At 46.8% G+C, this 72089-nt stretch overlaps 1 protein-coding gene and 1 pseudogene across 1 annotated transcript; both read right to left on the bottom strand.

Annotated features, from left to right (window-relative positions):
• Window positions 1-38452: 38452 nt before the first annotated feature.
• LOC123107591 (putrescine hydroxycinnamoyltransferase 3-like) lies at window positions 38453-39870 on the bottom strand. Its single transcript, XM_044529563.1, has one exon. It carries the CDS (start codon window positions 39827-39829, stop codon window positions 38525-38527), a length of 1305 nt encoding a protein of 434 aa, XP_044385498.1. The 5' UTR covers window positions 39830-39870; the 3' UTR covers window positions 38453-38524.
• Window positions 39871-42148: 2278 nt separating this feature from the next.
• LOC123107590 (nucleolar GTP-binding protein 1-like) lies at window positions 42149-50503 on the bottom strand (annotated as a pseudogene).
• Between the last annotated feature and the right edge of the window lie 21586 nt (window positions 50504-72089).

Raw genomic sequence — 72089 nt, 5'->3', positions numbered from 1 at the left:
TTCTTGGACCCTTTGGCCTTCCCAGTTGGGGCGGCCTTCCTTTTCTCGTCTCCCCCATCTGAAGGGGGAGCATCTTCTTCTTCCTCCTCGTCTTCGGGGGAGGAGTGTGTCGCGGAGTTATCGGACAATGAGTTCGATGACGCCTGGCGTCGGGAACTCTTTCGGGTTCCCTTGGCCTTCTTGGTCTTCTCCGGCACCTTGTAAGGAGCCGGAGTCAACATCTTCGTCAGGAGAGCTTCTGTTGGGCCTTCGGTCAAAGGAGCTGGACAGTCGATCTGTCCGGCCATCTCCTGCCAGTCCTGTCAAAGGTACAGGAGCTTAGATCCTGCATAGAGTCAAACTATGAAAAAACAAGTATCCTATGATATGTAAAATAGCTTACCGCGCTGGCTTGGCGCTTTGTGCAGAATCCGCGATCCTCGGTAGTGGGAGGGGGAACCTCGGCACCCTCGAATAGCACCTTCCAGGCATCCTCGTGAGTTGTGTCGAAGAGCCTGTTTAGAGTTCGGTGATGGGCCGGGTCGAACTCCCACAAGTTGAAAGCCCGTTGTTGGCACGGAAGGATCCGGCGGATGAGCATGACCTGGACTACATTGACGAGTTTGAGCTTCTTGTTCACCATGTTTTGAATACATGTTTGGAGTCCAGTCAACTCTCCCGAACTACCCCAGGACAGGCCCTTCTCTTGTCAGGAGGTGAGCCGGGTGGGGATGCCAGATCGGAACTCGGGGGCCGCTGCCCATTTATGGTCATGTGGCTCGGTGATGTAGAACCACCCCGATTGCCACCCCTTTATCGTCCCCATGAAGGAGCCCTCAAGCCATGTGACATTGGGCATCTTTCCCTCCATGGCGCCTCCGCACTCCGCCTGGCGGCCACTCACTACCTTCGGCTTGACATTGAAGGTCTTCAGCCATAAGCCGAAGTGGGGCTTGATGCGGAGGAAGGCCTCGCACATGATGATAAATGCCGAGATGTTGAGGATGAAGTTCGGGGCCAGATCATGGAAATCCAGGCCGTAGTAGAACATGAGCCCCCAGACGAATGCGTGGAGAGGGAATCCCAGTCCATGGAGGAAATGGGTAAGGAACACTACCCTCTCATGGGGCCTGGGGGTGGTGATGAGCTGCCCCTCATCTGGGAGCCGGAGCGCGATGTCGTCGGGCAGGTATCCGGCTCTCCTCAGCTTCTTGATGTGTCCCTCCGTGACGGAGGAGACCATCCACCTGCCTCCCACTCCGGACATGGTTGGAGAAGGTTGAGGTGGGAAATGCGGACTCGGGCGCTTGAGCTCGAGTATGCGAAAATGGATGAGCAAAGGAGGAAGAAGGCGTGGATGGGAAGGTGAATCCTTATCCCTTTATATGGGCAGACGAAACTATGCATCCCCACTAGCCTGGTAAAACTCGCTTATCCCCCAAGTGTCATAATCGATGGAGCGGTTGGGTTACCCACGCCCGTATTGATGGCAATCCCGTGATAAGGGGACACGATCTCTGCTTTGACAAGACATGTCAGAAAACTACCTCGCGTTATGTGCGGGGCTAGTTAAAGGAAACGGTTCGAATAATCACTGGGCCATGACATAATGTCATGTTGCCAAAACGACTCAGCAAATTAGATTTGTGGAAATATTATTCTCTCTACGGTGGTATGTGGAACTTATTTTGCAGGGTCAGACACTATCCTTGTATTCAAATTCTTCCGTGATGTGTTCGGAGGAGGAACCCGCCTTGCAATGCCGAAGACAACACTGTGCGCCGGACTCATTGTCATTGAAGCCTGGTTCAGGGGCTACTGAGGGAGTCCTGGATTAGGGGGTCTCCGGACAGCCGGACTATATCCTTTGGCCGGACTGTTGGACTATGAAGATACAAGATTGAAGACTTCGTCCCGTGTCTGGATGGGACTCTACTTGGCGTGGAAGGCAAGCTAGGCAATACAGATATGTATATCTCCTCCTTTGTAACCGACCTTGTGTAACCCTAACCCTCTCCGGTGTCTATATAAACCGGAGGGTTTTAGTCCGTAGGACAACATACAATCATACCATAGGCTAGCTTCTAGGGTTTAGCCTCTCTGATCTCGTGGTAGATCTACTCTTGTACTACCCATATCATCAATATTAATCAAGCAGAATGTAGGGTTTTACCTCCATCAAGAGGGCCCGAACCTGGGTAAAACATCGTGTCCCCTGCTTCCTGTTACCATCCGCCTTAAACGCAAAGTTCGGGACCCCCTACCCAAGATCCGCCGGTTTTGACACCGATAGGTAGCATTCCACATCAAAAATTCTGTTTTTATCATTTACCTACTCGAGGACGAGAAGGAATTAAGCTTGGGGAGGCTTGATACGTCTCCAACGTATCTATAATTTTTGATTGTTCCATGCTATTATATTATCCATCTAGGATGTTTTATATGCATTTATATGCTATTTTATATGATTTTTGGGACTAACCTATTAACCTAGAGCCCAGTGCCAGTTTCTGTTTTTTTCCTTGTTTTTGAGTATTGCAGAAAAGGAAAACCAAACGGGGTCCAATTGACCTGAAAATTCACGAAGATAATTTTTGGACCAGAAGAAGCCCACAGAGTACCGGAGATGGGCCAGAAGAGTCCCGAGGCACCCACGAGGGTGGGGGCGCGCCCTACCCCCTGGGCGCGCACCCTTACCTTGTGGCCGCCTCGTGGACCCTCCTGACTTGTTCCCAATGCCAACATCATTTATATATACCCAAATTTCCAGAACATAACCTAGATCGGGAGTTCCACCGCCGCAGGCCTCCGTAGCCACCAAAAACCAATCTAGACCCATTCCGGCACCCTGTCGGAGGGGGGAATCCCTCTCCGGTGGCCATCTTCATCATCCCGGCACTCTCCATGACGAGGAGGGAGTAGTTCACCGTCGGGGCTGAGGGTATGTACCAGTAGCTATGTGTTTGATCTCTCTCTCTCATGTTCTTGATTTGGCATGGTCTTGATGTATCGTGAGCTTTGCTATTATAGTTGGATCTTATGATGTTTCTCCCCCTCTATACTCTTGTAATGGATTGAGTTTTCCCTTTGAAGTTACCTTATCGGATTGAGTCTTTAAGGATTTGAGAACACTTGATGTATGTCTTGCATGTGCTTATTTGTGATGACAATGGGATATCACGTGATCCACTTGATGTATGTTTTGGTGATCAACTTGCGAGTTCCGTGACCGCGTGAACTTATGCATAGGGGTTGGCACACGTTTTCGTCTTGACTCTCCGGTAGAAACTTTGGGGCACTCCTTGAAGTTCTTTGTGTTGGTTCAATAGATGAATCTGAGATTATGTGATGCATATCGTATAATCATACCCACGGATACTTGAGGTGACATTGGAGTATCTAGGTGACATTAGGGTTTTGGTTGATTTGTGTCTTAAGGTGTTATTCTAGTACAAACTCTAGGATAGATTTAACGGAAAGAATAGCTTCGTGTTATTTTACTACAGATTCTTGAATAGATCGATCAGAAAGGATAACTTTCAGGTGGTTTCGTACCCTACAATAATCTCTTCGTTTGTTCTCCGCTATTACTGGCTTTGGAGTGACTCTTTGTTGCATGTTGAGGGATAGTTATATGATTATATTATGTTATTATTGTTGAGAGAACTTGCACTAGTGAAAGTATGAACCCTAGGCCTTGTTTCAACGCATTGCAATACCGTTCACGCTCACTTTTACCACTCGCTACCTTGCTGTTTTTTATATTTTTAGATTACAAAAACCTATATCTACCATCCATATTGCACTTGTATCACCATCTCTTCGCCGAACTAATGCACCTATACAATTTACCATTGTATTGGGTGTGTTGGGGACACAAGAGACTCTTTGTTATTTGGTTGCAGGGTTGTTTGAGAGAGACCATCTTCATCCTACGCCTCCCATGGATTGATAAACCTTAGGTGATCCACTTGAGGGAAATTTGCTGCTGTCCTACAAACCTCTGCACTTGGAGGCCCAACAACGTCTACAAGAAGAAGGTTCTGTAGTAGACATTAGTCTATCACATCATTCTCTAATGATGTGATCCTGTTAATCAAATGACAACTCATGTCTATGGTTAGGAAACTTAACCATCTTTGATTAATGAGCTAGTCAAGAAGAGGCATACTAGTGACACTCTGTTTGTCTATGTATTCACACATGTACTAAGTTTCCGGTTAATGCAATTCTAGTATGAATAATAAACATTTATCATGATACAAGGAAATATAAATAACAACTTTATTATTGCCTCTAGGGCATATTTCCTTCAAGAAGAGGAATGTCGAATGTTGTCATGGGGGTCGCCCTTCCTCTTCTTTTTCATGATAGACCTTTTGGTAATGCATGGGAAGGAAGAGAAGACCGACCATCACCGGTGATCGAAAAATCGGTGAGGGAGTGTCCACCATATATGGTCAAAATATCAGAGAGGAAGAATCCCGAATGTTGTCGTGGGGTGGCTTCTGCTTCAATCCCGTGTGCTAGACTTTTTTGTGCAATGCACTCAGGAACTAAGGGAGGAGTGACCATCACCGACAGTCGAATATATAAGAGAGGGCGTGCCCACCATATACACCACATGAGATGAGTGTTTTAAAGGAAGACTCAACAGACCAAAAGTCAACCCGTGCTGAATAGTGGTCTCGATGTTGAGTTTCTGGTACTAGCCATCGATTTATAATCTTTGAATTATGAACGCAGGAAATTTCTAACGATGATAGGATCCCATAGTGCAAATACTGCCGCGACGGCTGGGGTATGCGCGACAAGCATCGGATGAAAAATGGTAGATTCTTCAACATCAAGCTAGACGAGACCTTCGATGTTTTTATAGTACATAATGACGACAAGTATTTTTCGTGATTAAGCATGACTTGTGCTTATTTGCTTCAACGCGTAATTTCTAATTTTTACAATTCAACTAGTGCATCCCCTGCCATGCAAGATTGTTTTTCTTGGATAAGCTCGTTTTCCAAGATAGTGACAATATGGAGACGAAGGTAGCTCACCTTAGGACTCAACATGGTTACACTTATGCGGTTAAGCTTGATAACCCACAAGTATAGGGGATCGCAACAGTTTTCGAGGGTAGAGTATTCAACCCAAATTTATTGATTCGACACAAGGGGAGCCAAAGAATATTCTCAATTATTAGCACCTGAGTTGTCAATTCAACCACACCTGGAAAATTAATATCTGCAGCGAAGTGTTTAGTAGCAAAGTAATATGATAGTAGTGGTAACGGTGGCAAACGGTAACTGTAGCAAAAGTAATATTTTTGGGTTTTATAGTGATGATAGTAGTAGCAACGGAAAAGTAAATAAGCGAAGAAAAATATATGGAAAGATCGTAGGCATTGGATCGGTGATGGAGAATTATGCCGGATGCGATCGATCATGTAACAGTCATAATCTAGGGTGACACAAAACTAGCTCCAGATCATCAATGTAATGTAGGTATGTATTCCGAATATAGGCATACGTGATTATGGAAAAAACGTGCATGACATCTTTTGTCCTACCCTCCCATGGCAACGGGGTCCTATTGAAAACTAAGGGATATATAAAGGCCTCCTTTTAATAGAGTACCAGACCAAAGCATTAACACATAGTGAATACATGAACTCCTCAAACTACGGTCATCACCGGTAAGTATCCTGATTATTGTCACTTCAGGGTTAACGGATCATAACACATAATAGGTGACTATAGACTTGCAAGATAGGATCAAGAACTCTCATATATTGATGAAGACATAATAGGTTCAGATCTGAAATCATGGCACTCGGGCCCTAGTGACAAGCATTAAGCACGCAACATAAAAGTAAATAGATAAGCCCTTCGCAGAGAGAAGCATGGATTTGTAGAGGTGCCAGAGCTCAGTTTTGAAATAGATATGAATAATATTTTGAGCGGTATACTTTCATTGTCAACATAACAACCTGTAACATCCCAAATTTTCAATTTGGAATGTTATACATAGATCATTCTTGCATATCATATTTTATTGCATTTCGTCTCGCGATCCTTGAAATCCTAAGCAACTCAAGGACCCTCGGAGAAGTTGGGGATTTCCCCGGTTTTCAAATTTGATTTTATCAAATTTTGAAACGAGGATTTTGGTTTTAATTATTTTTCTCTCCGAAAATATTTCATACTACAATATATGAGAGGAGATAATATGACTTCTTCAAAATAAATGAAATATTGAAGGAAAAATATTAAAATCAATATTTGTTTTTATTTTGATTTTTTTGCAATTTTGTTTGCCTTAGAAAAATTGCACGTTTTAAAAATTACATTTTAGGGCCAAGAAAATGTTCATCTCGTTCTAAATATTTCACTTAGACGGTGAAAATTTGTTTTGGCATTTTTAGATTTTTATTTTATTTTCTAGGATTTTTCTTAGTTTCGGCGGAATAGTTAAAAAAAAGTTTCCGGACCAAGCTGGGCCGAAGCCCAGCCGGCCCGTTCCGCCGCCGTCTCCCTCACGTGTGCCGTCGTGCGCAGCACAGACGCCGAAGGGAGTCTGAGCCGGACTCCTCCCCGGGCGCCCCCTCGCCCAAGCCACGCCGCCCCATGCCCCCTTTAAATGTCGCCGCCACCACCCCACCTCGGAACCACCACCGCCGCCAGCCCCGTCGCCCGCACCCCGCGCTGCCGCCTGCCGTCGCCCGGGCGCCGCCGCCTGACCCAGCCGCCCGCCAGCCCCGCCGGAGCCGCACCCCTCCGGATCCGACGACGTAGCGCGCCGTCGCCGTTGGTTTTTTTAGAAAACCGATTTGGTTTTTTTAGAAAGCCCTAACTCGTTTTTTCGGTTCACCGGTTTTTCTTTTTAGCGGACATTCGTCCGGACGTTCATTTTAGCGAACAGTTTTCGCTCGTTAGTTACAGATAACGAACACTCGTTCTTTAGCCTGTTCGTCAGTTTTCTTTTATCGGATTTTTCCGTGGTTATTTCTGATCGCAATTTCTGATCTTATTTTCGTTCAAGTTTATCATTTCGCTCGTTAGTCGGAATCAGGCGATTCAAGCGCCTAGATCTTCATCTCGAGACCCTCTTCCCGCTTAACCAACTTGCACAAGTTTTTGCTACTGTAAAATTTGACCTAGGTCTAGATTAGTAAATGGATCTTGCTTCTTTCGCCATTTGAGTTTCGTTGCTCCGTTTGATTTTATTCTTTTTGCAAACCGGAGTTCTTAATTTGAACTTTCTGGTTAGATCTTCTTATTTGAGTTTTACCCGTGCTTCTTAGCTTGATTGCTTATGTATGCTATTGTTTGTTTGCAATAGAATTCCCAGAGTGCGAAGCGTGTTATTTGGAGTCTCTAGGTTACGCGGATCGTCAGCAAGGCAAGTTACACTTTGATCATACCCCTTTATCACCCAGTTTTTATGCATTAGTTCCAATCCTCAAACATTGCATGGTTAGGATGTCATTAACATGTGGGTTGGGAAGTAGTTGATGAGGTAGAACCTATTACCCTGTTACATTCAAACCCTTGGGAGTTACTCTTACGAATTGCTTATATTGCTATGCTATGCTCGTAGACGAGGTTTGGGAGAGTGAAATCCATGACAGATGTGATATTGTTCATTAATGGTTCAACTTAAGCTGGCAACTTAAATACACATCTGGGTGGATTGAGGCACCTGGAGTACCCAGTGTTGCCTGTATTTTTTTGGAAATTCTGGAGTACCCGTGTGATCTTCCTATGGACCGCCACCCAGGTTCAAAGGGAACTGAGATTATTCATGTTAGAAACTTTCGTGTGCAGCCAAAAGCTCATATGGGCTCTAGCATAGTTGAGTAAGTTACGTGAAGCTCTTGAAGAGGTGGATCAGGAGGTAGTGGGATTGTAGATTTGGTATGGTCTGCCCGGAGTAGAGAGTTAATATTTCTGAAAGACTGTTTCTCGGTCATCCGTTTCACAAACACCATGTAGTGCGAGAAATCCAATGGAGGCGACCGAGTCTTGTGGGGAAAAGTGCACAAACCTCTGCAGAGTGTACAAACTAATCATGGCTAGCCGTGTCCCCGGTTATGGACAATCTTGAGTATCTAGTAATTGGAGTATCTTAAGTATCTCATCACTCTAAATTAATATTGTTGGGTTGTTAATTACCTTAATTGGGATTGAGTTGGAGGAACCTTCTCAATGATGTTTCAACTACCATGATAGTTAAATTAAAATCTATTCCTTTGTTGTAGGGAAAAATTGGCTTTTTGCAAAAACTATAACCATAGAGCTTTCCACCAGCCAAATATGCATGTAGTGATAGCCTTATTCTGTTCTTGCTCTACTGTATTACTTTGCCAACATATTCCATGTGCTGGCCCGTTTTCGGGCTGCAACGTATTATGTTGCAGACTTTTCAGACGAGGAGTAAGGTTCGTTAGGTCGTTGCCGTGCAGCTCATCTATGTCGTTGGAGTTGATGGACTCACTTTATCTTCCAAGCCTTCCGTTGTTATCGTATTAGATGGCCTTAAGACATATTTATTGTAATAAGTTCTCTTTGGATACATTCGATGTAATAAGTGTGTGATTGCTACTCTGTTATAAATCCTCGAGTACTGTGTGTGTCAGCATTACCGATCCAGGGATGACACTGAAGCACAAAGACTTGACCGTTTGAGGTCGGGTCGCTACACAACCGAGAGATCTCGATATCTTCCATGCTACACACATTATAGGCGGTTCCCAAACAGAATGGTAAAGTTTATACTCCCCCTCCATCAACAAGCATCAATCCATGGCTTGCTCGAAACAACGAGTGCCTCCAACTAACAAGAGTCTTGAGGGAGTTTTGTTTGTAGTTATTTTGATTTGATTTGCATAAAGCATGGGACTGGGCATCCCGGTGACCAGCCATTTTCTCGTGAGTGAGGAGCGGAGTCCACTTCTCTTGAGAATAACCCGCCTTGCAAGGAAGATACAGACAGCCCTAGTTGATACATGAGTTATTCGAGCAGACAAAACTGAATGTTTATTTGAAGGTTTAGAGTTTGGCACATAAAAATTTACTTGGAATGGCGGGTACATACCATATATTGGTAGGTATGGTGGACTCATATGGAACAGCTTTGGGGTTTATGGAATTGGATGTACAAGCAGTACTCCCGCTTAGTACAAGTGAAGGCTAGCAAAAGACTGGGAAGCGACTAGCTAGAGAGCGACAACAGTCATGAACATGCATTAATATTAATCAACACCGAATGCAGGCATGAGTAGGATATAATTCACCATGAACATAAATATCGTAGAGACTATGTTGATTTTGTTTCAACTACATGCATGAACATGTGCCAAGTCAAGCCACCCGAATCATTCAAAAGAGGATACTACCCTATCATACCACATCACAACCATTTTAATAGCATGTTGGCATGCAAGGTAAACCATTATAAACTCCTAGCTAATTAAGCATGGCATAAGCAACTACAATCTCTAATTGTCATTGCAAACATGTTTATTCATAATAGGCTGAATCAGGAATGACGAACTAATCATATTTACAAAAACAAGAGAGGTCGAGTTCATACCAGCTTTTCTCATCTCAATAAGTTCATCATATAATCATCATTATTGCCTTTCACTTGCACGACCGAATAGTGTGGATAATAATAATGCACGTGCATTGGACTAAGCTGGAATCTGCAAGCATTCAATTCAAGAGAGAAGACAAGGTAATATGGGCTCTTTGTTAGATCAACAATAATGCATATAAGAGCCACTCAACATTTTCATTATGATCTTCTCCTCTCGACCCCCAAAGAACAAGAAAAGAAATAAAAGTATTTACACGGGAAAGCTCCCAAAAAGCAAAAGAAGAACGAGAAATATTTTTAGGTTTTCTTTTTAATTACTACTACTACAGCATGAAAAGTAAACTAATTAAAAGCTACAACTATTTTTTTGTTTTTCTTAAGGTTTATCAAACACACAAGAAGAAAGCATAAAAAGGGAAATAAACTAGCATGGATATTACAATGAAAAAATATGAGCACCGACAACTAGCATGAGTGTGTGAACATGAATATAATGTCGGTGAGAGATACGTACTCCCCCAAGCTTAGGCTTTTGTCCTAAGTTGGTCTATGGCCACGGTTGGCCTGGCGGATATCCAAAGTTGTAACTGGGGTCGTACTAAGATGCAGCGGCAATTGCCTGATGAGCTGCGGCTTGGAGGCGAGTTGTCTCCGCCCTCCTCTCGTACTCGGTTGCCTCCTCCCTGGTTATAACATATCTCCCCTTTGCCTGAAAGTCAAAGAAAGCAGGAGCAGGGAGAGCGACGTGATAGGTGCGTCGTCTGTCAAAGATTAGTCGGTACTGGAGGAACTGATCGTTCCTGTCAACCAACTGATGACGAACCATAGCATCATAATCTAGATATGAAGGAGGGAACTCAATATCATATCCACGTATGGATATCTCAAGAAAGTTAGCTATACGAATTGCATAAATTCCACCAAAGAAATCTCCATGAATACGATTATTATGTAACCTACGTGCAACAATAGCCCCCAAGTTGTATTGTTTATCTCCTAAAACATCGCTCCTGAGAACTCTAAGATCAGGTACACACATGTGACATGCTTCATCTTTATCGTTTATGCACCTTCCTATGAAGAGAGCAAAATAATGTATAGCAAGAAAATGAAAGCTCCCTCCGGTGGCTTGTGTTACATCTCTAGATTCCCCCACTGTAATACTAGCAAGAAAATCTCTAAATTCAGATTTGCGATGTTCACTAACATTACCCCATTGTGGGAGTTTACAAGCAGTGTTAAAATCTTCTAAGTCCATGGTATAAGATTTATCATAAAGATCACACAGGACAGTTTGAGAATTGCATGATGATGAAAATTCAAACCTTCTCAAAAAGGAATCAGTGAGATAGTAGTACTGACGGCACTTATCTGCCGTGAAGGTCTCAAGATCGGCATTACGCACATATGCTTCAAATTTCTCCTTGATTCCGGCTCGAACCATCAAGTCCTCTGACGGCCATTCACAAGGCCGCACTTGAGCATCCCCTGGTGGTTCCTCGTCTGCATCGCGTATTGCAGGCCTGGGTCCTTGCTTTCTTGAAGAACCACGTTGGTACATTTTCCTAAACATATTTCTTCCTCTGAAAAATTTCTGAAATTTTTAGTAACTTCAAAATAAAAGTGAACCAAACTCAACAATATTGATAGCAACTACTCCTACAAGTGCCTAGAGTCAATATCATGCATTAAAACTACTTTTGACCATATAAATTTGACATGCAAGCTCAAGAACAGGGTCACCTAAGCAGCAAAAATTTGCAATAAATAAAGCACTAGAACAAAAACTGATTGGACAATTGGAGGAGTCACGTACCAAAGAACAATCCCCTAAAGCAGTTTTGTGAATGGAGCTTTGAGCTAGGAGATCGAAAATGGCAGCAAGATGAGCTTGAACTCGGGTTTAAGCTGGTTGGTGATTTTTTTGGGAGGAAGAAGGAGTGTGTGGTGGCTTGAATAAGTGGAGGAGACCCACGTGGGGTCCACGAGGCAGGGGCGTGCCCAGGGGGTGGGCGCGCCCTACACCCTCGTGGGCACATGGCTGCTCCCCATGCTGTGTTTTCAGTGCCGGATATTCTCAAATATTCCAGAAAAAATCATATTTAATTTTCAGGGCATTTGGAGAACTTTTATTTTCGGGGTATTTTTATTGCATTGATAATGCAGAAAACAGACAGAAAAATACTATTTTTGCTTTATTTAATATAAATAACAGAAAGTAAAAAGAGGGTACAAAGAGTTGTGTTTTCTAAATTCATCCATCTCATGCTCATCAGAAGGAATCCACTAACAAGGTTGATCAGGTCTTGTTAACAAACTCATTTTGAATAACATGAAACTGAAGAATTTTCGAATAACACTAGGTTACCTCAACGGGGATATGCATGTCCCCAACAATAAGAATATCATATTTCTTCTTGACAGTAGGAAGAGGAAATTCAAAACCTCCAATAGTGATTGTTGAAATTTTTCCAATAGAATTGATACTATGGACTTGAGGTTGTTTCCTCGAAAAGTATACCGTATGCTCATTACCATTAACATGAAAAGTGACATTGCCTTTGGTGCAATCAATAACAGCCCTTGCAGTATTCAAAAAGGGTCTTTCAAGAATAATATACATACTATCGTCCTCGGGAATATCAAGAATAATAAAGTCTGTTAAAATAGTAATGTTTGCAACCACAACAGGCACATCCTCAGAAGTACCGATAGGTATAGCAGCTGATTTGTCTGCCATTTGCAAAGATATTTCAGTAGGTGTCAACTTATTCAAATAAAGTCTACGATATAAAGAGAGAGGCATAACACTAACACCGGCTCCAAGATCACATAAGGCGGTTTTAACATAGTTTCTTTTAATGGAGCATGGTATAGTTAGTACTCCTGGATCTCCAAGTTTTTTTTGTATTCCACCCTTAAAAGTATAATTAGTAAGCATGGTGGAAATTTCAACTTCCGGTATCTTTCTTTTATTAGTAACAATTTCCTTCATATATTTAGCATAAGGATTCATTTTAAGCATATCAGTCAAATGCATACGCAAAAAATAGGTCTAATCATTTCAGCAAAGCGCTCAAAATCCTCATCATCCTTTTTCTTGGATGGTTTGGGAGGAAAAGGCATGGGTTTCCGAACCCAAGGCTCTCTTTCTTTACCATGTTTCCTAGCAACAAAATCTTTCTTATCATAACGTTGATTCTTTGATTGTGGGTTATCAAGATCAACAGCAGGTTCAATTTCTATATCATTATTATTACTAGGTTGAGCATCATCATGAACATTATCATTAACATTATCACTAGTTTCAGGTTCATTACCAGGTTGTGTTTCAGCATCAGAAATAGAAATATCATTTGGATTCTCAGGTGTTTCAATAATAGGATCACTAGGAGCATGCAAAGTCCTATCATTTTTCTTTTTCTTCCTTTTAGAAGGGCTAGGTGCATCTATATTATTTCTCTGAGAATCTTGCTCAATTCTCTTAGGGTGGCCCTCGGGATACAAAGGCTCCTGAGTCATTTTGCCTCCCCTAGTCATAACTCTAACAGCATTATCATTCTTCTTATTATTTAATTCATTGAGCAAATCATTCTGAGCTTTAAGCACTTGTTCTACTTGAGTGGTAACCATAGAAGAATGTTTACTAATAAGTTTAAGTTCACCTTTAACACTAGCCATATAATTACTCAAATTTTCAATCATATAAGCATTATGTTTCAATTGTCTACCAACATAAGCATTAAAATCTTCTTGCTTAACCATAAAGTTATCAAATTCATCCGAACATTGGCTGGCAAACTTAGTAGGAGGGATTTTAGCTTTATCATATCTATAAAGAGAATTTACCTTTACTACCTGTGTCGGGTTATCGAGACCATGTGTTTCTTTAATAGGTCATGAATTAAGACCATGTATTTCTTCAACAGGCGGTAAATTCTTAACATCTTCAGCTTTTATACCTTTTTCTTTCATAGATTTCTTTGCCTCTTGCATATCTTCAGGACTGAGAAATAGAATACCCCTTTTCTTTGGAGTTGGCTTAGGAGTTGGTTCAGGAAGTGTCCAATTATTTTCATTGGTCAGCATATTATTCAATAGAATTTCAACTTGATCAACTGTTCTTTCCCTGAAAACACAACCAACACAACTATCCAGGTAATCTCTGGAAGCATCGGTTAGTCCATTATAAAAGATATCAAGTATTTCATTTTTCTTGAGAGGATGATCAGGCAAAGCATTAAGTAATTGGAGAAGCCTCCTCCAAGCTTGTGGGAGACTCTCTTCTTCAATTTGCACAAAATTATATATTTCCCTTAAAGCAACTTGTTTCTTATGAGCGGGGAAATATTTAGCAGAGAAGTAGTAAATCATATCCTGGGGACTACGCACACAACCAAGATCAAGAGAATTAAACCTTATCTTAGCATCACCCTTTAATGAGAACGGAAATAATTTAAGGATATAATAGTAGCGAGTTTTCTCATCATTAGTGAACAGGGTAGCTATATCATTTAATTTAGTAAGATGTGCCACAAGAGTTTCAGATTCATAGCCATAGAAAGGATCGGATTCAACCAAAGTAATTAACTAAGGATCAACTGAGAAATCATAATCCTTATCAGTAATAAAGATAGGTGAAGTAGCATAAGCAGGATCATATTTCATTCTAGCATTCAGAGATTTTTCTTTAAGCTTAGCTAATAGTTTCTTAAGATCACTTCTATCATTGCAGGCAAGAAAGTCTGTAGCAGTTTCTTCATCCATAACATAACCCTCAGGCACAACAGGCAATTCATATCTAGGGGGAGAATCTTCATCATCACTTTCATCAATATTATCAGTTTCAATAATTTCATTCTCTCTAGCCCTAGCAAGTTGTTCATCAAGAAATTCACCAAGTGGCACAGTAGTATCAAGAATAGAAGTAGTTTCATCATAAGTATCATGCATAGCAGAAGTGGCATCATCAATAACATGCGACATATCAGAATGAATAGCAGGTGTAGGTGTCACAAGCTTACTCAAAACAGAAGGTGAATCAAGTGCAGAGCTAGATGGTAGTTCCTTACCTCCCCTCGTAGTTGAGGGGAAAATCTTGGTTCTTTGATCTTTCAAGTTCTTCATAACGATAAGCAGATATAAATCCCCAATGACTCAAAGAATAGAGCTATGCTCCCCGGCAACGGCGCCAGTAAATGTTCTTGGTAACCCACAAGTATAGGGGATCGCAACAGTTCTCGAGGGTAGAGTATTCAACCCAAATTTATTGATTTGACACAAGGGGAGCCAAATAATATTCTCAAGTATTAGCAACTGAGTAGTCAATTCAACAACACTTGGAAACTTAATATCTACAGCAAAGTGTTTAGTAGCAAAGTAATATGATAGTAGTGGTAACGGTGGCAAACGGTAACGGTAGCAAAAGTAATATTTTTGAGTTTTATAGTGATAATAGCAGTAGTAACGGAAAAGTAAATAAGCGAAGAACAATATATGGAAGCTCGTCGGCATTGGATCGGTGATGGAGAATTATGCCGGATGTGATCGTCATGTAACAGTCATATCCTAGGGTGACACAGAACTAGCACCAGTTCATCAATGTAATGTAGGCATGTATTCTGATACGTGTCCAACGTATCTATAATTTTTGATTGCTCCATGCTATATTATCTACTGTTTTGGACATTATTGGGCTTTATTATATACTTTTATATTATTTTTGGGACTAACCTATTAACCGGAGGCCCAGCCCAAAATTGTTGTTTTTTGCCTATTTTAGGGTTTCGAAGAAAAGGAATATCAAACGGAGTCCAAACGGAATGAAACCTTTGGGAACGTGATTTTTGCAACGAACAAGATCCAGGAGACTTGGACCCTACGTCAAGCAACCAACAGGGAGGCCACGAGGTAGGGGGCGCGCCTACCCCCGCCCCCCAGGCGCGCCCTCCACTCTCGTGGGCGCCCTGTTGGTCCACCGACGTACTCCTTCCTCCTATATATACCTACGTACCCCCAAACAATCAGATACGGAGCCAAAACCGTAATTCCTCCACCGTAACTTTCTGTATCCACGAGATTCCATCTTGGGGTCTGTTTCAGAGCTCCGCCGGAGGGGGCATCGATCACAGAGGGCTTCTACATCAACACCATAGCCCTTCCGATGAAGTGTGAGTAGTTTACCTCAGACCTTCGGGTCCATAGTTATTATCTAGATGGCTTCTTCTCTATTTTTGGATCTCAATACAAAGTTCTCCCCCTCTCTTGTGGATATCTATTCAATGTAATCTTCTTTTGCGGTGTGTTTGTTGAGACCGATGAATTGTGGGTTTATGATCAAGTTTATCTATGAACAATATTTGAATCTTCTCTGAATTCTTTTATGTATGATTGGTTATCTTTGCAAGTCTCTTCGAATTATCAGTTTGGTTTGGCCTACTAGATTGATCTTTCTTGCAATGGGAGAAGTGCTTAGCTTCGGGTTCAATCTTGCGGTGTCCTTTCCCAGTGACAGTAGGGGCAGCAAGGCACGTATTGTATTGTTGCCATCGAGGATAACAAGATAGGGTTTTCATCATATTGCATGAGTTTATCCCTCTACATCATGTCATCTTGCTTAAAGCGTTACTCTGTTCTCTTGAACTTAATACTCTAGATGCATGCTGGATAGCGGTCGATGTGTGGAGTAATAGTAGTAGATGCACGCAGGAGTCGGTCTACTTGTCTTGGACATGATGCCTATATACATGATCATACCTACATATTCTCATAACTACGCTCAATTCTGTCAATTGCTCAACAGTAATTTGTTCACCCACCGTAAAATACTTATGCTCTTTAGAGAAGCCACTAGTGAAACCTATGGCCCCCGGGTCTATCTTCTATCATATTAATCTTCCAACACTTAGTTATTTTCATTGCCCTTTTATTTTACTTTGCATATTTATCATAAAAATACCAAATATATTATCTTATCATATCTATCAGATCTCACTCTTGTAAGTGACTATGTAGGGATTGACAACCCCTTATCGCGTTGGTTGCGAGGATTTGTTTGTTTTGTGTAGGTGCGAGGGACTCGCGCGTAGCCTCCTACTGGATTGATACCTTGGTTCTCAAAAACTGAGGGAAATACTTACGCTACTCTGCTGCATCACCCTTTCCTCTTCAAGGGAAAACCAACGCAAGTGCTTAAGAGGTAGCAAGAAGGATTTCTGGCGCCATTGCCGGGGAGGTCTACGCAAAAGTCAACATACCAAGTTCCCATCACAAACCCTTATCTCCCGCATTACATTATTTGCCATTTTGTCGGCGTTCTGGGAACGGGGGTCCCCAGACTTGCCTGCCTGCGGCCTGCGGCGTGGCTCAAAGGGGGGCCCAGCTTGGTGCAACGAGACCAAGACCAGGAGGACTATGAGATGGAGGTCACCGTGGAGCCCAAGACGGCGTCATCACCAGAGCTTTGCGCAGGCGAAGACTACTTTTGTCAGTATAGTTGATACTAGCTGCCCCCCTTCAAATTAGCCCGCCATTGTTGGCTCCCTTCCCGCTCGATATTTTGGAATAGGACCAGGGCCTCTATAAATAGGACCAGCCACCCACAGAGCAAAGAGAGGAAGCAGGGAAAGAGAGAGAGAGAGAAGATCAGAAAGAGAGAGAGAGAAAGGTGACTGAGCTCCTCCCAACAGTTCATCACGCTAGCCAAGAATAGACCCTCGCGAGGCTGTTCTTCCTTGTACCGTTCATCATCATCAGCCCAAGAGGCAATCCACCACACCACACACTGGAGTAGGGTATTACACCTCAACGGTGGCCCGAACCAGTATAAACCCTGTGTCTCTTGCGTTGTTCTTTCCTTAGTTCAGATCCTAGCAAGGCGGAGGGGTGCAGGTAGGTAGGAGGTGAAATCTCCGCGCGCACCCCAGTGTTCGAACCTCAAGGGTCTGCCGAAACCCGAAATCCGACATTTGGCGCGCCAGGTAGGGGTGCGCCGGAATTCGTCTTCCACCACCCCGTTCTCCTCCGACCATCACGCCCATGTCTGATGCTCGTCGGGCCCGCACCGAGTGCCGGGCCGCGCTCGCTTCCCGCGTTGCCCAGACGGCCCCTGTCGGCGGGCAACCTCACCGTTCCCTGTCACCTGCCGTCAACGCCGCCACCGGCCCGGCGGGGGACGAGCATCAAGCATCGTCCCAGCATCCGTCCGTGCGGCAAGACGGCCGCACCGCAACTCCCTCGCTCACCCCAGCTGGTTCTTCGTCCCGCGCGCTCCACGCACCCATGGAGGCTCGGGCTGCACACATCGCGGCGAACGAGCTCCTGCGCTACCGTCCCATCGACGACGTCTACGAAGAATGGCTCGACCGCGTCGTCGAGCTTGTCCGCGCCGTAGGGGGCTCCCCTGCGCCGTCCATTCCGCTGCACCGCACCCCGCCCCGCGCGGGCAGTGAAGCCCCAGCGGCGCCCCGGCCGCCTCCTCCTTAGGAAGGCGCCATGGCTCCAAGGCGCATGGCTCCAAGGCGCATGGCCCCTGGGCAGAACCCGCTCCGTCAGGCGCCAACGCAGCAAGAGCAGAGCTGTCAAGAAGTCCCTCGCCCGCAGGAAGCTGCCCGGGCGCTCCCTGCTCCAGCACGTCGCGACCATGCTCCTGCTCCCGCGTGTCAGGACCCCATGCTGCTCCTAGCTACAGCGTGTGGGGACATCCAAGACCAAGTTCCCCGTCATCCAAGGCCTCCCATGGCCATAGCAGGCTGCCGCGCCTTCACCGCCGAGCTACGCAACGTCGCGTGGCCCGGCAAGTTCAAGCCAGACCTGCCTCCTCGCTACGACGGCATGGCTGACCCTGCGGAGTCCTCCAGCTCTACGAGCTGGTCATCGAAGCTGCCAACGGAGACGAGAAGGTCATGGCGAACTAGTTCCCCATGGCACTCAAGGACGGGGCCCGCACCTGGCTCCTGAACCTGGCTCCAGGCACAATCTCCTCCTGGGACGAGATGCACACCCGCTTCATCGCCAACTTCCAAGGCACTCGCGACTGGCCACCCGCCGTGAGCGACATGCGCCGCATCAAGCAACAGCCCGGGGAGACCCTGCAGAAGTACATCCAGTGCTTCAACAACGCGCGCCTCAAGATTCCCAAGGTGACTGAGGAGGCCATCGTCTCGGCCTTCTCCGATGGCATGCGCGACGTCAAGATGAAGGAGGAGCTGGCGATGCATGAAGACTTGTGCACTTCCCTGGAGCTGTTCAACTTGGCAACCAAGTGCGCCAGGGCCGAGGAAGGGCGTCTCTCCCTCCTCGAGCTGCCTGCCGCAGATCCAGAAGAGAAGAAGCCCAAGGCCAAGGATGTGAAGTGCAAGGGGGCTGCCATGCTCGCAGCAGAACCAAACACCAAGCGGGGCAGAGATCAGCCCGAACCTTCCAAGGGCAGCCGGTACTGTGTGTACCACGACCTCCACACCCACAACACCAATGAATGTCAAGAGCTCTGAGCCGTGTGAGAAGGAAGGATCGGCCGTCGCCCTGACCGCAGTGACCGGGGCTACGGTCAAGGAGGAGGAAGGAACGCAGGACGCTGGGAATACCATGGCCCGCGCCAAGGGTGGCGCGATCAACCTCGCGAGGATCGCTGGCAAGACCCGCCTCACGAGGGAGGCTGGAGAGATCAGCCTCGCAAGGGAGACTGGAGGGATCAGCCTCGCGAGGATCGCCCGCAAGGCAACGCAGGCCTCCCACCGCTGCCGCCGCAGCCAAGGAGAAACGAGGACCGCCACCAGGACGAGGGGGCTGGGGGCTTCCAGGAGCCGCGCGCGATCGCCTGCATCCTGGGCGGGGCACAAGCCCCAGCCACTCAGCGTATCTTCAAGCAGTCCGCCCACGAAGTGAACGCAGTCCTCCCCAGGCTCAAAGCCACGCGCCCTCTCAGGTGGTCGGCGTGCGCCATCACGTTCAGCCCAGCAGATCAACTCAAGTGTGCGGCTACAGCCGGAGTTCTCCCGATGCTTTGTTCCCCAATCATCAGCAACGTGCTGGTCACCAAGACCCTCATCGATGGCGGGGCAGGGCTCAACGTCCTGTCCGTGGAAACATTCAACAACCTCCAAGTGCCCTACAGCCAGCTTCAGCCAACCAAGCCTTTCTCCAGTGTCACCGACGGCTCCACGGTCCCTATTGGGCAGGTCCGCCTCCCTGTCACCTTCGGGGCACTCGACAACTACCACACCGAGCTTATCGACTTCGACGTCGCTCACATTCGCCTACCATACAACGCCATCCTTGGGTACCCAGTGTTGGCTAAGTTCATGGCCGTAACTCACCACGGCTACAACGTCCTCAAGATGCCAGGAAGCGGCGGAGTCATCATGGTGCCCTATGAAAAAAAGGACGCGGTGTGTTCCCTGGAACGAGCCTTTCAGGCCGCGTCACTGGAAGACCCGGATCGTGGAAGCAGGAGGCCTCCCGAGACCGCCCCTAAGAAGAAGAAGACATCGTCCAGCCCGACCACTCAGGAGGCAGGCCCTTCTGGGCCCGCGCCTGCCCAGGGGGAACCTCCTTCCATCGCATAGGAAAGCACGCCCGGCGCCCTCCTCAGGCAGGGCTCGGGGGCTCTCCCCTGGAGGGCCACCGACCTAGCCAGGGTCGTGAGGGAGGCGCTTGGGCACCACATGGAGGCGTGTTTCGAAGCACGTTTCCCTCAGGAAGGAGCAAGGCAAGGAGATCCAGACCCTCAGGAGTTCGTCAGCAAGGCCATTCAGGAGCTTCAGGAGTCAAGAGCCATGAAAGGCGGCCGCCGCCTACCAGTAGTGGCTCCCCATCCAGGCGAGGATGGTGGGCTGCGCGTCTGCATCGACATACCAGGGCTCAACCGAGTCGCCTCTCTGGAGCGCCTCTGGCCCTCGCGAGTAGGGCGCTGCGGAGGTCCACCCCACAGCTACGTTCGCATGCCTTACGGCTTGCCGAACGCGGCTGCCACGTACCAGCGCCTCATGAGGGGCATCATGGAGGCACAAGAGGCCAGGCGTTCTGCAGCCCTGGCAGGGATAGAGATGGCCCGTGAGGAGCCGCCAGTGCCTCCGAAGCCCCCGAGGCCCCTGGGCCTGGGGGCTCGTGAGGATCGGCTCCCGCAGCCCACCGAGTCTGCTACACCAACACCCCTTCGTCCTCAACATCATCAGGTGACATCTTATAAGTTTTCACTTCCAGCTGGGAGCGCCCCCCAGGGCTGCATTATTCCCAGGCCGCGTGGGTCCGTCCCTGCGGCGTGTATCCCTTTTTATTCCATGTTGTTATCTTACCTTGTTGGGGGCGCCCCTCGGGCTGCATGATCCCCAAACCGCTCGGGCCTGACCCAGTAATTTCCGCATTCCCAGCATCTATTTAAACGAATCCACTCCTTCGCGGCTAATGTGTTTTACCCAGTTGCCTGCTCAGCCGACGCCAACTAACGGAGCTGCTCCCAAATGGCACGACGCTTGCGCATGGGTCCGTCCCTGCAACGCCGACAAACCTGGATGGCTGAGCTCTGGCCGCGGCAGCCCCGCATAGCATCACCTCGTCAAGTCTTGAGTGCCTCGGTACCCCTCGGAAGCAACCAATGGCTGACTGTCAATTGTCATGGCAACCCCTTGTTTTTTCTATGATGGACCTGCAGGACCACCTGAAGGGGGTTGCGTCAGGCGAGGCCCTTGCGATGTCTCCTTCGCTCTCGTCCGCGTGAACCGCTTGCACGTTAAAGGGGGGTGCCTGAGCATCGCGACTCAGGGCTCCTACTGGCTCTCCAGCCCTCACCCTCTGGCCTTGACCACGGCATCGCGACCTGGCATACCAGCGACGGCTGAGACTCGCTCGAGGGCCAGGACCCGAGGACGTAGAGCAGAAAGGGGAGCAAAGGCGAGAGGGGAGAGACACACGAGGACCTCGCCGAGCAACCTCGCGCCTGCCGATGCACGGACCCGGCAACACACTAGAGAGCAGCCCCTGATCCTCGAGATAAGTCATCACCCGGAAGCGCAAGCTGCCGCGGCACCATCCCCGCACCTAATGCTACCCCGTGTTAGCGACGCCACTCTCCTTTCTCACCAAACAATGACTGCTTGGGCACCAAAGGGGACCTCCTGAGCATCGCGACTCAGGGCTCTTACCGGACTCCGGGTCGCTCACCTCCTGGCCTTGACCACGGCATCGCAACCTAGCATACCAGCGATGGCTGAAGCCGCCTTGGGACTGGGACCTGTCGGCACAGAGCACCAAGCCCTCATGAGGTTCTAAGGGGAGGACTGACCTAAGACGGAATGAGCAACTCGTGCAATTCTACGACAAGGGTTATATTGACAAAACAGGATCACATGCACCTTACAAGCCCCCACGGGACGCGTTTTTAATTCCTCGCAGGGAACAGATCCTAAAGGGACACAAACTACGCGTGACCCTGCAAAAGACGCCATCATCAATAGTGGGCCGTCAAGCACCGACGCCAACCCCATCCAGATCAGAGACGGTGGCGGCCTGACGAGCCCGCCCTGCTCCAGGAGCGGCGCTGGCTCGGGGGCTCGTAGTTGTCGTCGCTCGTCTCCGGAGTCGCGAAGAGCTCGCCGGAGTCACTGGAGCCTCCGACGCCTCCACCACCTGAGGAGCCGCCAAGGGAGCGGTTGGCGGGCCCAGTCCTCGTCGCGGCAGGGTCCAGGCCACCTTCCCCGGGGCAGCACTCCAGCTGGCGCCCGCTTGCATCAAAAACCTTGAAGAGCATCACCGAAGCACCATCATAATCCAACTGGACCGCGAAGACACCCCTTACCTTGCAAACCCGGGCGATCTCTCTCCAGCCCCGAGTCATGAAGACCTCGCCCGGGGCAACGACCGCGACCTCTGCCTCGGTCGCGAGGGTGCTGCAGCCGGCGTGCTACAGCCAAAGCTCCAGGGGCTCCCCCTGCGGGATGATGGAGGCGAAGAAGGGAGGAAGGCGGATCCAAGACTGAAGAGGAATGGCGACTTGGAGCACGAACTCTTGGGAGGAGCCCTCGGTGTGGACCCCAGGGGGGCGACCCACACCTTCGTGACCCGTCGGCGCCGACGGCGGCGCCGCCCATGGTGGTCAGCATCAGCTCCTTCGGGGCCCTCGACATGGGCTTACAATGGCAGCGGGAACCCCGGCAGCACCCGCTCGCACCAAGGCCTCGACACCACCTAAAGGGCCCCTTCGTCCGCGCCACGGGGGATGAGCCGTTTCTTCGGCGGAAGTGGGTCTGGCTCCTCTCAGGGAGCTTTTCCTTTCTCTGCCGTCGAGAACCGGCGGATCGGAGCCATCGCAGCAAGACGGAGCAAGGATCGGGAAGAAGGAGAAGCAAGGAGGGATGGACTGGAAGGGCGCGCGCTGCCCCATACTTATGGCCGGCGAAGGCCAACCGCCGACCTCCACGACTACAGGTAATCATGACCCACTTTGTATGCAGGGACTTGTCCAATCCGCGAAGTTGCCGAGGCGCCATGGGGAAGTGGAGGCGCTCACGTCCAATCAACCGCCACGCGGCGCCTAAGGCCGCAGGCTGTTAGGGCCCGTGGCGCTTCGCTCTTGCCCTTCCGCCTCCCAGCACGGCCAAGTCCGGGCGCGCCTTGGGGCCGGGGCTACTGTCGGTGTTCTGGAAACGGGGGTCCCCAGACTTGCCTGCCTGCGGCCTGCGGCGTGGCTCAAAGGGGGGCCCAGCGCGGCCCATCTTCACCAACACAAACCCAAAACCCTCGCGAGGGGCCAAGCCTCGTGGGGCGGACGATGCGGAGCTTCCTCAGGCGCGGCCTCGTCAGGCTGGCTCATGAGGAGGCGGAGAGATCAAGGCGGGGTACCTCACGAGGTGCCCGTGATGCAAGCCATGACGACCGGGGGCGCCAGGCGGGTGCCAGCCCGCGCAGCGTCCTCCCTTCCTCTTTGGTGCAAAGGGGGCAAGCGTAGCCGCGGAGTACCGAGGCATCAGGCAAAGGTTGCCATTTCGGTGCAACGAGACCAAGACCAGGAGGACTACGAGACAGAGGTCACCGTGGAGCCCAAGACGGCGTCATCACCAGAGCTTTGCGCAGGCGAAGACTACTTTTGTCAGGATAGTTGATACTAGATGTCCCCCTTCAAATTAGCCCACCATTGTTGGCTCCCTTCCCGCTTGATATTTTGAAAGAGGACCAGGGCCTCTATAAATAGGACCAGCCACCCATAGATCAAAGAGAGGAGGCAGGGAAAGAGAGAGAGAGAGAGAAGATCAGAAAGAGAGAGAGAGAGAAAGGTGACTGATCTCCTCCCAGCAGTTCATCACCCCAGCCAAGAACAGACCCTCGCGAGGCTGTTCTTCCTTGTATCGTTCATCATCATCAGCCCAAGAGGCAATCCACCACACCACACACTGGAGTAGGGTATTACACCTCAACGGTGGCCCGAACCAGTATAAACCCTGTGTCTCTTGCGTTGTTCTTTCCTTAGTTCAGATCCTAGCAAGGCGGAGGGGTGCAGGTAGGTAGGAGGCGAAATCTCCATGCGCACCCCAGTGTTCGTACCTCAAGGGTCTACCGGAACCCGAAATCCAACACATTTGCCTCTCGTTTTCCTCTCCCCCACTTCACCTTGCCATTTTATTTGCCCTCTCTCTCTATCCTCCCTCTCTTTCTCTATTTGCCTCTTTTTGCCTGTTTCTTGTATGCTTGTGTGTTGGATTGCTTGCTTGTCATGATGGCTCAAGATAACACTAAATTGTGTGACTTTACCAATACCAACAACAATGATTTTATTAGCACTCCGATTGCTCCTCTTACCGATGCTGAATCTTGTGAAATTAAGGCTGCCTTGCTGATTCTTGTCATGAAAGATCCGTTTTCCGGCCTTCCTAGTGAAGATGTCGCTACCCATCTAAATAGCTTCGTTGATTTGTGTTATATGCAAAATAAGAAAGATGTTGATAATGATATTGTTAAATTGAAGCTATTTCCTTTTTCGCTTAGAGATCATGCTAAAGCTTGGTTTTCGTCTTTGCCTAAAAATAGTATTGATTCCTGGAATAAGTGCAAAGATGCTTTTATCTCTAAGTATTTTCCTCCTGCTAATATCGTCTCTCTTAGAAACGATATTATGGATTTTAAGCAACTTTATCATGAACATGTTGCACAAGCTTGGGAGAGGATGAAATTAATGATACGTAATTGCCCAACACTTGGTCTGAATTTGTGGATGATTATACAAAAAATTTATGCCGGATTGAATTTTGCTCTAGAAATCTTTTAGACTCGGCCGCGGGAGGCACTTTTACAGAAAACACTTTATGAGAAGCTACTAAACTCCTAGATAATATTATGGTTATTTATTATCAATGGCACACTGAAAGATCCACTAATAAGAAAGTGCATGCGATAGAAGAAATTAATGTTTTGAGTGGAAAGATGGATGAACTTATGAAATTATTTGCTACTAAGAGTGTTTCTTCTTATCCTAATGATATGCCTTTGTCTACTTTGATTGAGAATAATAATGAATCTATGGATGTGAATTTTGTTGGTAGGAATAATTTTGGTAACAATGCGTATAGAGGAAACTTTAATCCTAGGCCTTATCCTGGTAATTCCTCTAATAATTATGGTAATTCCTACAACAATTATTATGGAAATTATAATAAGATACCCTCTGATTTTGAATCTAATATTAAAGAATTTATTACTTCAAAAAAGAATTTCAATGCTTTGATTGAAGAAAAAATGCTTAAGATTGATGAGTTGGCAAGGAATGTTGATAGAATTTCTCTTGATGTCGATTCTTTGAAACTTAGATCTATTCCTCCTAAGCATGATATAATGAGTCTCTCAAAGCCATGAGAATTTCTATTGAGGAGTGCAAAGAAAGAACCGCTAGGATGCATGCTAAGAAAGATTCCTTTATAGGAGCGTGTTCTTCTAGTTTCCATGATAATAAAGATGAAGATCTAAAAGTTATTGATATGTCCCCTATTAAATCTTTGTTTTGCAATATGAATCTTGATAATGATGGGACTGAATATGATCCACCTTTACCTAGAAGGCGTTCCAAAAATTAGGAGTTTTTAGATCTTGATGCTAAATTTGATAAAAGTGGGATTGAAGAGATCAAAACTCTAGATGTTAATGAACCTACTATTTCGGATTTCAAGGAATTTAATTATGATAGCTGCTCTTTGATAGATTGTATTTCCTTGTTGCAATCCGTGCTAAATTCTCCTCATGCTTATAGTCAAAATAAAGCTTTCACTAACATATCGCTGATGCTTTGATGCAATCTTATGAAGAAAAACTTGAGTTGGAAGTTTCTATCCCTAGAAAACTTTATGATGAGTGGGAACCTAATATTAAAATTAAAATTAAAGATCATGAATGCTATGCTTTGTGTGATTTGGGTGCTAGTGTTTCCATGATTCCAAAGACTTTATGTGATTTGCTAGGTTTCCGTAATTTTGATGATTTCTCTGTAAACTTGCACCTTGCGGATTCCACTATTAATAAACCTATGGGAAGAATTAATGATGTTCTTATTGTTGCAAATAGGAATTATGTGCCCGTATATTTTATCGTTCTTGATATAGATTGCAATCCTTCATGTCCTATTATTCTTCGTAGACCTTTCCTTAGAATGATTGGTGCAAAACCGGCGGATCTTGGGTAGGGGGTCCCGAACTGTGCGTCTAGGCCGGATGGTAACAGGAGGCAGGGGACACGATGTTTTACCCAGGTTCGGGCCCTCTTGATGGAGGTAAAACCCTACGTCCTGATTGATTAATATTGATGATATGGGTAGTACAAGAGTAGATCTACCACGAGATCAGAGAGGCTAAACCCTAGAAGCTAGCCTATGGTATGATTGTATGTTGTGATTGTTGTCCTACGGACTAAAACCCTTCGGTCTATATAGACACCGGAGAGGGTTAGGGTTACACAAGGTCGGTTACAAAGGAGGATATATCCATATCCGTATTGCCTAGCTTGCCTTCCACGCCAAGTAGAGCCCCATCTGGACAGGAGACGAAGTCTTCAATCTTGTATCTTCATAGTCTAACAGTCCGCCCAATGGAGATAGTCCGGCTGTCCGGAGACCCCCTAATCTAGGACTCCCTCAGAAAGGCATGGAACACTTCCCTAGAAAGAAAATTAAATTACCTTATGAATCTATTATGAGAGCCACTTATGGATTGCCTACCAAATATGGCAATACCTAGATCTATCCTTGCTTTTTATGCCTAGCTAGGGGCGTTAAACGATAGCGTTTGTTGGGAGGCAACCCAATTTTATTTTTATTCCTTGCTTTTTACTCCTGTTTAGTAATAAATAATTTATCTAGACTCTGTTTTTGTTGTGTTTTTTGTGTTTAATTAGTGTTTGTGCCAAGTAGAACCGTTGGGAAGACTTGGGGAAGGTCTTGTTATTCTTGCTGTAAAAAAACAGAAACTTTAGCGCTCACGAGAACTGCTGCCATTTTTATTTGGAAAGTGATAATAAGTTAATTCTTTTTGAAGATGATTAATAGGTAAATTCCTCAGGTCCAGAAATTTATTTTAGAATTTTTCGGGTTTCATATCTTGCGCTAGCTACAGATTACGACAGACTGTTCTGTTTTTCACAGATTCTGTTTTCCGTGCGTTGTTTGCTTATTTTGATGAATCTATGGCTAGTAAAATAGTTTATAAACCATAGAGAAGTTGGAATAGACTAGGTTTAAAACTAATATAAATAAATAATGAGTTCATTACAGTATCTGGAAGTGGTCTTTTGTTTTCTTTCGCTAATGGAGCTCACGAGATTTTCTACTTTAAGTTTTGTGTTGTGAAGTTTTCAAGTTTTGGGTAAGGAATTGATGGATTATGGAACAAGGAGTGGAAAGAGCCTAAGCTTGGGGATGACCATGGAACCCCCAACATAATATAAGGACACCAAAAAGCCAAATCTTGGGGATGCCCCGGAAGGCATCCCCTCTTTTGTCTACTTCTATCGGTAACTTTACTTGGAGCTATATTTTTATTCACCACACAATATGTGTTTTGCTTGGAGCCTCTTGTATGATTTGAGTCTTTGCTTTCTAGTTTACCACAATGATCTTTGCTGTACACACCTTTTGAGACAGACACACATGATTCGGAAATTATTAGAATACTCTATGTGCTTCACTTATATCTTTTGAGTTATATAGTTTTGCTCTAGTACTTCACTTATATCTTTTAGAGCACGGTGGTGATTTGTTTTATAGAAACTATTGATCTCTCATGCTTCACTTAGATTATTTTGAGAGTCCTAAATAGCATGGTAATTTTCTTAAATAATCCTAATATGCTAGGTATACAAGATTAATAATAAAATTCTCTTATGAGTGTGTTGAATACTATGAGAAGTTTGATACATGATAATTGTTTTGAGATATGGAGATGGTGATATTAGAGTCATGCTAGTTGAGTAGTTGTGAATTTGAGAAATACTTGTGTTAAAGTTTGTGATTCCTGTAGCATGCACGTATGGTGAACTGTTATGTGATGAAGTCGGAGCATAATTTATTTATTGATTGTCTTCCTTATGAGTGGCGGTCAGGGACGAGCGATGGTCTTTTCCTACCAATCTATCCCCCTAGGAGCATGCGCGTAATACTTTGCTTTGATAACTTGTAGATTTTTGCAATAAGTATATGAGTTCTTTATGACTAACAATGAGTCCATGGATCATACGCACTCTCACCCTTCCACCATTGCTAGCCTCTCTAATAACGCGCACCTTTCGCCGGTATCATACACGCACCATATACCTTCCTCAAAACAGCCACCATACCTACCTATCATGGCATTTCCATAGCCATTACGAGATATATTGCCATGCAACTTTCCACCATTCCATTTACTATGACACACCCCATCATTGTCATATTGCTCTGCATGATCATGTAGTTGACATTGTATTTGTGGCAAAGCCACCGTTCATAATTTTTTCATACATGTCACTCTTGATTCATTACATATCCCGGTACACCGCCGGAGGCATTCACATAGAGTCATATTTTGTTCTAAGTATCGAGTTGTAATTGTTAAGTTGTAAGTAAATAAAAGTGTGATGATCATCATTATTAGATCATTGTCCCAAGTGAGGAAAGGATATTGGACACTATGATTCCCCCACAAGTCGGGATGAGACTCCGGACGAAAAAAGAGGCCAAAGAAGACCAAATAAAAAAATGAGAGAAAAATAGAGAAGGTACAATGCTACTATCCTTTTACCACACTTGTGCTTCAAAGTAGCACCATGATCTTCATGATAGAGAGTCTCCTGTGTTATCACTTTCATATACTAGTGGGAATTTTTCATTATAGAATTTGGCTTGTATATTCCAGTGATGGGCTTCCTCAAAATGCCCTAGGTCTTCGTGAGCAAGCAAGTTGGATGCACAGCCACTAGTTCCTTTTGTTGAGCTTTCATACACTTATAGCTCTAGTGCACCCGTTGCATGGCAATCCCTACTCACTCACATTGATATCTATTAATGGGCATCTCCATAGCCCGTTGATACGCCTAGTTGATGTGAGACTATCTTCTCCCTTTTTGTCTTCTCCACAACCACCATTCTATTCCACATATAGTGCTATGTCCATGGCTCACGCTCATGTATTGCGTGAAGGTTTATAAATTTTGAGATTACTAAAGTATGAAACAATTGCTTGGCTTGTCATCAGGGTTGTGCATGATTTAAATACTTTGTGTGGTGAAGATAGAGCATAGCCAGACTATATGATTTTGTAGGGATAACTTTCTTTGGCCATGTTATTTTGAGAAGACATAATTTCTTAGTTAGTATGCTTGAAGTATTATTATTTATATTTCACTATTAAACTTTTGTCTTGAATCTTTTGGATCTGAATATTCATACCACAATTAAGAAGAATTACATTTAAATTATGCCTAGTAGCATACCACATCAAAAATTCTGTTTTTATCATTTACCTACTCGAGGACGAGCAGGAATTAAGCTTGGGGATGCTTGATACGTCTCCAATGTATCTATAATTTTTGATTGCTCCATGCTATATTATCCACTGTTTTGGACATTATTGGGCTTTAGTATACACTTTTATATTATTTTGGGGACTAACCTATTAACCGGAGGCCCAGCCCAGAATTGTTGTTTTTTTGCCTATTTTAGGGTTTTGAAGAAAAGGAATATCAAACGGAGTCCAAACGGAATGAAACCTTCATGAACGTGATTTTTGGAACGAAGAAGTTCCAGGAGACTTGGACCCTACGTCAAGCAACCAACAGGAAGGCCACGAGGTAGGGGGCGCACCGACCCCCCCCCCCACCAGGCGAGCCCTCCACCCTCATGGGCCCCCTGTTGCTCCACCAACGTACTCCTTCCTCCTATATATACCTACGTACCCCCAAACGATCAGATACAGAGCCAAAACCCTAATTCCACCGCCGTAACTTTCTGTATCCACGAGATCCCATCTTGGGGCCTGTTTTGGAGCTTCGCCGGAGGGGGCATCGATCACGGAGGGCTTCTACATCAAGACCATAGCCCTTCCGATGAAGTGTGAGTAGTTTACCTCAGACCTTCGGGTCCATAGTTATTAGCTAGATGGCTTCTTCTCTATTTTTGGATCTCAATACAAAGTTCTCCCCCTCTCTTGTGGAGATCTATTCGATGTAATCTTCTTTTGCGGTGTGTTTGTTGAGACCGATGAATTGTGGGTTAATGATCAAGTTTATCTATGAACAATATTTGAATCTTCTCTGAATTCTTTTATGTATGATTGGTTATCTTTGCAAGTCTCTTCGAATTATCGGTTTGGTTTGGCCTACTAGATTGATCTTTCTTGCAATGGGAGAAGTGCTTAGCTTTGGGTTCAATCTTGCGGTTTCCTTCCCAAGTGACAGTAGGGGTAGCAAGGCACGTATTGTATTGTTGCCATCGAGGATAACAAGATGGGGTTTTCATCATATTGCATGAGTTTATACCTCTACATCATGTCATCTTGCTTAAAGCGTTGCTCTGTTCTCTTGAACTTAATACTCTAGATGCATGCTGGATAGCGGTCGATGTGTGGAGTAATAGTAGTAGATGCAGGCAGGAGTCGGTCTACTTATCTTGGACGTGATGCCTATATAGATGATCATACCTAGATATTCTCATAACTATGCTCAATTTTGACAATTGCTCAACAGTAATTTGTTCACCCACCGTAAAATACTTATGCTCTTGAGAGAAGCCACTAGTGAAACCTATGGCCCCCGGGTCTATCTTCTATCATATTAATCTTCCAACACTTAGTTATTTTCATTGCCCTTTTATTTTACTTTGCATCTTTATCATAAAAATACCAAAAATATTATCGTATCATATCTATCAGATATCACTCTCGTAAGTGACCGTGTAGGGATTGACAACCCCTTATCGCGTTGGTTGCGAGGATTTATTTGTTTTGTGTAGGTGCGAGGGACTCGCGTGTAGCCTCCTACTGGATTGATACCTTGGTTCTCAAAAACTGAGGGAAATACTTACGCTACTCTGCTGCATCACCCTTTCCTCTTCAAGGGAAAACCAACGCAAGTGCTCAAGAGGTAGCATATTCCGAATATAGTCATACGTGCTTATGGAAAAGAACTTGCATGACATCTTTTGTCCTACCCTCCTGTGGCAGCGGGGTCCTATTGGAAACTAAGGGATATTAAGGCCTCCTTTTAATAGACTACCGGACCAAAGCATTAACACATAGTGAATACATGAACTCCTCAAACTACGGTCATGACCGGTAAGTATCCCAATTATTATCACTTCAGGGTTAACGGATCATAACACATAATAGGTGACTATAGACTTGCAAGATAGGATCAAGAACTCTCATATATTGATGAAAACATAATAGGTTTAGATCTGAAATCATGGCACTCGGGCCCTAGTGACAAGCATTAAGCATAGCAAAGTCATAGCAGCATCAATCTCAGAACATAGTGGATACTAGGGATCAAACCTTAACAAAACTAACTCGATTACATGATAAATCTCATCCAACCCATCACCGTCCAGCAAGCCTACGATGGAATTATTCATGCACAGTGGTGAGCATCATGAAATTGGTGATGAAGGAAGATTGATGATGACGATGGCGACGGATTCCCCTCTCCGGAGCCCCGAACAGACTCTAGATCAGCCCTCCCGAGAGAGTTTAGGGCTTGGCGGCGGCTCCGTATCGTAAAACACAATGAATCCTTCTCTCTGATTTTTTTCTCCCCGAAAGTGAATATATGGAGTCAAGGTTGAGGTCGGCGGAGCGTCAGGGGGTCCATGAGGTAGGGGGCGCACCAGGGGGGTAGGGCGCGCCCCCACCCTCGTGGACAGGGTGTGGGCCCCCTGACGTGGATCTTTCTTCCAGTATTTTGTATATATTCCAAAAATAATCTCTGTTGATTTTCAGGTCATTCCGTGAACTTATATTTCTGCACAAAAATAACACCATGGCAATTCTAGTGAAGACAGTGTCAGTCCGGGTTAGTTCCATTCAAATCATGCAAGTTAGAGTCCAAAATAAGGGCAAAAGTGTTTGGAAAAATAGATACGTCGGAGACGTATCAAAGCTCTACAATGCAGTTAATCGCACGTATTTTGGTTGCTCAAATTGAAGAGCTCTATGAAAGTCCTATGAATTCCAGGAGGATATGCAATTAACCTATGATATTCGTCCTGAAGATGATGTTGAAGATAATATCGACATTTGGGTGAATGTGGATATGCCTCCAGTACTACCTGTATGTGAGTTTGTCAAATAAATTTGTTACGTAATTTATATTGTTTATTTAAAAATAGTTGACAGCTTATTTCCATTCTTCAGAAATGTACGAAGGGTAGTAGACAAAACCTACTACACTGATGGCTCTGAACTAACTTGCGAGGAGAAAAATCATCTTATCTCATTTATTACCGATGTTAAGACTTTCAATAACAATTATGAAACTCCTCCACATTATGCTCAATACGTGCCACTAGTCCACATGTTGAACTAAGGTAACATCCATGGAAATAGCATGGTAAGATTTTTTACTATTATGACACAACTGCATCTTTTGCATACATTCTTCTAAAGCTAAACTACATTGCTAACTACGTTATTATTATGTTCTTCAACAAAAACTCCCGAAGGATTGTGTGCCTCATCTGATGCATATGAAAGGTGACATGGATATTATTAGCTTACAGCCAAGTCTGCCTATGGCTCACCGTAGTACATACACAATTTCTCGAAGATATGAAGACATCACAATCAAAGGATGAAGAAAAGTTATGAATGATCGTAGGGAGCTACTTGGAGGCAACATGGTGCGAAACCCACAAACTGGAGATAGGTAGATCTCCATTCTCCATAATGGAGAGTCAGAGGCTATCTTGTTTTATGCTATTTTACCTTAGACAGAGTAGCAGGTCCTAGCTAGTACCCATCATGTTCTAAGAACAATTAACTAGCTAGTGTTGGTTATGACTATTAGGAGGAGGAGTTGTTATTATTATGATGATGAGTTATGTGCTTGAATGTGTTAGAACTTAGAATGATGAGTTGTTATATGACTCATAGATGATGATGAGTATCGAGGATTGGTTGTTATGATGATGAGTTCTTATATGACTATGATGATGATGATGACGATGAGTTGTTATTATGATGATGATGAATTATTATGATGACGATGAGCTATTGTATCAAAATTTGTATAACGGGTGTATAAATACATTATAAAACAAAAAATATAAAATATTAGCGCGGTTTCAAGGTTTACCAACAGCGCGCCTTTAACAGTAGCGCTTGTTGCACGGGCGCTACTGCTATGTTAAGTTACCAGTAGTGCTAGATAGAAAGCACGCTACTACTAAAAAATAGTTGTAGCGTTGTAGCAGTAGCGTGTGTACCAGCGATACTGGTAGCTGATACGTCTCCAACGTATCTATAATTTATGAAGTATTCATGCCATGTTTACAACAATTTTATATGATTTTGGTATCATTTGATTAGAACTAACCCAGACTGACGTTGTTTTCAGCAGAATTATGTACCGTGATGTTGTTTTTTGTGCAGAAAAAAAGTTCTCGGAATGGGCTGAAAATTTACGGTGCTTTTTTATGGACCAAAGGAGACCCCCGAAGCACAAGAGTTGGTCTAGAAGAGTCCCGAGGCAATGACAAGGATAGAGGACGCGCCCCCCTATCTTGCCGCTGCCTCGTGGACCCCATTGACGTGAGACCGACGCCAAAAATTCCTATAAATACCAAAATCCCCAGAAAGAAACCTAGATCAGGAGTTTCGTGGCCCCAAGCCTCTGCAGCCACGAAAAACCAATCGGGAGCCCGTTTCGGCACCCTGCCAGAGGGGAAAACCATCACCGTGGCCATCTTCATCGTCCCGGCGCTCTCCATGATGAGGAGGGAGTAGTTCACCGTCGGAGCTGAGGGTATGTACAAGTAACTATGTGTTTGATCTCTCTCTCTCTCTCTCTCTCTCTCTCTCTCTCTCTCTCTCTCTCTCTCTCTTTCTCTCGTGTTCTTGATTTGGCACGATCTTGATGTACCGTGAGCTTTGTTACTATAGTTGAATCATATGGTGTTTCTCCCCCTCTACCTTCTTGTGATGAATTGAGTTTTACCTTTGAGGTTTCACTATTATTGGATTGAATACTACTATAGATTTGAGAACACTTGATGTATGTCTTGTGTGGGATACCCGTGGTGACAATGGGGTGTTCTATTGATCCACTTGATGTATGTTTTGGCATTCAACTCGCGGATTCCCGAGGTGACATTGGGGTAATCTATGCATAGGGGTTGATGCATGTTTTTTGTCCTTGTTTCTCCGGTAGGAATCTTGGGGCCCTCTTTGAGATTCTTTGTGTTTGATTGAATATTATGAATCTTAAATTGTTTGATGCATATCGTATAATTGACCCACGGATACTTGTGGTGACATTGGAGTATCTAGGTGACATTAGGGTTGATTGATGTTTATCATATGGTGTTATTTTACTACGAACTCTAGGGTTGTTTGTGGCACTTATAGGAATAGCTCAATGGATTGATCGAAAAGAATAAGTTTGAGGTGGTTTTGTACCCTACAAGTAATTTCATCTTATGTTCTCCGCGATAGGAACTTTGGAGTGACTTTTGTCACATGTTGAGGGATTGCCATATGATTTAGTAATGTTATCATTGTTGAGAGAACTTGCACTAGTGAAAGTATGAACCCTAGTCCTTGTTTCCAAGCGTTGTAATACTATTTTTGCTACTTGCTATCTTGTTGTTTTTATACTTTCAGATTATAAAAACCTATATCTACCATCCATATTGCACTTGTATCACCATCTCTTCGCCGAACTAGTGCACCTATACAATTTACCATTCTATTGGGTGTGTTGGGGACACAAGAGACTCTTTGTTATTTGGTTGCAGGGTTGTTTGAGAGAGACCATCTTCATCTTACGCCGCCCACAGATTGATAAACCTTAGGTCATCCACTTGAGGGAAATTTGCTACTGTCCTACAAAACTCTGCGCTTGGAAGCCCGACACGAGTCTACAAGAAGAAGGTTGCTTAGTAGACATCAGTAGCTCAAAATCCAGCGCTACTGGTATGGTTTTCCCTGGTAGTGCACCAGGGAGCAGAGCCACCGCGCGCTGAGCTACCAGCCCGTCCCAGCCCAGATGGAGCCTGGAAGGGCCCAGATCTGGGCCGCACGGGCGCCGCTGGCCACCAGCAGTACCACCACGCTACCCTCGACCAACTATCGCGTCGCCACATCAAAGGTACCCGAGGCCTACAGGAACCCCGCCGCTGGCCGAGCAGCACCGCCGCATTCAGGAGGCCCTCGCCTCCCCCTCCCCCACGCGTGCATAGGGAAAGAACAGCCCGCCGCCGCCAGGGCCCGACGGACCATGCTGGCGACAGCGGGAGGGGAGAGCGACGGGGAGGGGCCGAAGGAGAGGGGGGTCGGGGGGGAGGGGGTTCGCCCGTCGCCCCCCCCCCCCTCCCCCCTCGGGGGGGAGGGGGGAGGGGGAGCGAGCGAACAAATCCCCTATGTTCCAACCCCTCTTTAAATGGTTGTGGCAATCTTGTTGTGAATTGAAACAAAAGATTGTTCCTCTGGATGCTGCCACGCAATAGGCTGAATACACGAGCTCTTCTGCAGAGAAAACACTTCTTTATTGCAGATTATGCATGTGTAATGTGTGGCCAACTGGCCATCAAGTCGTTGAAACTAGAGATCACTTGTTCATGCATTGCCCCTTTGCTCAAATTTGCTGGACATATCTCTGTCCCACTTGGTCACACAATTATTCAAGATTACGGAAGATATTAAGCTTAAGCATCTTCTGCATGTACCTTATTACACGGAGCTCATCATCCTAGTATCTTCGGTCATCAGGACCACAAGAAACGACTTCATTTTCAAAGGTATTACACACACGAACAAATTTAAGGAAGAACTAAAATGGCTCTCATTCAGAGCCAAAAAGAAAGAGTACAGTTAGTTTGAGGGATGGACCAACTCTTTCAGATAATTGTGTCTGAAAAGAAAGATTGGGCTTAGAGCATCTCCAGTCACGCCCCTAATAAGGCCCCCAGGCGACTTTTCGGCCGCCGGTGTCAAAAAATCGGCCCAGTCGCGCTCCCAAGGGTCCAATTTTCGCCGGCTCGGGCCGAAATTGGTGTCGGCGGACCCAATCCGAACCCGGCGCGCTGGGGGGCACCGGGCGAATCGTTTTTGGCGCAAAAGAGCCGCGGGCCCTCCTTGCCAGCGACTCATCTCGCTTCTCGCCGCTTCGTCGTCCTCATCGCCTCGTTTCCCGCGGCGAATCAATGCCAAAAGGCTGCCGCGCGCTGTCGTGCCGGTCAGCCTCCGCCATTGATGCCTCACGGGCGGCGCAGTGAAGGCATGACGACGCGCGTCCCCGCGCATGCCACGCGTAGACGAGGCGGCCACGCGTGCTCGCGCCGCCTCCGCCTATATAAGCCGACCCCAGGGCGCCGGTGGCACGCACAGAGTCTCCACCGCCGACGCGCCCTCTCTCCCGTTCCTCCCTCTCCTCTCGCCGTCCCAGTTCAAAGAAATGGCCGAAAGATTCCCAGGCGACGGCGCGGCGGCGAACGGCTTTGGCCGCCGCCACCTTCACGAGGACGAAGCTCGGCTCCTCTTCGAGGCCGAGTACCCGGTCCCGCCGGACATGCGGGTGCCCGGGGCGTGGAGAATTAGCGCCGGCGGGGTCCCGGTGCCACCACCGCCCACCGGGGCGGCCCGTCGTGCGGAGATCGCGCGTATTCGCGCCTTTTTGCCACGGGCGGCGAGGGAGGGGCCACGCTACGTCCCCGACAGCCCGCTCTGGGAGCCGTACTTCCGCCGCCATCACGCTGAGCAGGTCGAGGCCACCAACGGCGTCATGCCCTACGGCAGGCTCAACTCCGAGGGGCGGCACCGATGGTGGAGCTTGCCCGGCCGCACGCTGGAGGCCGTCCTCGTGTACATCGAGGGCGGCAACACGCCGAGGCTGGAGTACCCCTCCCCCCCCCCGTAATTCTCTCGCCGCTGTGGGAGCTCGTGGACGCCGAGGCGCATGGACCCCGGGGCATCCTCCTCCTCATCCGGTCGGTCGACCGGCTCTCCCTGCCTCCGCCCCATCAAGCCGGAGCCCCAGGACACGCCCGTCAAGCCAGAGCCCCAGGACACGCCTGTTAGCCGGCGCACCCGCAGCTCTGGTATCCGCATCGCCGACTCCACCCCCGCTTCAGGGCGCCTCGTCCTCGTCGCGCCCAAATCGGAGCCCAGCCTCCCCCCGGAGTACGAGGAGATAGCCCGGCGCGGCTTCTCTGATGCGGACGCCCTGCGGTGGGCGCGCGACGACTACCTCCGAACTGAGATGGCCCGGCAGACCCGTGCCCTAGAGGAGATCGCCACCCGCAAGCGTGGGCGCGAGGACGAGCACAGCGTCATGATCCTCGACAGCGACGACGAGGAGGACGCCGCCGGACCGCCCAACCCGCCGCGCTAATCGGGGGAGGGTTGCAGCAGGGACGGCGGCCACGGCGGAGGCGACAACGACGACGACGGCGGCGGCGACGACTACACGCGGTTCTACAGCCTCCTCGGCATGTAGAACTGCAAGGGCGGCGGCCGGCGAGGAGCGGCGAGGCGAGCGAGACGGCGGGCGGGCCTAGTAGTGTGTTTTTTCTTTTTGTAAAATACTTTAAATATGTATGAGCGGGCGTGTTTGTGCCGTGTTTGGTTGAATTTGGTTTGAACTCGCCGTGTTTGTGTCGTTCGAAAAAAATCCCGTGGGCGCCGCGACTGGGTGACAACACGCCCCCAACGCGCGTTTTGCGCCGTTGCGTCCCCAGGGGTGATTTTTAACGCCTCCTGGGGGGCCAACGGCTGGAGATGCTCTTTGTTCAACCAGGATCTCCCCAGACGCTGCCATGGTGTTTCTCTTACTGTTGTTGTCTCATTCTTAGTTTCTTTTTGCTAACTTTTATGTGTAGTCTTTATTTTCTTTTTGCTCTTTTGTAAAACCATTGCATGTACCACTTATTTAAAATTTGATAAAACATATGCAACAGAGCCCTGTTGTTTCCCACAGAAAACAAAATACACTTTCATTTTTGTAATCTGCTCCATCTTAAACAGCTTTTTAGGAAAATTATGTAATTAATTCAGTGATTTTCTAGTTTAGTGTTCAAGTCAGATCAAACAGTAGGTAAGATAAGGTATATTTGTTTATAATGGAACTTGTTTGATCCGAAAATTCGTGTTAATAGTATACATGATAACAGTGGCACTATACAATTCTCAACGAGAAGAAGAAAAAACATATTTTTGGCCACCCTCTCAATAATAAATGAAATAATGTATGTGCCTTGCTCACTGTTTCTTCGACTAATTCACAGTTAGGCCACCTACTCCATGGAGTAGCAGCATTCTTTGAACGCTTGAAGGTTATCTTGGAATAGGGGTACGAAGGCATCGACGCTGCCGTCGCCGAAGTTGGACGGCGCGAGGAAAAGCATCCCCTCCGTGGGGAAGTAGGCCGGCATGAAGTAGCTCGGGCTCCCCGTGCCGAAGTCCAGCTCGTAGAACGGGAACGTCAGCCAGCTGTCCACCTCCACGTCCGGACAGTGCGCGTCCTTGCAGACGGCGCTCCGCGCCAGCCCCTCCTTCTCGGCGGCGCCGGAGGTGGCGAAGTCGACGAAAGATTGGAAGTAGGCGCCGTCCACCCTCGCCACCTCGTCGTGGATCACCTGTGCGGCGTGCTTCAGCGGCCGGTTCAGGAGGTCGCCCACCGTGGACCGCGGGAACGCCCAGAGCACCATGTTGCCGAAGTGCTCCGCCGGCTGGCCGAGCCGGTGCCGCCCGTCCACGGACAGCCGGATCTTGGAGGTCTCTTCGGGGCTCAGGTCGCGCGCGCGCGTCATGGTGCGCCACAGGTGGGCGAGGATGGTTTCGAACCGGCTGAACGGCCGGCCGCGCCCCTCTGACGCCTTGGCGCGCAGACCGGCGATGAAGTGCTTGGTGAAGTGCGCCTTGTGGATGACGATGTTGTCGGCGGCATCGCCGTGGTGACCGACCACGTCGGTGGGCGACGGCATGTAGTACTCCCTGTTGCGGTGGTCGTGCTCCACGCGAGGCGACGAGCGTGGCTTGAATAGCTCCGCGTGGTGGTGCACTGGCGGGAGACCCATGGGGAGCCCCCTGGTGGCGCGCCCCCAGGCCACGAGAAAGTTGCTGGTGGCGTGGCCGTCGGCGACGACGTGGTTGGACGTGAACCCTACAGCGAGCGAGCCGCACCGGAACCTTGTCAGCTGCAGCAGCACCACCTCCTGGTGCTCCGCCTCCAGGTCAGGATGCAGCTTCAGAAGCTCCGGCGTGGGCTTCGAGGGCGCAATGTCGACGAGGTCGGCGTCCACGGTCGCCTCGACCAGGCGCGCCCCACGGTCGTTGAGGATGACGGACGGCGTGCCGTCGGGGGACTCGCCGAGCTGCCCGGCGAAGGCGCGGTACTGGGCGAGGACCATGGCAAGGCCCTTCTCGATGGAGGCGGTGGTGGGCGCGGGCGGCGCGAAGGCGTAGATGATGGCCATCTGCATCTCGAACGTCACCTTGTCGAAGATGGACAGTGGAATGTACTCGGTGGCCGGCGTCGGCGCTTCGCCGGCAGTGTAGGCAGGCTTGACGAGCTTGGAGCTCAACACCTTGACCTCCATTGCTGTGTATCGGGGCAGCAGTTTCTCTGTCGCTAATCAAGTTTGATCGGCCGGCGAGAATGATCAAAAGTTTGCAACAGAGAGCTTGTAGGAGTACGCTCGCGGGAAACGGTAGCCGGTAGGTGAAATCAAACCCCCGTAAGTGTAGTTGAGACTTGACCTGGCCCGCCTGTACTGTAATCCATGCTTGTGTTTTGACTATTGAACGGGCTGTTACCCAGAACGTGCAAATGTCACATGTTCCTACTGTTTCCCTCATGGCGTGTTGTGGTGGAACTTAAGTGTGTTAGGATGTACCGTGGCGTTGTACTTACGCTTACTTGTATTATTTCTCGACAACGTACTCACGTGTGTTTGTCCGGTTATCCTGAATCAGCTTTGCATGAAGGCCTCCTCACTGCCTTGTATTATTAAAGGTATACTTTATTTATAAAGCAGTGTGAAAGGCTGTTCCAAGAGTTTGCCTTCAATAAAAACATGTTGAAGAGTGGACAATGAGTTCCACAATTATGTCCACTCAATTAACGCACAAAAATGAATAAAATCAAACTTCCTTGCCACATATGTCTTGGTTTCAGTTTTTCTTCCTTTTGAAATTAAAAGTTAAATAGAATAGTTATTTCCTAGTCAAGTATTAATAGCCGTCCGACTCAATATTTCACTTGCAGTTATCGCTAGAAATAGTCTTTTGGCAATAGTCTGAGAAATAACAAAACTGTTATAAAATAAAAAACATATGGCTCAATGTACAATTTTTTTTATCACTCTTACATATTTGATGAACCAGCAGTGAGCTATGTTTTTCTCCGACGGGCATGGCTCTGTCGGAAACAATGTGTTCACCAAGAAAGGACGAAAGACGCAAAACAGCGGGGAAAACTATGGATGTTTGAGTTAGTAGTTTTGCTAATTAAGAATGAATTGGTGAGGAGTGCTTTTGTAATTACTGACGTTGGGGTTGATCACTAGAGTTTTGGCATTAGATAAGCATGGTTTTGCTAGAGGCGGCGAACCCCAGTTTGCCGAAACAGATGGAAGATTTTATATTATGAAACGAAGCGAGTAGTAAAGAGATGTCTGCATACACGTTAGATATTCGTGACTTTGCTAGAGGCGGCGAACGATTATCCGCCAAAAGTATTGAAAAATAGTATATATTCGATGGTAGTCGTAAAGGCATGCCCGTCATCTCCCCATCAGTCAGTGCGTCTAAATCATCAAAACGCAGCCGAGACGAACCTGCCCGTGACCGTGAGGATATATATATATATATATCAGTTGGTGGAGAGTTTGGGAGCAAGTTGACATTGTGCTAACCGTGAGCAACTTGTGTTGGTCTAATTTGTCTGCCCCCTTTTGCGTTCTCTTTTGCATTGATCCATGTTTGTATTTAACTTGATAATGACGTATTGGTTCATGCATGCGTGCTGTCTGTTTAAGCACAAGTATACTAGCAAGGTGCAAGGAGAGTGTAGCCATGCGTGAATACTTGTGAATGAAAATCTAAATAACATGTCAAGAAATTACAACAGAGAAACTGTGAATAAAGTACGTACAAAACTTCTTCCGCATCCAAATATAATTACTGCACCCTTCAGTAGACAGACAACGGCAGAATTCGCAACAATCAACAAAACCATCTCGCTCAATCCGTGTTCAGTTTATAATGGACACATAACAATGGATACTCATCTAAACCATCTCGCACCATTGCATCTCAGAAAGGGTAAAAACACAACTGAAACAATCAAGTACTCGCAAGTAGCAACATACTACGTATTTCAGTGAAGGTAGAACAACCAGGCCGTTAGATTACATTAACACCACTCCGCACTAGTGCATATAATAAACCAAAGGTACCTACCATACAGTTCAGCGACGACATAGTCTAACAAATACGAACGATGCGTAAAAGAGAACAAAAGCCAGATAAAACTTAAAATCCAGACAGTTCTATCTCCTCTTTGACCCCCAGTCCAGGAAATAACAGTTCCTGCATCACAAGGAGAAAATGAAGACTTGAGCTTCAACATACAATAAACATGTGTATGTAGCTCGAGCAATCTTCGCAAGCCATCTACAGTGCTTGCATCACCGATCTCCACTTTATGATGATAGCGGGGTTTTTTAGTTACTGACAAAATTACTAAATCCAATTCGATAGTGCAGTACGATACGTCAGCTACTCTCAGCTCCCTACAGCACAACCCTATCCACATACAAAAACAATACTTCTATTCATGAACATAGCAATCATGTGAAGCACAATTATCACACCTGATCCAGTGATCGCAAGCAGCAACATCCACATTGACTGGCTTAGCGCCTGCTGGTCTTTCCAATGCCTCGTTTTTCAGAGAAGAGATGCTTCGGTTTCAAGGTGGGGATGACGCGGTCCGCCTCTCCACGGCGACCTCCTTGTTCCTGTTCTTGACAGAGTCCCTCGACTTCTTGATGGCCTTCTTCTTTTGAGCAGTGTCCCTAAGCCCATCACCTGGTACGACCTCTTCAATTGGTCGTGATTTGGACCTAGACCTCGACATTGTACGCAGTTTCTTGTCGGAATGCTGGCCATCAACGTCCATGGCGTCATCACCATCAGCTCTGCTCAGTGACCTCTCACGCTTACGGCCTCTTGACTGGTTGCGAAGTCGGTTCACAGCCGCAGTAGGATCAACACCCATGGATGTGAGTTGCCTGCAATCTCTTGGTTGTGAATTTCCTGTCTTTGTCATGCTTCCTTGGAACAATAGGACGGCTCTCTGCAGTACTCTTCTTCATCCTATGCTCTTGGATGAGCATTGCCTTCTTCTTCCTTATCTTACCCAATATCTCACGTTGCTCTTCAGTTAATTCGTCATGTCCATCAATCATGAAAGCATCCTGAGCAGCTTCTTCTTCAAGACGAAGGCCCTCCTCCCTTTCCATTTCTTCACACCTTTCCAAGATATCCGGATCCAGGAAATCAGCAACATTATGCCCATCCAATATTCCAGGGGAAATATCTTCCTTCCATTCATCATTGGCCAATAAGTAATGCTTCTTGAGACTGGCGGAATAGACACCAGCACCTCCATTCTCATTCTCAAGGTCCCTCTCAAGTTTTTTCAAGAACAGCCTGAGGAATGCAAGTAGGCCTATCTCTGTTGTCACGAGGCTTGGGCATAGCAACATGAAACCTATTTAAGCAGTCATTGATCTTCTTTGACTTCATCTTGATCTCCACTCTCTGCTCAAGAAGCCTCTCACATGCAGCATTTTTAACAGCCATCACACCCTCATCCATTAAAGCACTCATACTCAGGAAGGATTTGATTGGAGAAACAGGGATGGAAATTACAGGGGGGGGGGTCTGGGACTAATAGTAGTGGTTCTGGAGGAGAAGGGACTTCGATGGGTAGTGGGAGAGATCTGAATGGCAAGGGAGGATCATTTGGCTCAGGCAGAGGGGAGGACAGCAAGAAAGAACCCAAACTAGAAATAGGGATGTGGGACCTGGCAGTAACTTTGCGGTTACCAATCCAAATATACAGCAAATGGGTGTGCAAGGGGGACAGATGCAGATGGAAGGTGGATTTCCCATGGTGAAAAACACCAATTTCCCCCAGCTGGTGCCTGTTGGGATGGGGCTGGGGCGGTTTGGTTTCTTGCCACAGGAGCAAATGGCGCAACAGTACCAATATTTGTTGTCTAACATGCCTAAGCAGGAAATATTGAAGATGCAAGGGCAAACAAAGGATGAGTGAGGAAAAGAGGCTCCAAAGAAGAAGGAAATAGGAAACAACAGCAAAGATCTTTTTTGTGTCAAATGTAAAGAACAGGGGCACCTCAAGAGTGACTGCAAAAACAAGGTGTTTTGTGTGGTGTGTCAGAGAGCATCACATAGTACTGAAGAATGCACAATTCTGAAGCAAGCTAAACCTGTAGCCAAGTATGTGCGGTATGGAGCCAAAGGTTTGGGATGTCTTTTGGTTCATCTTACAAAATACATTGTTGTTACTGAGCATATAAACCCAATGGCACTTGTCACTGTACAGTCTGGGCAGTTGAATGAAACTATAATTGCATATGGATTTGCTAAGATGTTTGAATGGGGGTGGACATGGAGAGCTAAATTTCAGAGTCCAAAAACCTTTCTGATGAGATTCCCTAGCAAAACCAAATTGGTGGAGCTCAAGAACTTTGGAAAATTTACTCTGTTGGGAACATGAGCAATGGTGGAGGTTGATTTCTGGAGCCCAGATGATAAAGCCAAGGGGAAGCTCCACTCAGTATGGATAAAGATGTGGGGAGTGCCTCATACTTTGAGGCTCTATCTAGGAGTGTGTGAGATTGGATCTGCTTTAGGGCCAGTGGTGGAGGTTGATGTGGAGCACATACACTCCCAAGAAGAAATCAGGGTGAAGGTGGGTGTGAGAGACATGCACAAAATTCTAGCAGGGACTAAGATAACTACTAAGGACTTGTTGTTGTATGACATAAACTTTGAGTTTGATTCAGTTGCTGAACAGGGGTGGTATAAGTTTGACGAGGGAAATAACAGAAAGATATTTGAATATCTGGATCTTGAGAGTTTTGAGTCACAAAGAGAGAATGACATGCAAAAAAGAAGCAAACAAATGGACACTGGAAAATAGAGCATGAACTTGGGAGATCTGGGTCTGAAACAATATGAGCAGGTGGTCCTGAAACCTAGTGAAATCTATCAGACTAATGAAGTTTATAAAAAAGTAAGGAGACAGTTGCAGTTACAGAATTACAAGAGAGGGAAGAGAGTCTGATGATCAGGTTGCAGAAAGCAGAGGAGCTGGCTACCAGGCAGACTGCACAACTGATACTAGAAGAGGAAAAAAGGAAAAAATGGAGTTTATTAGGAAAACTCTTGAGAAAGAGGTTAAAAGACAGCATGAGCTACTCCAGATCAATCTGAAGGGAGGTGATGAGGTGAAGGGGTCACAATCTGGAGATAAAAGTAGCAATGAAGATGAAGAGGTAGAAGCCGTTGATGAGGATATGGGAGTGGAGGACAAACAGGAAGAAGGGGGAGAAATGACAGAGCAAGAATTGATTGACCAGGCCATTGGGCTAGGGTATGTTGAGCCATTGGATTACATAGCCAGTCAAGACACAGACTCTTTCGAGACTAAGATAAAAAAAGCTAGGAAAGGAGAGGCTGTACTGAAAGATGAAGAAGAGGAACTGAGAAGATGTGCTAGACTAAAGGGAAAAGAAGATCGTAACATCACAGAACTGGCCAAGGAAAGAGCAGCAAAGAAAGATAACTATGGTGAGTTACCTTGTGTTGGAAGCTTTCCTAAATCTAATACTCTCCCGCAAAAGGTTGATGAGGGGGTAGGGGTCACACTAGGAAAAAATGCTGAGGTGATTACACATAATCTGGAATTGATAAAAAATGTAGAGCAGGCTAGAATTGACTTGTGGCTGTCTGACTTAAATAAGAAACAGAAACAAGATGTGTTGCTTGAGGAGAATGAGATCATTGATACTAGGGAGCATACCCTAGAAGATCTTCTTGATCAGGGAGATGAGGAGGGGAATAGAAAAGATGATGAGGACTGGAAAATAGTTAGAGGACTTTTCTCAGCAAAGAAGGAGATAAAAAAAGAGAAAACCACCAGAGGTTCTGGGGTGAAAACTGTCTTTGTTGTTAAATTGTTAGAACTTTCTGCTAAGAAAAAGAAACAAAAAATGAGAGGCATCTTTTGGAATATGAGAGGTTTTGGGGGAGACATTAAAAGGAGGTTCCTTAGGGAAATGGTAATGTACATGAAAGTAGACTTTCTGGACCTGCAAGAGACCATGAGACAAGAATTTTCTAGAAATGATCTACAGAAAATCTGTGCTGATAGAGACTTCCACTGGCATTTCACTCCTGCTAGGGGGAAATCTGGTGGACTCTTGTTAGGAGTGAATTACACCACTCTTGATGTGATTTCACAAAGTGAAGGAGACTACCATATTAAAATGACAGTGCAAGATCTAAAAACTAGGTTCATTTGGGACTTGGTGGTGATTTATGGTGATGCTCAACCTGAAAGGAAATCTAAATTCCTGGCTAAGCTGTCTAGAATCTTCCAAACCAGTATAAACCCTATCTTGATATGGGGTGATTTTAACATCATTAGAAAAGCCAGTGAAAAAAATAAACCAGGTTCCCCTGGGCACTGGAGTTTTCTGTTTAATGCTATTTTGGAACAAGATGGAGTTAGAGAGCTCAAGATGAATGTTAGACAATTTACATGGGGTAACAATTTGCCTATACCCACCTTTGAAAAATTCGATAGAATTCTATGTAGTACATAATGGGAAGAGGTATACCCCTTGACCCAAATTACTGCCCTAACTAGAGAGAAATCTGATCATACACCACTTCTTTGGATTCCGGGGACATTCAAAAAGCTGATCCAATATTCAGATTTGAAAATGCCTGGTTTTTACAAGAGGGTATTGACAAGATTATACATGATGTGTGGAATGACACTAGTATAATTGGAGACAGTGTTGACAGGTTGTTGGGGAAATTTAGAATTCTGAGGCCTAAACTGAAAGGCTGGAACAGAAACAAAAATGCTTGGTATATTGAGCTGAAAAAAGACATTTTACTTAAGCTAGATAATATTAATAAACATTGTGAACAAAATGGACTTACTGCTGATGTTAGAAAAGAGCAAATAGAGTAGAGAGCTCAGTTGGACAGATTGTTGCAATAGGAAGAAGCCAAGTGGAAGCAAAGGGCTAAGGTAGATGAATTATTGGAAGGTGACAGCGACACAAAATTCTTCCATGCCAAGGAAAATGGAAGACTTAGGAGAAATAAAATTAACAGGCTTGAGCAGGAGGAAGGGGTGATAGAAGGAGACAAAAATCTGGTGGAATATATAACAAGCTTCTATAAAAACTTGTTTGGTCATCCTGACAATTCTACGATCTCTTTGAATATTGAAAATCAAAGAATGATTCAGGAACGGTATAGAGACATGCTGATCAATGAGTTCTCTTTGGAGGAAATTAAGAATTTAGTGTTTAATATGGCACATAATAAGTCGCCTGGCCCTGATGGATTTACAGCTGAATTCTATCAACATTACTGGGAGTTAGTCAAAAATGGTCTTAAGGCCTTACTAGAAGATTTTGGAAACAAAAAAAATGATATTAGTAGGTTGAATTATGGGATTATTACTTTGGTCCCAAAAAGCAAAGATGCTGCCAAAATACAAAACTTCAGGCCTATTTGCTTGCTGAATGTTTGTTTCAAAATTATTACTAAAGTTCTGATGAACAGATTGAATATAGTGGCAACATATGTCATTTCCCCCGTGCAAACTGCTTTTGTTAAAGGCAGATATATCATGGAGGGGGTCTTGATTCTGCATGAAGCTTTGAATAGCATAAAAAAAGAAACAAGGGGCGTTGCTCTTGAAAATTGATTTTGAAAAAGCTTATGATAAAATTAAATGGTCCTTTCTTTTCCAAATGCTTAAAATGAAAGGATTTCCAGACAAATGGATAGACTGGGTGATGGAAACAATTAGAGGGGGGAAAGTTTGTGTGAAAGTGAATGAAAATCTAGGGAAGTATTTTCCTACTCATAAAGGGCCAAGGCAGGGAGATTCCATGTCACCTCTTAATTTTGACTTGGCGGCTGATGCTTTAGCTATCATGCTTGATAATGCCAGAAAAAATGGCCTAGTTAAAGGGGTGTTGGAAGAATATGCCACAAATGGGATTAACATGTTGCAATATGCAGATGATACCATATTCCTTCTACAAGATGATATAGATAGTGCACATAACCTCAAATATATATTATGCCTTTTTGAGCAGATGTCTGGTCTGAAAATTAATTTTCATAAGAGTGAACTTTTCCTTTTTGGGGAGGCCAAGAACAAAAAGGATGAATATTCTAGGATATTCACTTGCCCCATTGGGACTCTGCCAATGAAACATTTAGGTCTTCCTGTAGATTGTAATAGAATTAGCAACAAGCACTGGAAACCTCCAAAGAGTAAGATGGAGAAAAAAATGTGAAAACTGACAAGGGAGGCTACTTGCTAGTGCTGGAAGGGTTACTTTGATACAATCTTCCTTGACAGGCATTCCATACTTTATGATGTCCTTTTATGGATTATCCATTGGGGTGAATAAGCGAATGGACTTCTTTAGAGCTAGGTTATTGTGGCAAGAAGATGATAAAAAGAAGAAGTATCATCTGGTTAAATGGTCCGATGTCTGCAGACCTAAGGACATGGGTGGTTTGGGGATTAAAAACCTAGCTCTGATGAATAAAACTCTCTTGAGCAGATGGTGGTGGAAAATCTACAACACGGAGGGGCTATGGCAAGAGATTATCTCAAAAAAATATCAAGGATCCAATCTGTTGGAAACTTATCTGTTAAACAAGGTGACTCCCAATTTTGGAAGGAGTTATTAAAACATAGAGACTATTTTACCTCTTTATGCAAATTCATGATAGGAGATGGAGGAAATACCAGGTTCTGGGAAGACTGGTGGATTGGATCTGCTCCACTCTGTAAAAATTTCCCCAGGTTATATACTATTTGTTTTGATAAAAAACGGTTAAAGAATTTTTTTAAAAAGGACTTGATAATACAAGTTTTAGAAGGGCTTTGATTGGGGACTCAAAAGAGCTCTGGGATCATATAAAAGAGGTGTGCAGTTCGGTGATATTGAGAGATGTAAAAGATAAAGTAAGATGGACTTTGACAAAAAAATGGAATTTATACAGTAAAATCCTTATACACACATCTTATAGATAATGGAGTCAAATACCCACACCTATACATGTGGAAAATTAAAATGCCACCTAGAGTCAAAGTCTTTATGTGGCTGGCTCTTAAAAATAGCATTCTCACTAAGGATAACCCGCGGCGTAGGGGTGGAATGGTGATGAAAACTATCCATTCTGTGGAAATAGAGAGAGTGTTAATCATCTGTTTCTAACTTGCTCAGTAGCTAGGCTTTTGTGGAATATTTTGAAATGTACTTTTAACTTAAATGATATACCAGGAGATTTAGAACTGGTGTTTAAGAATTGGACAATTTTTTTTAGGAAAGATGTGATGAGTTTAGTTTTGATAGGAGTCTCGGCTATATGTTGGACAATTTGGAAATTGAGAAATAGTGTTGTTCTTGATAATAACAGGGTAAATGATCCTTGTATACCTGTCAACTTATTACTCAAGAACTTATATGATTGGAATATTTTGCAGAAAAAACCCATAAGAAATAAGATGATGGAGGCAGGTGTGAAGCAGATTGGCGAAGTTGCTGAAGAAGTGTTCAAGGCAGTTCATGGATGGCGTCTTGGGACCCGAAGACTTGTGGGTTAAGCTACAAACCCTCTGGCATTCGTTGCTGTGGTGGACGCTTAATGAGGCTGTTGCTGCTCTGCTTTCACACCGCTCTCTGTTGAGCGCTTGTATGGGGGATGTTTCCAGCTTTGTATGAGATTAAAACTGCTTCTATTCTGCTTTAGTGAACCTTATGTTGCTGGTACTGGGATCGGTTTGAGCCCAGGCCTTAGATCTTCCCCTGGGGATATATTGCTCGGGGGTTTGTGGGGAGGGGAGGGATGGCTCCACTTCCTCCTCGATAAGCAATGCCTGACCTTGGGGGGGTAGTTATGTCAGTTTATCTTTTTTAGCTGTAAGAAAAAAAACTTGGTGATTTCTCTTAATAGAAATCGGAGAGGGAGCTCTCTTTTATAAAAAAAAAAGCTTCATGTCCTCTTCGGAAAGCCCATCAAGCGGCTGCAAATCAGTCTTGTTGCACACAATGACCAGAGGCTTATTCATGAACAAGGATTTAATACTGTGGAAGAGTGCAGCTTGCCGAGCAATAGTTTACCCACAAGACCTAGAGAAGTCCAAGAAGAACAGCACAGCAGCCCTCAAGTGGGCAAGAGCGGTGATACTGCACATTTCTATGATGTTCCAGTCCTCAAAAGGCCGATCAAGGATCCCTGGAGTGTCAATCACTTGGTATCGAAGATATTTGTAATCCGCATGCCCAACAAAAAGGGATTTTGTTGTGAAAGCATAAGGCTGTACATCCACATCCGCCCTTGTAACCATGTTCATGAAAGAGCTCTTCCCAACATTTGGATAGCCACAAATCAAGATAGTACGGGTGTTTGGGTCAACTGATGGAAGCCTGGCCATGTGCTGCCTGATCTGCTCCAGGTATGCCAAACTAGGACTGATACCCTTTAGAACAGTACAGATGCGACCTAATGCAGCTACCTTCAGGCACTTGCACCGGTACAGGGTGTCTCCATACTTGAGCAGCCTCAGATAATCCTTGGAGATCTTTGCAATGATATTGCGAGCCGTATTGATCTGCCCCAAGGAAAGTTTGTAGTGATCCTTGTTGTAGAGCACATGAAAGGAGATCACCATAGAAAGGGTGGATGTCATCCAGTCAGGGGAACTCATCAATGATGGTGGACAGCTTTTCATAGAAGTTCTGCTGAGTATAGCGAACCGTGCGCATATAGAACTGGCAAATGCGGTTGATAGCATAGCCCTTGTGGACAACAGTCGGTGTTTGCCTCTGAGTGCGGGACAAGATTATGTCGATGAAGTCCTTCTCGGGAGGGAAAACAATGATTTTCTTGAAATTATACTGCACCATCTTGCCTGATGTAAGGATTGGCTACTTATTTCTGTAATACAAATGAATGTCATGTCAATCCAATGCAGATAAGCAGGTGAAAAAAACTAATGCAGATAAACAGGTAGAAGCAAATGCAAGAAAGCACAATTTCCAAAAAAACATAGACAGGGAGAAATCTAGCAATCACTGCATAAAATATATCAATCTGTAATCATGCGAAGACTATAGATTCATGCCCAGCATTATCCGTGCATCCTTGTTCCACACAAGGAAAACTTTGATTTATAAAAAAATAGACAAAATGCTAACATCAGTTTCTTTGTTGGCCGTTAAATTTAAGCACAAGTAGTTGCCATCACAACCTGGAGAGCAACTCTGGACCTTAGACATATATATACCTTCATACCAGCAAGCCATATGCCTATACCCCAGTTTCTTTGTTGGCAGTTAAAAATAGTTTAAGCACAAGTATAATCAGTTGCGTCACACCAGGAGACTAACCCAGGCGCTGAACCACTCACACGATTATTACATGGAAGGAAAAACTTGTGTATCTAAGTACTAACAACGCAGCAACATCCTCTCATAGGAGGAAGTGCAACACCACCACTGGATGCTTTCTTTCTCATAGTGTCAAATTCTTGATGGGTTGTACAAAACTATCACAATTAAATGTAAGGAGACAGTAGAAGTAGTTCCAATGTCTGATAATAAGACCGTGCCAGGTTTCTAAATCGGCAGCAGGTAAACTAGTCGGCAACCTTTAATCAATCGGAGAAACATCAAGACGTCGGCAGCAGCTAACTACAACTGCAGCCATCCGCGAGGATCATCACAGGTAGACAACTATGCGAGACGGTCGACACGCGAGAACGAACTAAGAGAGCGGATGGGAAAGTCCAGATACTTACATCGTGAGGCAACGGCGGCGGCTCAGGTAGTCAGGCGGCGGCGGCGGGACTCGACTCAGGGGTGAGAGGGACGGAGAATGCTAGGCCGCTGCGTCTCTCTATGCGTGGGGCGTGCGTGAATAAGGTCGATCGGCGTCTCTAACTGGACTGAGAGTGGGCTGTAAACTCTGGGCCAGAATGTATTGGCTACTTTGGCTAACTGTTTAAATTGCACCCAATTCAGAGGGCTTTTATGTTTCTCCAAAATAAAATCAGAGGGCTTTATTCAGACAAAAGTGTTCCTCGGATAATCAACCAAAAGACTGGCCACCATGAAGCTGGGTGTTTCATCAAGCCAGCTTTTGGTCACGCACCTATTTAAATACAGCACCGATCGAATTTTGTTTAGATAGTAACACAGGAAACATAACTCTTCTTTATCTTTACTCGTTAAAAAACCTAATATTTGATTTATTCAGTGTCAGTTTCGTTCTAGTTTTTGTTTGGTCAGATTTTATGCCCACCCTAAGTGGAGGTTGTGCCCATCTCTGCATTGCGACAGACAGTGAGGAGGAGAAAAGAAGATGGTTTAGAGCACGAGTTTCTTCAGGGCTCTTATGTCCTGACAAATAAGCTTTCTTCTCGGCCCATACAACGGTTACTATCCAACCCATGTATCCCCTGCCCATGGCACTAGAGGCGGCGCTCTAGACTCCAGCATGATTCACCTTGCCAGTGCTATATCTCGTCTACTGCAATATGTAGCACTGGCTCAACTACAACATAGTGAATAGACTTGTGGACAATAGTCGAATGCGGTTACTATAAATAGGACTAGCCACCACCTTACCAAAGGAGGGAGGATCATTCAGACCACCGGATATCACACAAACTCACCAAGCACAAGAACACCTCTCCTCAGGAGGCCGTTCTTCCCCTTGTAACTGTCCATCCTCAGCCCACGAGGCAATCCATCACACCACACTGGAGTAGGGTATTACACCGCAACGGTGACCCGAACCAGTATAAATCTTGTGTCCCTTTGTTCTGCGAGTTCGACGCGCTAAGACTTGAGATTGTGGTGAGGGCGAGAGCTAGAGGAGGAGAGATCTTCGTGCGCACCCCGGTCTTCGAACCTCAAGGGTTTGGCCGAAACCTGAAATCCAACATTTGGCGCGCCAGGTAGGGGTGAGCTAAAGTTTTCCTTCCGCTGATCCGCGTCCCTTCGCTCCACCACACTGGAGTAGGGTATTATACCGCAACGGTGGCCCGGACCAGTATAAATCTTGTGTCCCTTAGTTCTACGGGTTCGACGCGCTAAGAGTTGAGATTGTGGTGAGGGTGAGAGCTAGATGAGGAGAGATCTTCATGCGCACCCCAGTGTTCGAACCTCAAGGGTTTTGCCGGAACCCGAAATCCGTCATTTGGCGCGCCAGGTAGGGCCTCCACCACACCCGTGTCGGATGAGCGCCGAGCCCACGCCGAGCGTCGGGCCGCCCTCGTCGCCCGTGTCGCTCAGACGGCCCCTGTCGGTGGGCCTCCCCGTCATTCTCTGTCCCCTGTTGCCAACGCCGCCGCCGGCCTGGTGGTAAACGAGCAGCAGGCCTCCTTACTGCACCCCTGCATGCGGCGGGACGGCCGCACCGCCACCCCGTTGCTGACTCCGGCGGGCTCGTCGTCTCACGCTCGCCGCCCACCCACAGACACGCAGGCCGCGCTGCTCATAGCACGCGAGCTCCTGCGTTACCGCCCGATCAACGACCTCTACGAGGACTGGTTGGACCGCATCGCCGAGCTCGTCAGCACCGCTGGAGGCTCTTCTGCACCATCCCTCTCGCTGCCTCGCCCACCTCCAGCTGCGGGCGATGTAGCTCACGGAGCGCCTCCGCATCCTCCGCACCAAGATGGCGCCTCGCGCTAAGACGTGCGGCTCATGAAGCGCCTTCACCTCCTCCGTGTCAAGACGGCACCCTCGCCCCAAGACATGCAGTCCCGCGGCGTGACCCACCGTGCCGTGTGCCCGCGCAAAGAAGGAAGCTGGCGAGAGGTTCCCCGACCGCAAGAAAACGCTCCAGCGCTCCTAGAACCACAACAAGACCGCGTGCCACCTGTGGCGGCGGTGCGCGGGCATCAAGGGAAGGCTCCGTCCCTGCAGAGGGCCCTGGTGGCCACAACAGGCTGCCAGGCTCTCGTTCCCGAGCTGCGTAGCATAGTCTGGCCAGGCAAGTTCAAGCCGGACCTTCCTTCACGCTACGACGGCACCCCCGACCCCACAGAGTTCCTGCAGTTTTATGAGCTGAGCATCGAGCCGGCCAACGGCGACGAAAAGGTCATGGCGAACTGGTTTCCCATGGCTCTTAAGGACGGCGCACGCTTGTGGCTCCTGAACCTGCCTCTAGGCTTGATCTCCTCTTGGGGTGAGATGCGCGACCGCTTCGTCGCCAACTTCCAAGGCACACGTGACCAACCTCCGGCCACGGGTGACCTGCGCCGCATCAAGCAACAACCGAGAGAGACCCCTGCAGAAGTACATCCAGCGCTTCAACATCGTGCGTCTCAAGATCCCCAAGGTGACGGACGAGGCCATCATCTCAGCGTTTTCCGATGACGTTCGTGACATCAAGATGAAGGAGGAGCTCGCCATCCATGAGGAGCTGTGCATGACTTTGGAGTTGTTCAACATACCAACCAAGTGTGCAAGAGTTGAGAAGGGGCATCTCTCCCTCCTCGAGCACCCTGCTATAGATCCAGAGAAGAAGAAGGCCAAGGTCAAGGACGTGAAGCGCCAAGGAGTGGCCGTACTCGTGGCAGAGCCAGACACAAAGCACGGCCGGGACCTCCCCGAGTCGTCCAAGGGCGGTCGTACATTCTGCGCCTTGCACAACGTGCGCAGCCACAACACCAATGATTATCAAGATCTCAAGGCCATTCGAGATGGACGCTTCGGTCGACGCCCCGAGCACAGCGACCGGGGCTAAGACCGAGGAAGTGGACTAGGTGGAGGACGTTGGGATGACCGCGGGCCCCGCCAGGAGTGGCGCGACCAGCCTTGCGAGGACCGCTGACAGGACCAGCCTCGTAAGGGTGCCTGAAGGGGCCAGCCTTGCGAGGATCGTCCTCAGGGCAATCCTGGCCTCCCTCCGCTGCTGCCACCGCCAAGGAGGAACGACGACCACCAATAGGACGAAGGGGTTGGGGGCTTCCAGGAGCCGCGCGCCATCGCTTGCATCTTGGGTGGTGCTCAGGCCCCGGCTTCCCAGTGCACCTTCACGCAGTTCTCTTGCGAGGTGAATGCATCCCTTCCTAAGCTTGAGGCCACGCGCCCGCTCAGATGGTCCAAGTACGCCATCACCTTTAGCTCGGCGGACCAACTCAAATGCACAGCAACCGCCACCGTCCTCCCAATGCTTTGTTCACCCGTCATCAGCAATGTCCAAGTCACCAAGACCCTAATCAATGGCGGCGCAGGGCTCAGTGTCCTGTCCGTCGAGACGTTCGACAGCCTTCAAGTACCATACGATCAGCTTCAGCCCACCAAGCCCTTCTCAGGAGTGACTGACGGCTCCACCACCCCGATAGGGCAAGTTTGTCTCCCTGTCACCTTCGGTCAGCGCGACAACTACCACACCGAGCTCGTTGACTTCGACGTCGCCCACATCCGCCTGCCGTATAATGCCATCCTCGGGTACCCAGCGCTAGCCAAATTCATGGCAGTCACCCACCATGGCTACAACGTCCTCAGGATGTCGGGAAGCGGCGGAATCATCACAGTCCCCTGCAAAGAAAGAGACGTGGTGTGCTCTCTCGAGCGGGCCTTCCAAGCCGCAGTAGTCGAAGACCCTGACAGCGCGTGTGTGTAGTACCCTCCTGAGGCCAACCCCAAGAAGAAGAAGCAGCTACTCCGCACTGGGCCTTAGGGGAGTGGCGCCTCTGGCGGCGCCACCTCAGGATCCGCGCCCGTGCTTGGGACGCCTCCCTCCCTCGCATAGGAAGGCGTGCCCGGCGCCCTCCTCGGGCAGGGCTCGGGGGCTCTCTTCTGGAGGGACTCAGACCTGGCTAAGATCACAAGGGAGGCGCTCGGGCACCTCGTGAAGGTGTGCTTAGCGGCACATTTCCCTTAGGAGGGCACCGGGCGAGGAGCGCCCGGCACTCGGGAGTTCATCGTCAAGGCCACTCAGACGGTTCAGGAAGTAAGGGCAATGCGCGGCGACCACCGCCCACCTGGTGTAGGTCCCCACCCGGGCAAGGGTGGTGAGCTCTGCGTCTACGTCGAGATCCCAGGGCTCAACAGGGCCGCGTCTCAGGAGCGCTTCTGGCCTTCGCGTGCTGGTTGGTGTGAGGGTCCACCTCACGGCTATGTGCGCATACCGTTCGGCCTGCCGAGCGCCGCAGCCGCCTTCCAGCGCAATCTACGGAGCATCTTGGCAACCCAGGAAGCCAGGCATCACGTAGTCTTGGCGGAGATGGAGACGGTCCTTAGGAGGCCACCCGAGCCCCCAGAGCCTCCCGAGGCCCAGGGTCTCGACGGCTCATGAGGAGCGACTTCTTCAGCGCGCGCCTTCAGCTACCCCAACACTCCTTCGACAACCAAACCAGGTGACATTTTCCAAGTTCATTTAGCTGGGAGCGCCCCTTGGGCTGCATTATTCCCAGGTCGCATGGGCATGTCTCTATGGCATATATCCACTTGCATTTTTAGTTTACCCTACTCGGGGCGCCCCTCGGGCTGCACCTTCCCCAGGCCGCTTGGGTCCGACCCAGTGGCATGTATTGTTCTTGCATTTACCTCAGCTAGTTTTCTTTCCATGCATAAGCTACCTATCGTCACTACTTGCTTGATTACCGCCCACCGCGGGAGCTGCGCGCCGATCATCTTTCTTCAGGATCCTTCGCATAAGGCTGGGCACGGCGTTTGTGCTCAGGTACGTCCCTACAACATCGATAAATCCAACGGTTGAACTCTGTCTGGCAGGCCGGACCCGTTCACGTCACCTCCTAGGGTCGTTGGTGCTTGGCCTTCTCGTGCGATAACCTCGAGAGATTCGATCAGCATAGGTTCTCTAACCATCTCGCAGGACCACCGCAGTCAACAAGAACCAAGACCAGGCGCAACCCGCCTTGAGGTAGGGCCTCATGAGTCTCGCGCTGGCTCACGAGTGCCCAGACACACCTTGTCTAGCCCTACCATGCAAGCCATGTGTCAGGGCAGGGTTGTACACGCCCTGGGGGCTCTCCGCAGTAGGGAGTCCCCTCCCATGTGCCAGTGGAAGCACCATGCTCCGCGCTGGTAGTCGACACTGCCGAGGAGCGGTTATGCCCGTGCAAGTACGGAAGCACTATGCTCCGCGCTGGTGATAAAAACTAAGGGCGGCCTCACGGTCGTATGAACCTCAGGGAGCCTCCGAGCTCAGTGTCTGGCCTCATCGCAACACCTCCCCTCGGGAGAGTCGCGCGAGGGGGCTGGGCACGGGGGCTGCGCTCGGGTCACGCCCAAGCGTACGCCACCCTGCCAGGTCCCTCGGATCCGGTCGTCGCGCACCCTCCCAATCGGAGCCAAGGTACGAAGGTCGTTTGAACGTCAAGGGGGACTCCTGAGCATCGCGACTCAGGAGCCTAACTGACCACGTAGCCCCTCACTCCTTGGCCCATCCCGGTGATCCGGATAGCCCAATGGCGGCTGAGGTATGCACGGGGTCGGGCCCTGCCACCGTAGAACACTAGGCCTACTCCCAGTTCTCCTTTCTATAGGTTGTTTGCGCGTCAAGGGGGACTCCTAAGCATCGTGACTTAGGAGCCTAACTGACCATGTAGCCCCTCACTCCTTGGTCCGTCCTGGTGATCCGGATGGCCCAATGGCGGCTGAGGTATGCGCGGGGTCGGGCCCTACTGACGCAGAACGTAAAGCAAATGGAAAGGAAATCGCAAAATTTCAAAGCAAATATTACAAGACATATTGTTCTCCTGAAACCAAACACAAGCTTAACGCCTCCACGAGGCATGGTGTGTATTGCAGAAATTAAACAGGAAAGGAGCCGTCAGTAAGTCATCTCGTCATTCCCGGACACCGCCGTCGGCCACAGGGGATGCTTCTCCTGTAGCGGCGTTGCCCTTGCCTGCACCACCCACCAGAGTTGCAGGATCGGCAGCATTGCCAGTTGAAGGCACGGGATCGAAGGCGCGGAACCTCTTCCACAGGGCCTCCACCTGGCTCTTCACGGTTTCAGTAGCAGCAGCATGGTGCTCGGCGTCCACAGGTTCCAGCAGCTCGTCAAGGTGGGTTTCTTCAGCTGCGAAGATGGAGGCGGCTGAAGACGCGCGTCAACGCGGCTGAAGAAAGAATGCGGGTTTCTTCCTCCGCCAAGGTGCCGACACCGCTCACGACTTCCTCAAGCGCCTTGACCAGATAAGGAAGCAGCTAGGTGGGGCCCTCGTCGGCGGTGGTCAGCGGCTCCTCCAAGCCCTTCTCGTAGAGCGACCGCAGCGCCTTGTGGGACCTCTCCTCGAGGAGCTTGAAGGCCGTGCGGTTTCCGTCCAGGACCTTCGCCTTGGCATCAAGCTCGGCTTTCTCCGCTTCCATCGCCCGCTTCAGCTTCTCCAGCCGGCTGCGCTCCGTGGCCTGCGTCTTCCCCAACTTCTCCAGCTCGGTGTCACGACCCCTGACGGTGTCCTCTCGGGCCTTCATCCTCTCCTCCTCCGCCTTGCGGCCACAAGCTTCTTCCGCATGCTCGTTGTGCAGAGTCTTCAATTCGGCCTCCAGCAACTGGCAACGATCCTGGGCGGCCCCAACATCTTTCAGTACCACCTCGCGAGCGGCCGCGGCCTAAGCGGCGGCCTGCTTATCCTTCTCAGAGGTTGCCGCCGCTTGGCTCAGCGCCGCTCGAATGGACATGTCTGAGTGAAGCCAGCCAGAGACCAGCTCCAGGCGCCCAGCTACCAGACGAGGGTCGGCGCACCGAAGATCTTCTCGCAGCAGGTTCATCGCAGAAAGAGCGCGCTCCAGGATGTCAGGGGAGGCGAAAGGACCCAAAGATTGTGGTGCGGCAAGAGGGGGAGGAGGCGATGTCGTCACCATGGCCTGGGAGGCCAGAAGCTCCTGAGCTTTGGGGACCCCAGCGCCCGGGCCGGACGTTGGCACCTCCGAAGCCAGCGGGGCCATGGGGGCTGACTCCTCCCGAGGATGCTCTCCCAAGCCTCGCGAGGATGATCGGGCCAGAGAAGCGCAAGTGCGGTCGCAGCCCTTGTCCACGGAGAAGGGTGCGGCCGCCGTGGGCGATCTGGTCCCGAGCAGCACCACCTCTTCCTCCTTCCTCTTCTTCGCCGCGGGCGACGACCTAATCAAGCAGCAGAGAAGCGTCAAGGATAAGCAGCAGAAGCAAGAACAAGATAGGACAAGAACACTTATTGGTCCACCGTGGCATAGTTCCTCCGCTTCTTAAGCTTGAAGCCTGAGAGCCTCACAACCTGAGGCACAGGCGCGCGGGCTCCAGGAGCAGAAGTGGGGGCAGCAGATGGACCGGAAGCAGCTCCAAGCGGTGTCGGGGCAGGAGCATTGTCTCGGGAGATCAGCGCCGGCCTGCCCCTCGTTGGAATGTCAACCGGTGACCTCCTCCGGGGGTGGCCTTGGGCCTCGAGGAGCCCCCAGCCACGGGTGGCTCCTCCCTCTCCGGGGGGACATCGGCCTCATCATCATCATCAGGCAAGGTGTGGAGGATGTCGGCCTTGCGTAAGGGGGATGTCTCCCCGCCCCTTCGCGGGTCGCCTACGAGTCGTGCTCCTCCTCTCCCTATTCTTCCTCCTCACCTCCTCATGAGACTCGCCCGAAGACACGACCACCAGAGTTGTCGCCACCAGGATGTCAGTGGGAGCAGGCGACACGAGCCCACGCTCGTGGAAGGCAGGCAGAGCGACGACGACCCCCGCCCCATCCGGACGGCAGTACAGGGGAACAAGGCCATCAGGCGGGTATCCTTGGTTGTCCCCAACTAAGGAACGAAGAGCCGAGCGCAATTCCTCCTTAGAAAGGAGCTCCGGGCATAGGCAGAGGTCGTCCCCTCCTTCTCCAAGTTTCCACAGTGGGCGCGGGCGCGACTAGAGGGGAGCCACATGTTGCGCCATGAATTCTTGGGCAATCATGGCCCCCGTCAGCTTCGCCGTCCTCTAATCGCCGGGCTTCAGGTCAGCAGTCATCCTCTTCAGCATCCGTGTCTCCCGCGGGTCGGTGAGCTTCATGCGAAGCCACCCCTCATGGGACACAGGCATCTCTGATGGTAGCACCGGCCGGGGGTGGACGCGCTTGGCGTCCATCAGGACCCATTTTCTCCTGAAGCCCTCGGCCTTCTTCCCGGCCTTCGAGATGGCATTGGTCTTGTTGGCCGCGATGAAGCCAACACACCCCGAGCAGGGGCCCTCCTTAAGCCAGAGAAAAAAGAAGTGGCGCAGCAGCGCCACGGACGGCATCACCCCGATGTACGCCTCGAAGTAGAAGGCGAAAATCGACAAAAGAAGGACGGAGTTGGGATGAAGATGAAGGGCGTGGATCTTGTAGTGATTGAGGACGGAGTAGAAGAAGTCGGAGAAGGGGGGAACCAACCCAGCGACGATGCTACTCATGAAGAAGGGGTAGAAGGTGCTACTAGAGTCCTCAGGCTCGGCGGAGCCGGCCCAGAGCACAGTCTTATTCTTCTCGTCACCCTCCGCCATCATCAAGCGGATGGTGTCCAGGCTCTTCTCTGGCACGCTAGGTGCCTCAAGCGCGGGCTCGTACCAGGATGACAAAGGGGTAGCCCGGGCCTTCTTGGGCGCCATTGACGACAAGCTCGAAGGTCTGGGTGGATCTGGAGTCTCTGGAAGCGAAGGGCAAGAAAGGGGATCTGGAGCAAGACAAAGGAAAGCAATGAAGGCAATTGTAGCTGATACGTCTCCAACGTATCTATAATTTTTGATTGCTCCATGCTATATTATCTACTGTTTTGGACATTATTGGGCTTTATTATCCACTTTTATATTATTTTTGGGACTAACCTATTAACCGGAGGCCCAGCCCAGAACTGCTGTTTTTTGCCTGTTTTAGGGTTTCAAAGAAAAGGAATATCAAACGGAGTCCAAACGGAATGAGACCTTCGGGGACGTGATTTTCTCACTGAATACAACTTAGGAGACTTGGACCCTACATCAAGCCAATTAACAGGAGGCCACGAGGTAGGGGGCGCACATGCCCCCCCAGGGGTGCCCTCGACCCTTGTGGGCCCCCTGTTGCTCCACCAACATACTTCTTCCTCCTATTTATACCCATGTACCCCCAAACGATCAGATAAGGAGCCAAAAACCTAATTCCACCGCTGCAACTTTCTGTATCCATGAGATCCCATCTTGGGGCCTGTTCCGGAGCTCCGCCGGAAGGGGAATCGATCATGGAGGTTTTCTACATCATCATCCAAGCCCCTCCGATGAAGTGTGAGTAGTTTACTTCAGACCTACGGGTCCATAATTAGTAGCTAGATGGCTTCTTCTATCTTTTTGGATCTCAATACAATGTTCTCCCCCTCTCTCGAAGAGATCTATTTGGGTGTAACTTTTCGAGTAGATGATTTTTCATATAAAAAACTTTTTCATCCGAGTTAGTATGCAAAAGTTATGCCCATTTTTACAAATTCTCGCGAGATTTTGCAAATGAAGTCAAAATTCATATTGGCAAATTTTCCCAACAACTAGGCCACATATCACATGGGAAACTTATTTTCTTTTATTTTTGACATTTTTATCATTTTCTTTTATTTTTTTTAAACTGAAAAGGCGATCCACGGGGGGGGGGGGGGTGCATTCGGTGGAAGTGGTGGCCAAGTTACTAATGGCGCACCGTGGGAGTGGTGCGCCATTACTAGTTCAACTAGTAATGGCGCACCACTCCCACGGTGCGCCATTAGTAGTTTTGAACAAAATTTTAAAAAAAAATTTACTAATGGCGCACCGTGGATGTGGTGCGCCATTAGTATTTGGACACTAATGGCGTACCACCACATGGTGCGCCATTAGTATATAGTAATGGCGCACCACATGTCTGGTGCGCCATTAGTGTCAATTCCATCTATAGCCCTTTTCCTAGTATGCCTGGTGCGCCATTAGCTTTGGGTTCGATCTTGCGGTGTCCTTTCCCAATGACAGAAGGGGCAGCAAGGCACGTATTGTATTGTTGCCATCAAGGATAACAAGATGGGGTATTTATCATATTGCATGAAACTATCCCTCTACATCATGTCATCTTGCTTAAGGCGTTACTCTAGATGCATGCTGGATAGCGGTCGATGAGTGGAGTAATAGTAGTAGATGCAGGCAGGAGTCGGTCTACTTGTCTCGGACGTGATGCCTATATACATGATCATACCTAGATATTCTCATAACTATGCTCAATTCTGTCAATTGCTCAACAGTAATTTGTTCACCCACCGTAGAATACTTATGCTCTTGAGAGAAGCCACTAGTGAAACCTATGGCCCCCGTGTCTCTTTCTCATCATAATTAATCTTCATCACTTTATTATTGCTTTGCTTTTACTTTGCCTTTTACTTTTTACTTTGCATCTCTATACCAAAAATACCAAAAATATTATCTATCATCTCTATCAGATCTCACTTTCGTAAGTGACCGTGAAGGGATTGACAACCCCTAAGCGCGTTGGTTGCATTGAGCTATTGTTTTTGTGTAGGTACAAGGGACTCGCGCGTAGCCTCCTACTGGATTGATACCTTGGTTCTCAAAAACTAAGGGAAATACTTATGCTACTTTGCTGCATCATCCTCTCCTCTTCGGGGAAATCCAACGCAGTGCTCAAGAGGTAGCAAGAAGAATTTTTGGCGCCATTGTCGGGGAGTTTGCGCAAAAGTCAACATACCAAGTACCCATCACAATCCCTATCTCCCGCATTACATTATTTGCCATTTGCCTCTCGTTTTCCTCTCCCCCACTTCACCCTTGCCGTTTTATTCGCCCTCTCTCTCTATCCTCCCTCTCTTTCTCTATTTGCCTCTTTTGCCTGTTTGCCTTTTGTTTGCTCGTGTGTCAGTTTGCTGGCTTGTCGTTATGTCAAGTCCTTTACCTTCTGCCTCTATGTCTAAAATTGGGGAAGTTATTGTCAATATGGACAATAATATCATGAAAAACTCTGATGCTCCTGCTAAAGAACCTACCATCTTTCATACAAAAAAATTCCGTGTTGGTAGTGGTAATATTATTGGAAAAGGAGTTATTCAAGATTTCTTTACTTGTGCCGGTGCTTTACCATCTATGGGAAGAATTAAGGATGTTCTTATTGTTGCAAATAGGAATTATGTGCCCATAGATTTTATCGTTCTTGATATAGATTGCAATCCTTCTTGCCCTATTATTCTCGGTAGACCTTTCCTTAGTACGGTTGGTGCAATTATTGATATGAAGGAAGGGAATATTAGATTTTGATTTCCATTAAAAAAGGGCATGGAACACTTCCCTAGAAAGAAAATAAAATTACCATATGAATCTATCATGAGAGCCACTTATGGATTGCCTACCAGAGATGGCAATACCTAGATCTATTTTTGCTTGTTATGCCTAGCTAGGGGCGTTAAACGATAGCGCTTGTTGGGAGGCAACCCAATTTTATTTTTATTCCTTGATTTTTGCTCCTGTTTATTAATAAATAAATTATTTAGCCTCTGTTTTGGTTGTGTTTTTTTTGTGTTTAATTAGTGTTTGTGCCAAGTAGAACCGTTGGGAAGACTTGGGGAAAGTCTTGTTGAACTTGTTGTAAAAAACAGAAACTTTAGCGCTCACGAGAACTCCTGTCATTTTCATTTGGAAAGTGATATTTAGTTAATTACTTTTGCATATGTTTAATAGATAAATTCCTCAAGTCCAGCAATTTATTTTATAATTTTTGGGGTTCCAGATCTTGCGCTAGCTATAGATTACTACAGACTGTTCTGTTTTTCGTGTGTTGTTTGCTTATTTTGATGAATCTATGGCTAGTAAAATAGTTTATAAACCATAGAGAAGTTGGAATACAGTAGGTATAACACTAATATCAATAAATAATGAGTTCATTACAGTACCTTGAAGTGGTCTTTTGTTTTCTTTCGCTAACGGAGCTCACGAGATTTTCTACTTTAAGTTTTGTGTTGTGAAGTTCTCAAGTTTTGGGTAAAGATTTGATGGATTATGGAACAAGGAGTGGCAAGAGCCTAATCTTGGGGATGCCCATGTCACCCCCAAGATAATCTAAGAACACCTAAAAGTCAAAGCTTGGGGATGCCCCGGAAGGCATCCCCTCTTTCGTCTATTTCTACCGGTAACTTTACTTGGAGCTATATTTTTATTCACCACATGATATGTGTTTTGCTTGGAGCGTCTTTTATGATTTGAGTCTTTGCTTGTTAGTCTACCACAATTATCCTTGCTGTACACACCTTTTGAGAGAGCCATACATAATTTGGAATTTGATAGAATACTCTATGTGCTTCACTTATATCTTTTGAGCTTTATAGTTTTGCTCTAGTGCTTCACTTATATCTTTTAGAGCACGGTGGTGGATTTGTTTTATAGAAACTATTGATATCTCATGCTTCACTTAGATTATTTTGAGAGTCTTGATAGCATGTTAATTTGCTTAAAATCCTAATATGCTTGGTATGCAAGATTAATAATAAAACTTTCTTATGAGTGTGTTGAATACTAAGAAAAGTTTGATGCTTGATGATTGTTTTGAGATATGGAGGTAATAATATCAAAGTCTTGCTAGTTGAGTAGTTGTGAAATTGAGAAATACTTGTGTTGAAGTTTGCAAGTCCCGTAGCATGCACGTATGGTAAACGTTATGCAACAAATTTGAAACATGAGGTGTTATATGATTGTCTTCCTTATGACTGGCGGTCGGGGACGAGCGATGGTCTTTTCCTACCAATCTATCCCCCTAGGAGCATGCGCGTAGTGCCGAGGTTTTTAATGACTTGTAGATTTTTGAAATAAGTATGTGAGTTCTTTATGACTAATGTTGAGTCCATGGATTATACGCACTCTTACCCTTCCATTCTTGCTAGCCTCTTCGGTACCGTGCATTGCCCTTTCTCACATTGAGAGTTGGCGCAAACTTCACTGGTGCATCCAAACCCCGTGATATGATACGCTCTTTCACACATAAACCTCCTTATATATTCCTCAAAATGGCCACCATACCTACCTATTACGGCATTTCCATAGCCATTCCGAGATATATTGCCATGCAACTTTCCATCATTTCGTTCGTCATGACACATTCATCATTGTCATATTGCTTAGCATGATCATGTAGTTGACATAGTATTTGTGGCAAAGCCACCGTTCATAATTCTTCCATACATGTCAATCTTGGTTCATTGCATATCCCGATACACCGCCGGAGGCATTCATATAGAGTCATCTTTGTTCTAGTATCGAGTTGTAATCATTGAGTTGTAAATAAATAGAAGTGTGATGATCATCATTTTCTAGAGCATTGTCCCAAGTGAGGAATATTAAAAAAAGGTAAGACCAAAAAAAAGAGAAGGCCCAAAAAAAGAGAGAGAAAGGCCATAAAAAGAGAAAAGGCCCAAAAAATGAGAGAAAAAGTGAGAAGGGGCAATGTTACCATCCTTTGCCACACTTGTGCTTCAAAGTAGCACCATGATCTTCATAGTAGAGAGTCTCTCATGTTATCACTTTCATATACTAGTGGAAATTTTTCATTATAGAACTTGGCTTGTATACTCCAACAATGGGCCTCCTCAAGTGCCCTAGGTCTTCGTGAACAAGCAAGTTGGATGCACACCCACTAGTTTCTTTTGTTGAGCTTTCATACATTTATAGCTCTAGTGCATCCATTGCATGGCAATCCATACTCCTTGCATTAACATCAATCTGTGGGCATCTCCATAGCCCATTGATTAGCCTTGTTGATGTGAGACTTCCTCCTTTTTTGTCTTCTCCACATAACCCCTCATTATATTCTATTCCACCTATAGTGCTATGTCCATGGCTCGCGCTCATATATTGCATGAAAGTTTATAGGTTTGAGATTACTAAAGTATGAAACAATTGCTTGGCTTGTCATCGGGGTTGTGCATGATGATAGCATTCTTGTGTGACGAAAATGAAACATGACTAAACCATATGATTTTGTAGGGATGAACTTTCTTTGGCCATGTTATTTTGAGAAGACATAATTGCTTAGTTAGTATGCTTGAAGTATTATCATTTTTATGTCAATATGAACTTTTGTCTTGAATCTTTCGGATCTGAATATGCATACCACAATTAAGAAGAATTACATTAAAATTATGCCAAGTAGCACTCCACATCAAAAATTCTGTTTTTATCATTTACCTACTCGAGGACGAGCAGGAATTAAGCTTGGGGATGCTTGATACGTCTCCAACGTATCTATAATTTTTGATTGCTCCATGCTATATTATCTACTGTTTTGGACATTATTGGGCTCTATTGTCCACTTTTATATTATTTTTGGGACTAACCTATTAACCGGAGGCCCAACCCAGAATTGCTGTTTTTTGCCTGTTTTAGGGTTTCGAAGAAAAGGAATATCAAACGGAGTCCAAACGGAATGAAACCTTCGGGAACATGATTTTCTCACCCAATACAACTCAGGAGACTTGAACCCTACGTCAAGCCAATTAACATGAGGACACGAGGTAGGGGGGCACGCCTGCCCCCCCCCCCCCAGACGCGCCCTCCACCCTCGTGGGCCCCCTGTTGCTCCACTGACGTACTTCTTCCTCCTATATATACCCACGTACCCCCAAACGATCAGATACGGAGCCAAAAACCTAATTCCACTGCCGCAACTTTCTGTATCCACGAGATCCCATCTTGGGTCCTGTTCGGGAGCTCCGCCGGAAGGGGAATTGATCACGGAGGGGTTCTACATCATCATCCAAGCCCCTCCGATGAAGTGTGAGTAGTTTAATTCAGACCTACGGGTCCATAGTTAGTAGCTAGATGGCTTCTTCTCTCTTTTTTATCTCAATACAATGTTCTCCCCCTCTCTCGTGGAGATCTATTTGTTGTAATCTTCTTTTTGCGGTGTGTTTGTTGAGACCGATGAATTGTGGGTTTATGATCCAGTCTATCTATGAATAATATTTGAATCTTCTCTGGATTCTTTTATGTATGATTGGTTATCTTTGCAAGTCTCTTTGAATTATCAGTTTGGTTTGGCCTACTAGATTGGTTTTTCTTGCCATGGGAGAAGTTCTTAGCTTTGGGTTCGATCTTGCGGTGTCCTTTCCAAGTGACAGAAGGGGCAGCAAGGCACGCATTATATTGTTGCCATCGAGGATAACAAGATGGGGTTTTTATCATATTGCATGAAACTATCCCTCTACATCATGTCATCTTGCTTAAGGCGTTACTCTGTTTTTAACTTAGATGCATGTTGGATAGCGGTCGATGAGTGGAGTAATAGTAGTAGATGCAGGCAGGAGTCGGTCTACTTGTCTCGGACGTGATGCCTATATACATGATCATACCTAGATATTCTCATAACTATGCTCAATTCTATCAATTGCTCAACAGTAATTTGTTCACCCACCATAGAATACTTATGCTCTTGAGAGAAGCCACTAGTGAAACCTATGGCCCCCGGGTCTCTTTCTCATCATATTAATCTCCATCACTTTATTATTGCTTTGATTTTACTTTGCCTTTTACTTTTTACTTTTCATCTCTATACCAAAAATACCAAAAATATTATCTATCATCTCTATCAGATCTCACTTTCGTAAGTGACCGTGAAGGGATTGACAACCCCTAAGCGTGTTGGTTGCGTTGAGCTATTGTTTTTGTGTAGGTACAAGGGACTCACGCGTAGCCTCCTACTGTATTGATACCTTGATTCTCAAAAACTGAGGGAAATACTTACGCTACTTTGATGCATCATCCTCTCCTCTTCGGGGAAATCCAACACAGTGCTCAAGAGGTAGCAGTAGCCCACGCCAGCCTTTTGTCAGGCGGGCAGTTGCCGAGGCAGCATGGGGAAACGGGGATGCCCACGTCCACTCAACCACCACAGCCAACCGAGGCCGCGGGCTGTTGGGGCCTGCGGCGCCCCGCACTTGCCCCTTAGCTTCGCCTCGAAGCCAAGTCCGAGCGCACCTTGGGCCCGGGGGCTACTGTCGGTGTTCTAGGAACAGGGATCCCCAGACTTGCCTGCCTGCGGCCCACGGCGTGGCTCCACGAGCGGCACTGTGTGGCCCATCTTCATCAGCAAGCACTCAAGACCCTCGCGAGGGGCCAAGCCTCGTGAGGCGGACGATGCAAGACCTCCTCGGGGGCAACCTCACCAGGGTGGCTCGCGAGGGAAGGAGATATCAAGGCAAGGGATACCTCACGAGGTCCACGTGACGTAAGCCATGACGACCAAGGCCAGGCGGGCTCCAGTGTGCGCAGTGTCCTCGTTTCCTCTTTGGTGCTAAAGAGGCAAGCTCAGGCATGGAGTCCCGAGGCATCAAGCAAAGGTTTCCATATCGGTGCAACAAGACCAAGACTAGCAGGACGGCAGGACGGAGGTCACCGTGGAGCCCAAGACGGTGTCACCACCAGAGCCTTTGGCAGGTGGAGACTACTTTTGTCAGGATAACTTGTACTAGCTATCCCCCTTCAAACTTGGCCGTTGTGGGATCCCTTCCCGCTCAATATTTGGAAAGGGGACCAGGGCCTCTATTAATAGGACTAGCCACCACCTTAGCAAAGGAGGGAGGATCATTCAGACCACCAGACACCACACAAGCTCGCCAAGAACAAGAACACCTCTCCTCAGGAGGCCGTTCTTCCCCTTGTAACTGTTCATCCTCGGGCCATGAGGCAATCCACCACACTACACTAGAGTAGCGTAGTACACCGCAACGGTGGCCCGAACCAGTATAAATCTTGTGTCCCTTTGTTCTGCGAGTTCGAGGCACTAAGACTTGAGATTGTGGTGAGGGAGAGAGCTAGAGGGAGAGAGATCTTTGTGCGCACCCCAGTGTTCGAACCTCAAGGGTTTTGCCGGAACCCGAAATCTGACAGAAAATATCTCGAGATGAAAGGTCGATGCAGTTACTTTCTGACTCTCATTTCATCCTGATTATGCTTTTTACACTATGATGTTTTATGAATTATCAACTCTGCTGATTCTATCATGGTGAAGGAAAAGAACAAGGAATTAGTGTTGGTGAAACACTAAAACGATTGGCACCATTAGGGTTGTTATTCTGTCATCACATACATTCTCTTCTGCCATTCTTTATTTTTGGAATATATTCCTTTTCATGATTGATGCCTGCTTTGAATGTATGTGTGTGTTTTGTTTATTTATAATACAATTAGTAGGTTTAAGTCTACGGTCATCATGAGATATACCAAGCTGATGATGAAACATGTATATATAGCATCATAAGACTTTATTTTCTATTTGAATAAGAACTGCAAGAGAACAAATAGAATAAATGTGCACTTTTTCAGTAAACCTTTAGTTTTAGCTTTTTTTCTTCTGGAGAACATATACTAATAAATGTCATTGACAATGCTTATGTTCCAAGTCAGACCGACGAAATATTTCCAGGTTAGATTCCTAAATTTTCCCAAAAGCACATTGTCTAATGCGATATTCCAAGGTTGGATATATAAGTTGAACTTTCATGTCAGCTATATGGTTCCTTTCCTAATCATTGTCATTCAACAATGCTTATATTATATATAGATTATATCCACAGATAACTGAATGAGTTGTATAGTACATACAAGCAATACTTTTGCCTCCAGAATATATGTATTGTCACATTGCGTCCTTTTTGATAAAGCATTTCTTCATTGCTTAATCATACTTATTCCGATTGCTTCCCGCCAATGTTTATAAATGGAGTGTTTAGGTGCTTAAGTATATCAGAGAAAAAATCATACACCACTCTATGACATGTCTGGAAAAAGAGTGGACCAACAGCGTTAATGTTGGTGATGGTATGCCATATTTGCAGAAGGCATCCTTTTCTTATTTACCACATTTTAATCTCAAACAGACCAATGCGGAGCGGCACGGCGTCGTGCATTACCCGCTAGTGGTATCCTAAAGTGTATGAAATTGTATAGTGTGGAGTTACTCCTACTCCGTACTTGATGGTTACAACTAATTTGTTCGTGGATCTAATTGTTTTAACCAAGTGAATGACCACATACGTCAACTAAACACTGTTGGACACCAGACATAATACCAATACTTAATTACCTTTTGTGGAAAAAAGTTGTGCAAACCTGCATGTATAGATTGAGAAATAACTAGTAAGTACTCCTTTCGTTTCGAAATAGATGACTCAACTTTGTACAAAGTTTGTAAAAAATTGAGTCATCTATTTCCGAATGGAGGGAGTAGTAAACAAAGATGAAAAAAATGACTTGCACGAAAAAAATCAGGCAAATTATATAAATAGAGAGTTCCTGGTATTCTACATTCTCATGGAACAGCTAAGCAACACACCATACTATACTATCCGTGTATTCTCCCTACCAGCAATGAAAGATGTGCAAATTTTGCGTATTCACAAAAAAATACTATCTGCGTGTGAACAAGGAATATGTGAAAGCGTGAGGATATTCGGAGCTCACTTTTTTTGCGAATACATTCGGAGCTCACTTTCATGATGCAAATCTGCAGAAGTGTTTCATGTCCTCCATCATAAGTCACCTGTCATGCCGTCAACATGCTGGTACGTACATACCTTACCCAGATTACTCATAAGCATCGGTAAGTTCTTGGCCCCAATTACCAATTGAGGATATCACAAGCATAATACTAATTTGCTCAGGCGAGGCGCAGAGGAGGTCGTTGCAAGCGCAAGGGCAACCCCTGTTGTCACGCTCTCGACGTGGATGCGCCGCGATTACTAACCCTGTTGACATTTAATGGTAATGGAATTTGTCTTAATGAATACACCAAATGAATCCCTAAATCCAACTCCGAATCATCTTGTTTCTCTGCCATTTTGGATTAAAATGATTAAAATTGCAGAAAGGAGGGAATGTCAGTACAGCAACAACACTTAGTGTGAATCATTTTCACTCGGGTGGCCACGCCAACACGTCGGCGGATGACCCCGTGGCGGTCGCGGCGACATCCCGTGGTGGGAGTTCACTGATACGTCTCCAACGTATCTAGTTTTCCAAACACTTTTGCCCTTGTTTTGGACTCTAACTTGCATGATTTGAATGGAACTAACCCGGACTGACGCTGTTTTCAACAGAATTACCATGGTGTTATTTATGTGTAGGAGCAAATGTTCTCGAAATGGCCTGAAACTTCACGGAGACACTTTTTTATAAGAAAAATACCTGCTAAAGATGAAGGCCAGGGGGCCCACCATCTCTCCATGAGGGTGGGGGGCGCGCCTGGCCCCCTAGGGCGCGCCCCCTACCTCGTGGGCCCCCTGTTGCCTCTCCGACTCCAACTCCACCTCCATATACTGAGTTTTGATGAGAAAAAACAGAGAGAAGAAATCATCGCGTTTTATGATACGGAGCCACCGCCAAGCCCTAAAACCTCTCGGGAGGGCTGATCTCGAGTCCGTTCGGGGCTCCGGAGAGGGGAATCCGTCGCCATCGTCATCATCAACCATCATCCATCACCAATTTCATGATGCTCACCGCCGTGCGTGGGTAATTCCATCGTAGGATTGCTAGACGGTGATGGGTTGGATGGGATCTATCATGTAATCGAGTTAGTTTTGTTAGGGTTTGATCCCTAGTGTCCAATATGTTCTGAGGTTGATGTTGCTATGACTTTGCTATGCTTAATGCTTGTCACTAGGGTCCGAGTGCCATGATTTCAGATCTGAACCTATTATGTTTTCATCAATATATGAGTGTTCTTGATCCTATCTTGCAAGTCTATAGTCACCTATTATGTGTTGTGATCCGTTAACCCCGAAGTGACAATAATCGGGATACTTACCGGTGATGACCGTAGTTTGAGGAGTTCATGTATTCACTATGTGTTAAGGCTTTGTTCTGGTTCTCTATTAAAAGGAGGCCTTAATATCCCTTAGTTTCCCTAAGGACCCCGCTGCCACGGGAGGGTAGGACAAAAGATGTCATGCAAGTTCTTTTCCATAAGCACGTATGACTATGTTCGAAATACATGCCTACATTATGTCAATGAACTAGAGCTAGTTCTGTGTCACCCTAGGTTATGACTGTTACATGATGAACCGCATCCGACATAATTCTCCATCACCGATCCATTGTCTACGAGCTTTCCATATATTGTTCTTCGCTTATTTACTTTTCCGTTGCTATTGCTATCATCACTACAAAATACCAAAAATATTACTTCTACTACTGTTACCTTTTGCTACCGTTATCACTACTATCATATTACTTTGCTACTAAACACTTTGCTGCAGATATTAAGTTTCCAGGTGTGGTTGAATTGACAACTCAGCTGCTAATACTTGAGAATATTCTTTGGCTCCCCTTGTGTCGAATCAATAAATTTGGGTTGAATACTCTACCCTCGAGAACTGTTGCGATCCCCTATACTTGTGGGTTATCAAGACTATTTTTTGGCGCCGTTGCCGGGGAGCATAGCTCTATTCTTTGAGTCACTTGGGATATATATCTGCTTATCATTATGAAGAACTTGAGAGATCCAAAAACCAAGATCTATCCCTCAACTACGAGGGGAG

The sequence above is a fragment of the Triticum aestivum genome, chromosome 5A (assembly GCF_018294505.1).
Source record: "Triticum aestivum cultivar Chinese Spring chromosome 5A, IWGSC CS RefSeq v2.1, whole genome shotgun sequence".
Classification (NCBI taxonomy): domain Eukaryota; kingdom Viridiplantae; phylum Streptophyta; class Magnoliopsida; order Poales; family Poaceae; genus Triticum; species Triticum aestivum.
This window is presented reverse-complemented; position numbering and strand designations above follow the sequence as displayed.

What these genes read in the sequence shown, in the direction of transcription:
- LOC123107591 (XM_044529563.1), bottom strand. Translation starts at nt 39,829, where the DNA reads ATGGAGGTCAAGGTGTTGAGCTCCAAGCTCGTCAAGCCTGCCTACACT.